Source organism: Halictus rubicundus, unplaced genomic scaffold (genome assembly GCF_050948215.1).
Source record: "Halictus rubicundus isolate RS-2024b unplaced genomic scaffold, iyHalRubi1_principal scaffold0163, whole genome shotgun sequence".
In the NCBI taxonomy this organism is placed as follows: Eukaryota; Metazoa; Arthropoda; class Insecta; order Hymenoptera; family Halictidae; genus Halictus; species Halictus rubicundus.
The window spans coordinates 65,179-137,267 of record NW_027488704.1 but is presented as its reverse complement, the minus strand read 5'-3'; the positions used below and the strand labels follow the sequence as shown (position 1 = coordinate 137,267).

The window sequence follows — 72,089 nt, the reverse complement described above, 5'->3', positions numbered from 1 at the left end:
ATAGAGGATAGGATAAGTAAGAGGATAGGATAGGATAGAGGATAGGATAAGTAAGAGGATAGGATAGGATAGAGGATAGGATAGCATAGAGGATAGGATAGGATAGAACATACGATATTATAGAGGAAAGGATACGTAGAGGATAGGATGGGATAGAGAATAGGATAGGATAGAGGTAAGGATAAGATTGAGGATAGGATAGGATAGAGGATAGGATAGGGGATTGGATAGGATAGAGGATAGGATAGGATAGAGCATACGATAGAGGATAGGATAGGATAGAGGATAGGATAGGATAGAGAATAGGATAGGATAGAGGATAGGATAGGATAGAGCATACGATAGAGGATAGGATAGGATAGAGGATAGGATAGGATAGAGAATAGGATAGGATAGAGGATAGGATTGGATTGAGGATAGGATAGGAAAGAGCATAGAATAGGATAGAGGATAGGATAGGATACATGGTATTATAGGGTAGAGGATAGAATAGGATAGAGGATAGGATAGGGGTTTGGATAGGATAGAGGATAGGATAAGTAAGAGGATAGGATAGGATAAAGGATAGGATAGAGGAAAGGATAGGATTGAGGAGGGGATAGGATAGAGGATAGGATATGATAGAGAATAGGATAGGATAGAGGATAGGATAGGATAGAGGATAAGATTGGATAGCTTATAGGATACGATAGAGGATAGGATAGAATAGAGGATAGGATAGGATAGAGGATAGGATAGCATAGACGATAGTATAGGATAGAGGATAGGATAGGACAGAGGATAAGATTGGATAGAGGATAGGATAGGATAGAAGATAGGATAGAGAATAGGATAGGATAGGGGATCGGATAGGAGAGAGGATAGGATAGGATAGAGGATAGGATAGGATAGAGGATAGGATAGGATAGAGGATAGGATAGGATAGAGGATAGGATAGGATAGAGGATAGGATAGGATAGAGGATAGGATAGGATAGAGGATAGGGTAGGATAGAGGATAGGATAGGATAGAGGTTAGGACAGAATAGAGGATAGAATTAGTAAGAGCATAGCATAGGATAGAGGATGGGATAGCATAGAGGATAGGATAGGATAGAGGATAGGATAGGATAGAATAGAGGATAGGATAGGATAGAGGATAGGATAGCATAGACGATAGTATAGGATAGAGGATAGGATAGGACAGAGGATAACGTTGGATACAGGATAGGATAGGATAGAAGATAGGATAGAGAATAGGATAGGATAGGGGATCGGATAGGAGAGAGGATAGGATAGGATAGGATAGGATAGGATAGAGGATAGGATAGGATAGAGGTTAGGACAGAATAGAGGATAGAATTAGTAAGAGCATAGGATAGGATACAGGATGGGATAGCATAGAGGATAGGATAGGATAGAGGATAGAATAGGATAGAGGATAGGATTGGATTGAGGATAGGATAGGAAAGAGCATAGAATAGGATAGAGGATAGGATAGGATACATGGTATTATAGGGTAGAGGATAGAATAGGATAGAGGATAGGATAGGGGATTGGATAGGATAGAGGATACGATAGACGAAAGGATAGGATTGATGATGGGATAGGATAGAGGATAGGATAGGATAGAGGATAGGATTGGATAGAGGATAGGATAGGATAGAGGAAAGGATAGGATAGAGGATAGGATAAGTAAGAGGATAGGATAGGATAGAGGATAGGGTAAGAGAGAGGATAGGATAGGATAGAGGATAGGATAGGATAGAGGATAGGATAGGATAGAGGATAGGATTGGATAGAGGATAGGATAGGATAGAGGATAGGATAGGACAGAGGATAAGATTGGATAGAGGATAGGATACGATAGAGGATAGGATAGGATAGAGGATAGGATAGGATAGATGATAGGATAGGATAGGTGATAGGATAGAGGATAGGATAGAATAGAGGATGGGATAGGATAGAGGATAGGATAGCATAGACGATAGTATAGGATAGAGGATAGGATAGGACAGAGAATAGGATAGGATAGAGGATAGGATAGGATAGAGCATACGATAGAGGATAGGATAGGATAGAGGATAGGATAGGATAGAGAATAGGATAGGATAGAGGATAGGATTGGATTGAGGATAGGATAGGAAAGAGCATAGAATAGGATAGAGGATAGGATAGGATACATGGTATTATAGGGTAGAGGATAGGATAGAATAGAGGATAGGATAGGATAGAGGATAGGATAGCATAGACGATAGTATAGGATAGAGGATAGGATAGGACAGAGGATAACATTGGATAGAGGATAGGATAGGATGGAAGATAGGATAGAGAATAGGATAGGATAGGGGATCGGATAGGAGAGAGGATAGGATAGGATAGAGGATAGGATAGGATAGAGGATCGGATAGGATAGAGGATAGGATAGGATAGAGGATAGGATAGGATAGAGGATAGGATAGGATAGAGGATAGGATAGGATAGAGGTTAGGACAGAATAGAGGATAGAATTAGTAAGAGCATAGGATAGGATACAGGATGGGATAGCATAGAGGATAGGATAGGATAGAGGATAGAATAGGATAGAGGATACGATTGGATTGAGGATAGGATAGGAAAGAGCATAGAATAGGATAGAGGATAGGATAGGATACATGGTATTATAGGGTAGAGGATAGAATAGGATAGAGGATAGGATAGGGGATTGGATAGGATAGAGGATACGATAGACGAAAGGATAGGATTGATGATGGGATAGGATAGAGGATAGGATAGGATAGAGGATAGGATTGGATAGAGGATAGGATAGGATAGAGGAAAGGATAGGATAGAGGATAGGATAAGTAAGAGGATAGGATAGGATAGAGGATAGGGTAAGAGAGAGGATAGGATAGGATAGAGGATAGGATAGGATAGAGGATAGGATAGGATAGAGGATAGGATTGGATAGAGGATAGGATAGGATAGAGGATAGGATAGGACAGAGGATAAGATTGGATAGAGGATAGGATACGATAGAGGATAGGATAGGATAGAGGATAGGATAGGATAGATGATAGGATAGGATAGGTGATAGGATAGAGGATAGGATAGAATAGAGGATGGGATAGGATAGAGGATAGGATAGCATAGACGATAGTATAGGATAGAGGATAGGATAGGACAGAGAATAGGATAGGATAGAGGATAGGATAGGATAGAGCATACGATAGAGGATAGGATAGGATAGAGGATAGGATAGGATAGAGAATAGGATAGGATAGAGGATAGGATTGGATTGAGGATAGGATAGGAAAGAGCATAGAATAGGATAGAGGATAGGATAGGATACATGGTATTATAGGGTAGAGGATAGGATAGAATAGAGGATAGGATAGGATAGAGGATAGGATAGCATAGACGATAGTATAGGATAGAGGATAGGATAGGACAGAGGATAACATTGGATAGAGGATAGGATAGGATGGAAGATAGGATAGAGAATAGGATAGGATAGGGGATCGGATAGGAGAGAGGATAGGATAGGATAGAGGATAGGATAGGATAGAGGATCGGATAGGATAGAGGATAGGATAGGATAGAGGATAGGATAGGATAGAGGATAGGATAGGATAGAGGATAGGATAGGATAGAGGTTAGGACAGAATAGAGGATAGAATTAGTAAGAGCATAGGATAGGATACAGGATGGGATAGCATAGAGGATAGGATAGGATAGAGGATAGAATAGGATAGAGGATACGATTGGATTGAGGATAGGATAGGAAAGAGCATAGAATAGGATAGAGGATAGGATAGGATACATGGTATTATAGGGTAGAGGATAGAATAGGATAGAGGATAGGATAGGGGATTGGATAGGATAGAGGATACGATAGACGAAAGGATAGGATTGATGATGGGATAGGATAGAGGATAGGATAGGATAGAGGATAGGATTGGATAGAGGATAGGATAGGATAGAGGAAAGGATAGGATAGAGGATAGGATAAGTAAGAGGATAGGATAGGATAGAGGATAGGGTAAGAAAGAGGATAGGATAGGATAGAGGATAGGATAGGATAGAGGATAGGATACAATAGAGGATAGGATTGGATAGAGGATAAGATGGGATAGAGGATAGGATAAGATAGAGGACAGGATAGGATAGAGGATAGGATACGATAGAGGATAGGATAGGATAGAGTATAGGATACGATAGAGGATAGGATAGGATAGAGAATAGGATAGGATAGAGGATAGGATAAGTAAGAGGATAGGATAGGATAGAGGATAGGATAAGTAAGAGGATAGGATAGGATAGAGGATAGGATAGCATAGAGGATAGGATAGGATAGAACATACGATATTATAGAGGAAAGGATACGTAGAGGATAGGATGGGATAGAGGATAGGATATGGGATTGGCTAGGATAGAGGATAGGATAGGATAGAGGATAGGATAGGATAGAGGAGAGGATTGGATAGAGGATCGGATAGGATAGAGGATAAGATTGGATGGAGGTGAGTATAGGATAGAGGATAGGATATGATAGAGGACAGGATAGGATAGAGGATAGAAAACGATAGTTGATAGGATAGGATAGAGGATAGGATAGGATAGTTGATAGGATAGGATAGAGCATACGATAGAGGATAGGATAGGATAGAGAATAGGATAGGATAGAGGATAGGATAAGTAAGAGGATAGGATAGGATAGAGGATAGGATACGATAGAGGATAGGATAGGATAGAGGATAAGATTGGATAGAGGATAGTATAGGATGGAGGATAGGATACGATAGAGGACAGGACAGGATAGAGGATAGGATACGATAGAGGATACGATAGGATAGATTATAGGATAGGATAGAGGATAGGATAGGATAGAGGATAGGATAGGATAGTTGGTAGGAAAGGATGGAGGATAGAAAGAGTAAAGGATAGGATAGAGGATAGGATACGATAGAACATACGATATTATAGAAAAAAGGATACGATAGAGGATAGGATAGGATAGAGGATAGGCTAAGGGATTGCCTAGGATAGAGGATAGGATAGGATAGAGGATCGGATAGGATAGAGGATAGGATAGGATAGAGGATAGGATAGGATAGAGGACAGGAAACGATAGAGGATAGGATAGGATAGAGAATAGGTTAGGATACATGGTATTATAGGGTAGAGGATAGAATAGGATAGAGGATAGGATAGGGGATTGGATAGGATAGAGGATAGGATTGGATAGAGGATAGGATAGGATAGGTGATAAGATAGGATAGATGACAGGATAGGATAGAGGATAGGATTGGATAGAGGATAGGATAGGGGATTGGATAGGATAGAGGATAGGATAAGTAAGAGGATAGGATAAGTAAGAGGATAGGATAGGATAGAGGATAGTATAGACGAAAGGATAGGATTAATGATGGGATAGGATAGAGGATAGGATAGGAAAGAGGATAGAATTGGATAGAGGATAGGATAGGATAGAGGATAGGATAGGATAGAGGATAGGATAAGTAAGAGGATAGGATAGGATAGAGGATAGTATAGACGAAAGGATAGGATTAATGATGGGATAGGATAGAGGATAGGATAGGAAAGAGGATAGAATTGGATAGAGGATAGGATAGGATAGAGGATAGGATAGGATAGAGGATAGGATAAGTAAGAGGATAGGATAGGATAGAGGATAGGATAGGATAGAGGATAGGATAGGATAGAGGAAAGGATAGGATAGAGGATAGGATAAGATAGAGGACAGGATAGGATAGAGGATAGGATACGATAGAGGATAGGATAGGATAGAGGATAGGATATATTAGAGGATAGGGTTAGTAAGAGCATAGGATAGGATAGAGGATAGGATAGCATAGACGATAGTATAGGATAGAGGATAGGATAGGACAGAGGATAAGATTGGATAGAGGATAGGATAGGAAAGAGGATAGGATAGGATAGAGGATAGGATAGGATAGGGGATCGGATAGGAGAGAGGATAGGATAGGATAGAGGATAGGATAGGATAGAGGATAGGATAGGATAGAGGTTAAGATAGAATAGAGGATAGATTAGTAAGAGCATAGGATAGGATAGAGGATAGGATAGCATAGATGATAGGATAGGATAGAGGATAGGATAGGACAGAGAATAAGATTGGATAGAGGATAGGATAGGATAGAGGATAAGATAGGATAGAGGATAGGATAGGATAGAGGATAGGATAGCATAGAGGATAGGATAAGTAAGAGGATAGGATAGGATAGAGGAAAGGATAGGATTGAGGATGGGAGAGGATAGAGGATAGGATATGATAGAGAATAGGATAGGATAGAGGATAGGATAGGATAGAGGATAGGATAAGTAAGAGGATAGAATAGGATAGAGGATAGGATAGACGAAAGGATAGGATTGATGATGGGATAGGATAGAGGATAGGATAGGATAGAGGATAGGATAGGATACAGGGCAGGACAGGATAGAGGATAGGATAGGATTGAGGATGGGAGAGGATAGAGGATAGGATATGATAGAGAATAGGATAGGATAGATTATAGGATAGGATAGAGGATAGAATAGAGGATAGGATACGATAGAACATACGATATTATAGAAATAAGGATACGATAGAGGATAGGATAGGATAGAGGATAGGATAAGGGATTGCCTAGGATAGAGGATAGGATAGGATACAGGATAGGATAGGATAGAGGATAGGATAGGATAGAGGACAGGATAAGTAAGAGGATAGGATAGGATAGAGGATAGGATAGACGAAAGGATAGGATTGATGATGGGATAGGATAGAGGATAGGATAGGATAGAGGATAGGATAGGATAGTTGATAGGATAGGATAGAGCATACGATAGAGGATAGGATAGGATAGAGAATAGGATAGGATTAATGGTACTATAGGGTAGAGGATAGAACAGGATAGAGGATACTATAGAGGATAGGATAGAGGAAAGGATAGGATTGAGGATGGGATAGGATAGAGGATAGGATAAGTAAGAGGATAGGATAGGATAGAGGATAGGATAGGATAGAGGATAGGATAGGATAGAGGAAAGGATAGGATAGAGGATAGGATTGGATAGGGGATAAGATAGGATAGAGGATAGGATAAGATAGAGGACAGGATAGGATAGAGGATAGGATACGATAGAGGATAGGATAGGATAGAGGATAGGATATATTAGAGGATAGGGTTAGTAAGAGCATAGGATAGGATAGAGGATAGGATAGCATAGACGATAGTATAGGATAGAGGATAGGATAGGACAGAGGATAAGATTGGATAGAGGATAGGATAGGAAAGAGGATAGGATAGGATAGAGGATAGGATAGGATAGGGGATCGGATAGGAGAGAGGATAGGATAGGATAGAGGATAGGATAGGATAGAGGATAGGATAGGATAGAGGTTAAGATAGAATAGAGGATAGATTAGTAAGAGCATAGGATAGGATAGAGGATAGGATAGCATAGATGATAGGATAGGATAGAGGATAGGATAGGACAGAGAATAAGATTGGATAGAGGATAGGATAGGATAGAGGATAAGATAGGATAGAGGATAGGATAGGATAGAGGATAGGATAGCATAGAGGATAGGATAAGTAAGAGGATAGGATAGGATAGAGGAAAGGATAGGATTGAGGATGGGAGAGGATAGAGGATAGGATATGATAGAGAATAGGATAGGATAGAGGATAGGATAGGATAGAGGATAGGATAAGTAAGAGGATAGAATAGGATAGAGGATAGGATAGACGAAAGGATAGGATTGATGATGGGATAGGATAGAGGATAGGATAGGATAGAGGATAGGATAGGATACAGGGCAGGACAGGATAGAGGATAGGATAGGATTGAGGATGGGAGAGGATAGAGGATAGGATATGATAGAGAATAGGATAGGATAGATTATAGGATAGGATAGAGGATAGAATAGAGGATAGGATACGATAGAACATACGATATTATAGAAATAAGGATACGATAGAGGATAGGATAGGATAGAGGATAGGATAAGGGATTGCCTAGGATAGAGGATAGGATAGGATACAGGATAGGATAGGATAGAGGATAGGATAGGATAGAGGACAGGATAAGTAAGAGGATAGGATAGGATAGAGGATAGGATAGACGAAAGGATAGGATTGATGATGGGATAGGATAGAGGATAGGATAGGATAGAGGATAGGATAGGATAGTTGATAGGATAGGATAGAGCATACGATAGAGGATAGGATAGGATAGAGAATAGGATAGGATTAATGGTACTATAGGGTAGAGGATAGAACAGGATAGAGGATACTATAGAGGATAGGATAGAGGAAAGGATAGGATTGAGGATGGGATAGGATAGAGGATAGGATATGATAGAGAATAGGATAGGATAGAGGATAGGATAGGATAGAGGATAGGATACGAACAAAGATACGATATTATAGAGGATAGGATAGGATAGAGGATAGGATAGGATAGAGGATAGGATAGAGGAAAGGATAGGATAGAGGATAGGATACGATAGAACATACGATATTATAGAAAAAAGGATACGATAGAGGATAGGTTAGGATAGAGGATAGGATATGGGATTGCCTAGGATAGAGAATAGGATACGATAGAGGATCGGATAGGATAGAGGATAGGATAGGATAGAGGATAGGATAAGTAAGAGGATAGGATAGGATAGAGGATAGGTTAGACGAAAGGATAGGATTAATGATGGGATAGGATAGAGGATAGGATAGGATAGAGGATAGGATTGGATAGAGGATAGGATAGGATAGAGGATAGGATAGGATAGAGGATAGGATAAGTAAGAGGATAGGATAGGATAGAACATAGGATAGACGAAAGGATAGGATTGATGATGGGATAGGATAGAGGATAGGATAGGATAGAGGATAGGATAGGATAGAGGATGGGATAGGATAGAGGATAGGATGGGATAGGATAGAGGATAGGATAGGATAGTTGATAGGATAGGATAGAGGATAGGATAGGATAGTAGATATGATAGGATAGAGCATACGATAGAGGATAGGACGGGATAGAGAATAGGATAGGATGGGGGTAGGATTGGATAGAGGATAGGATAGGATAGAGGATAGGATAGGATAGAGGATAGGATAGGATAGAGGATGGGATAGGTTAGGTGATAAGATAGGATAGAGGACAGGTTAGGATAGAGGATAGGATTGGAAAGAGGATCGGATACGATAGAACATACGATATTATAGAAAAAAGGATACGATAGAGGATAGGATAGGATATGGGATTGCCTAGGTTAGAGGATAGGATAGGATAGAGGATCGGATAGGATAGTTGATAGGATAGGATAGAGGATAGGATAGGATAGTTGATAGGATAGGATAGAGGATAGGATAGGATAGTTGATAGGATAGGATAGAGCATACGATAGAGGATAGGATAGGGTAGGATAGAGCATACGATAGAGGATAGGATAGGATAGAGAATAGGATAGGATACATGGTATTATAGGGTAGAGGATAGAATAGGATAGACGATAGGATAGGTGATTGGACAGGATAGAGAATAGGATAAGTAAGAGGACAGTATAGGATAGAGGATAGGATAGAGGAAAGGATAGGATTGAGGATGGGATAGGATAGAGGATAGGATATGATAGAGAATAGGATAGGATAGAGGATAGGATAGGATAGAGGATAAGATTGGATAGATTATAGGATACGATAGAGGTTAGGATAGAATAGAGGATAGGATAGGATAGAGGATAGGATAGGATAGAGGATAGGATAGAGGATAGGATAGGATAGAGGATAGGATAGGATAGAGGATAGGATGTAATAGAGGATAGGATTAGTAAGAGCATAGGATAGGATAGAGGATAGGATAGCATAGAGGATAGGATAGGATAGAGGATAGGATAGGACAGAGGATAAGATTGGATAGAGGATAGGATAGGATAAAGGATAGGATAGGTTAAAGGATAGGATAAGATACAGGATAGGATAGGATAGGTGATAAGATAGGATAGAGGACAGGATAGGATAGAGGATAGGATTGGATAGAGGATAGGATAGAGGAAAGGATAGGATAGAGGATAGGATAGACGAAAGGATAGGATAGAGGATAGGATACGATAGAACATACGATATTATAGAAAAAAGGATACGATAGAGGATAGGATAGGTTAGAGGATAGGATATGGGATTGCCTAGGATAGAGGATAGGATAGGATAGAGGATCGGATAGGATAGAGGATAGGATAGGATAGAGGATAGGATAAGTAAGAGGATAGGATAGGATAGAGGATAGTATAGACGAAAGGATAGGATTGATGATGGGATAGGATAGAGGATAGGATAGAATAGAGGATAGGATTGGATAGAGGATAGGATAGGATAGAGGATAGGATAGGACAGAGGATAAGATTGGATAGAGGATAGGATAGGAAAGAGGATAGGATAGGATAGAGGATAGGATAGGATAGTGGATAGGATAAGTAAGAGGATAGGATAGGATAGAGGATAGTATAGACGAAAGGATAGGATTAATGATGGGATAGGATAGAGGATAGGATAGGAAAGAGGATAGGATTGGATAGAGGATAGGATAGGATAGAGGATAGGATAGGATAGAGGATAGGATAAGTAAGAGGATAGGATAGGATAGAGGATAGGATAGGATAGAGGATAGGATAGGATAGAGGAAAGGATAGGATAGAGGATAGGATTGGATAGAGGATAAGATAGGATAGAGGATAGGATAAGATAGAGGACACGATAGGATAGAGGATAGGATACGATAGAGGATAGGATAGGATAGAGGATAGGATATATTAGAGGATAGTGTTAGTAAGAGCATAGGATAGGATAGAGGATAGGATAGCATAGAGTATAGGATAGGATAGAGGATAGGATAGGATAGGATAGAGGATAGGATAGGATAGTTGGTTGTATAGGATAGGGGATAGGATAGGATAGTTGATAGGATAGGATAGAGCATACGATAGATAATAGGATAGGATAGAGAATAGGATCGGATAGAGGATAGGATTGGATAGAGGATAGGATAGGATAGAGGATAGGATAGGATGGTTGATAGGATAGGATAGAGCATACGATAGAGGATAGGTTAGGATAGAGAATAGGTTAGGATACATGGTATTATAGGGTAGAGGATAGAATAGGATAGAGGACAGGATAGGGGATTGGATAGGATAGAGGATAGGATTGGATAGAGGATAGGATAGGATAGGTGATAAGATAGGATAGATGACAGGATAGGATAGAGGATAGGATTGGATAGAGGATAGGATAGAGGAAAGGATATGATAGAGGATAGGATAGGGGATTGGATAGGATAGAGGATAGGATAAGTAAGAGGATAGGATAGGATAGAGGATAGGATAAGTAAGAGCATAGGATAGGATAGAGGATAGTATAGACGAAAGGATAGGATTAATGATGGGATAGGATAGAGGATAGGATAGGAAAGAGCATAGGATAGGATAGAGGATAGGATTGGATATAGGATAGGATAGGATAGAGGATAGGATAGGATAGAGGATAGGATAGGATAGAGGATAGGATAGGATAGAAGATAGGATTGGATAGAGGATCGGATAGGATAGAGGATAGGATAAGGGATTGCCTAGGATAGAGGATAGGAAAGGATAGAGGATCGGATAGGATAGAGGATAGGATAGGATAGTGGATAGGATAAGTAATAGAATAGGATAGGATAGAGGATAGGATAGACGAAAGGGTAGGATTGATGATGGGATAGGATAGAGGAAAGGATAGGATAGAGGATAGGATAGGAAAGAGGATAGGAAACGATAGAGGATAGGATAGGATAGAGTATAGGATAGGATAGAGGATAGGATAGGATAGGATAGAGGATAGGATAGGATAGTTGGTAGTATAGGATAGAAGATAGGATAGGATAGAGCATACGATAGAGGATAGGATAGGATAGAGAATAGGATCGTATAGAGGATAGGATTGGATAGAGGATAGGATAGGATAGAGGATAGGATAGGATAGTTGATAGGATAGGATAGAGCATACGATAGAGGATAGGATAGGATAGAGAATAGGATAGGATAGAGGATAGGATATAATAGAGGATAGGATAGGATAGGTGATAAGATAGGATAGAGGACAGGATAGGATATTGGATAGGATTGGATAGAGGATAGGATAGGATAGAGGATAGGATAGGATAGAGGATAGGATAAGTAAGAGGATAGGATAGGATAGAGGATAGTATAGACGAAAGGATAGGATTAATGATGGGATAGGATAGAGGATAGGATAGGAAAGAGGATAGGATTGGATAGAGGATAGGATAGGATAGAGGATAGGATAGGATAGAGGATAGGATAAGTAAGAGGATAGGATAGGATAGAGGATAGGATAGGATAGAGGATAGGATAGGATAGAGGAAAGGATAGGATAGAGGATAGGATTGGATAGAGGATAAGATAGGATAGAGGATAGGATAAGATAGAGGACAGGATAGGATAGAGAATAGGATAGGATACATGGTATTATAGGGTAGAGGATAGAATAGGATAGAGGATAGGATAGGGGATTGGATAGGATAGAGGATAGGATAAGTAAGAGGATAGGATAGGATAGAGGATAGGATAGAGGAAAGGATAGGATTGAGGATGGGATAGGATAGAGGATAGGATATGATAGAGAATAGGATATAATAGAGGATAGGATAGAGGATATTATAGGATAGAGGATATGATAGGATAGAGGATAGGATAAAGGATAGGATAGGATAGAGGATAGGATGGGATAGAGAATAGGATAGGATAGATGATAGGATTGGATAGAGGATAGGATAGGATAGAGGATAGGATAGGATAGAGGATAGGATAGGATAGAGGATCGGATAGGATAGAAGATAGGATAGGATAGGTGATAAGATAGGATAGAGGACGGGATAGGATAGAGGATAGGATTGGATAGAGGATCGGATAGGATAGAGGATAGGATAAGTAAGAGGATAGGATAGCATAGAGGATAGGATAGAGGACGGGATAGGATAGAGGATAGCATTGGATAGAGGATCGGATAGGATAGAGGATAGGATAAGTAAGAGGATAGGATAGCATAGAGGATAGGATAGAGGACAGGATAGGATAGAGGATAGGATTGGATAGAGGATCGGATAGGATAGAGGATAGGATAAGTAAGAGGATAGGATAGCATAGAGGATAGGATAGAGGAAAGGATACGGTAGAGGATAGGATACGATAGAGGATAAGATAGGATAGAGGATAGGATAAGGGATTGCCTAGGATAGAGGATAGGATAGGATAGAGGATAGGATACGATAGAGGATAGGATAGGATAGAGGATAGGATATATTAGAGGATAGGGTTAGTAAGAGCATAGGATAGGATAGAGGATAGGATAGCATAGACGATAGTATAGGATAGAGGATAGGATAGGAAAGAGGATAAGATTGGATAGAGGATAGGATAGGAAAGAGGATAGGATAGGATAGAGGATAGGATAGGATAGGGGATCGGATAGGAGAGAGGATAGGATAGGATAGAGGATAGGATAGGATAGAGGATATGATAGGATAGAGGATAGGATAGGATAGAGGATAGGATAGGATAGAGAATAGGATAGGATAGAGGATAGGATTGGATAGGGGATTGGATAGGATAGAGGATAGGATAAGTAAGAGGATAGGATAGGATAGAGGATAGGATAGAGGAAAGGATAGGATTGAGGATGGGATAGGATAGAGGATAGGATATGATGGAGAATAGGATATAATAGAGGATAGGATAGAGGATATTATAGGATAGAGGATATGATAGGATAGAGGATAGGATAAAGGATAGGATAAGATAGAGGATAGGATGGGATAGAGAATAGGATAGGATAGATGATAGGATTGGATAGAGGATAGGATAGGATAGAGGATAGGATAGGATAGAGGATAGGATAGGATAGAAGATAGGATAGAGGAAAGGATAGGATAGAGGATAGGATACGATAGAGGATAGGATAGGATAGAGGATAGGATAGGACAGAGGATAGGATACGATAGAGGATAGGATATATTAGAGGATAGGGTTAGTAAGAGCATAGGATAGGATAGAGGATAGGATAGCATAGACGATAGTATAGGATAGAGGATAGGATAGGACAGAGGATAAGATTGGATAGAGGATAGGATAGGAAAGAGGATAGGATAGGATAGAGGATAGGATAGGATAGGGGATCGGATAGGAGAGAGGATAGGATAGGATAGAGGATAGGATAGAGGAGATGATAGGATAGAGGATAGGATAGGATAGAGGATAGGATAGGATAGATGTTAAGATAGAATAGAGGATAGAATTAGTAAGAGCATAGGATAGGATAGAGGATAGGATAGCATAGATGATAGGATTGGATAGAGGATAGGATAGGATAGAAGATAGGATAGGATAGAGGATAGGATATGTAAGAGGATAGGATAGGATAGAGGAAAGGATAGGATTGAGGATGGGAGAGGATAGAGGATAGGATATGATAGAGAATAGGATAGGATAGAGGATAGGATACGATAGAGGATAGGATAGGATAGAGGATAAGATTGGATAGAGGATAGTATAGGATAGAGGATAGGATAAGTAAGAGGATAGGATAGCATAGAGGATAGGATAGAGGAAAGGATAGGATAGAGGATAGGATACGATAGAACATACGATATTATAGAAAAAAGGATACGATAGAGGATAGGATATGCGATTGAATAGGATAGAGGATAGGATAGGATAGAGGATCGGATAGGATAGAGGATAGGATAGGATAGAGGATAGGATAGGATAGAAGATAGGATAAGTAAGAGGATAGGATAGCATAGAGGATAGGACAGGAAAGAGGATAGGAAACGATAGAGGATAGAATAGGATAGAGTATAGGATAGGATAGAGGATAGGATAAGGGATTGCCTAGGATAGAGGATAGGATAGGATAGAGGATAGGATACGATAGAGGATAGGATAGGATAGAGGATAGGATAGGATAGAGGATAGGATACGATAGAGGATAGGATAGGATAGAGGATAGGATATATTAGAGGATAGGGTTAGTAAGAGCATAGGATAGGATAGAGGATAGGATAGCATAGACGATAGTATAGGATAGTGGATAGGATAGGACAGAGGATAAGATTGGATAGAGGATAGGATAGGAAAGAGGATAGGATAGGATAGAGGATAGGATAGGATAGGGGATCGGATAGGAGAGAGGATAGGATAGGATAGAGGATAGGATAGAGGAGATGATAGGATAGAGGATAGGATAGGATAGAGGATAGGATAGGATAGATGTTAAGATAGAATAGAGGATAGAATTAGTAAGAGCATAGGATAGGATAGAGGATAGGATAGCATAGATGATAGGATTGGATAGAGGATAGGATAGGATAGAAGATAGGATAGGATAGAGGATAGGATATGTAAGAGGATAGGATAGGATAGAGGAAAGGATAGGATTGAGGATGGGAGAGGATAGAGGATAGGATATGATAGAGAATAGGATAGGATAGAGGATAGGATACGATAGAGGATAGGATAGGGTAGAGGATAAGATTGGATAGAGGATAGTATAGGATAGAGGATAGGATAAGTAAGAGGATAGGATAGCATAGAGGATAGGATAGAGGAAAGGATAGGATAGAGGATAGGATACGATAGAACATACGATATTATAGAAAAAAGGATACGATAGAGGATAGGATAGGATAGAGGATAGGATAAGGGATTGCCTAGGATAGAGGATAGGATAGGATAGAGGATCGGATAGGATAGAGGATAGGATAGGATAGTGGATAGGATAAGTAAGAGGATAGGATAGGATAGAGGATAGGATAGACGAAAGGATAGGATTGATGATGGGATAGGATAGAGGATAGGATAGGATAGAGGATAGGACAGGAAAGAGGATAGGAAACGATAGAGGATAGAATAGGATAGAGTATAGGATAGGATAGAGGATAGTATAGGATAGGATAGAGGATAGGATAGGATAGTTGGTAGTATAGGATAGAGGATAGGATAGGATAGTTGATAGGATAGGATAGAGCATACGATAGAGGATAGGATAGGATAGAGAATAGGATCGGATAGAGGATAGGATTGGATAGAGGATAGGATAGGATAGAGGATACGATAGGATAGTTGATAGGATAGGATAGAGCATACGATAGAGGATAGGTTAGGATAGAGAATAGGTTAGGATACATGGTATTATAGGGTAGAGGATAGAATAGGTTAGAGGATAGGATAGGGGATTGGATAGGATAGAGGATAGGATAGGATAGTTGATAGGATAGGATAGAGCATACGATAGAGGATAGGATAGGATAGAGAATAGGATAGGATAGAGGATAGGATATAATAGAGGATAGGATAGGATAGGTGATAAGATAGGATAGAGGACAGGATAGGATAGTGGATAGGATTGGATAGAGGATAGGATAGAGGAAAGGATAGGATAGAGGATAGGATATAATAGAGGATAGGATAGGATAGGTGATAAGATAGGATAGAGGACAGGATAGGATAGTGGATAGTTTTGGATAGAGCATAGGATAGAGGAAAGGATAGGATAGAGGATAGGATAGAGGAAAGGATATGATAGAGGATAGGATACGATAGAACATACGATATTATAGAAAAAAGGATACGATAGAGGATAGGATATGGGATTGACTAGGATAGAGGATAGGATAGGATAGTTGATAGGATAGGATAGAGCATACGATAGAGGATAGGATAGGATAGAGAATAAGATAGGATAGAGGATAGGATATAATAGAGGATAGGATAGGATAGGTGATAAGATAGGATAGAGGACAGGATAGGATAGTGGATAGGATTGGATAGAGGATAGGATAGAGGAAAGGATAGGATAGAGGATAGGATAGAGGAAAGGATAGGATAGAGGATAGGATACGATAGAACATACGATATTATAGAAAAAAGGATACGATAGAGGATAGGATATGCGATTGAATAGGATAGAGGATAGGATAGGATAGAGGATCGGATAGGATAGAGGATAGGATAGGATAGAGGATAGGATAGGATAGAGGATAGGATAGGATAGAAGATAGGATAAGTAAGAGGATAGGATAGCATAGAGGATAGGATAGAGGAAAGGATAGGATAGACGATAGGATACGATAGAGGATAGGATAGGATAGAGGATAGGATAAGGGATTGCCTAGGATAGAGGATAGGATAGGATAGAGGATAGGATACGATAGAGGATAGGATAGGATAGAGGATAGGATATATTAGAGGATAGGGTTAGTAAGAGCATAGGATAGGATAGAGGATAGGATAGCATAGACGATAGTATAGGATAGTGGATAGGATAGGACAGAGGATAAGATTGGATAGAGGATAGGATAGGAAAGAGGATAGGATAGGATAGAGGATAGGATAGGATAGGGGATCGGATAGGAGAGAGGATAGGATAGGATAGAGGATAGGATAGGATAGAGGATATGATAGGATAGAGGATAGGATAGGATAGAGGATAGGATAGGATAGAGGATAGGATAGGATAGAGGATAGGATAGGATAGATGTTAAGATAGAATAGAGGATAGAATTAGTAAGAGCATAGGATAGGATAGAGGATAGGATAGCATAGATGATAGGATAGGATAGAGGATAGGATAGGACAGAGAATAAGATTGGATAGAGGATAGGATAGGATAGAGGATAAGATAGGATAGAGGATAGGATAGGATAGAGGATAGGATAGGATAGAGGATAGGATAAGTAAGAGGATAGGATAGGATAGAGGATAGGATAGACGAAAGGATAGGATTGATGATGGGATAGGATAGAGGATAGGATAGGATAGAGGATAGGATTGGATAGAGGATAGGATAGGATAGAAGATAGGATAGGATAGAGGATAGGATATGTAAGAGGATAGCATAGGATAGAGGAAAGGATAGGATTGAGGATGGGAGAGGATAGAGGATAGGATATGATAGAGAATAGGATAGGATAGAGGATAGGATAGGATAGAGGATAGGATAAGTAAGAGGATAGGATAGGATAGAGGATAGGATAGACGAAAGGATAGGATTGATGATGGGATAGGATAGAGGATAGGATAGGATAGAGGATAGGATTGGGTAGAGGATAGGATAGGATAGAGGATAAGATTGGATAGAGGATAGTATAGGATAGAGGATAGGGTAGGATAGGATAGAGGATAGGATAGTTGATAGTTGATAGGATAGGATAGAGGATAGGATAGGATAGTTGATAGGATAGGATAGAGCATACGATAGAGGATAGGATAGGATAGAGAATAGGATCGTATAGAGGATAGGATTTAATAGAGGATAGGATAGGATAGAGGATAGGATAGGATAGTTGATAGGATAGGATAGAGCATACGATAGAGGATAGGATAGGATAGAGGATAGGATATAATAGAGGATAGGATAGGATAGGTGATAAGATAGGATAGAGGACAGGATAGGATAGTGGATAGGATTGGATAGAGGATAGGATAGGATAGAGGATAGGATAGGATAGAGGATAGGATAAGTAAGAGGATAGGATAGGATAGAGGATAGTATAGACGAAAGGATAGGATTAATGATGGGATAGGATAGAGGATAGGATAGGAAAGAGGATAGGATTGGATAGAGGATAGGATAGGATAGAGGATAGGATAGGATAGAGGATAGGATAAGTAAGAGGATAGGATAGGATAGAGGATAGGATAGAATAGAGGATAGGATAGGATAGAGGAAAGGATAGGATAGAGGATAGGATTGGATAGAGGATAAGGTAGGATAGAGGATAGGATAAGATAGAGGACAGGATAGGATAGAGGATAGGATATATTAGAGGATAGGGTTAGTAAGGACATAGGATAGGATAGAGGATAGGATAGCATAGACGATAGTATAGGATAGAGGATAGGATAGGACAGAGGATAAGATTGGATAGAGGATAGGATAGGAAAGAGGATAGGATAGGATAAAGGATAGGATAGGATAGTGGATAGGATAAGTATGAGGATAGGATAGGATAGAGGATAGGATAGACGAAAGGATAGGATTGATGATGGGATAGGATAGAGGATAGGATAGGATAGAGGATAGGATAGGAAAGAGGATAGGATAGGATAGAGGATAGGATAGGATGGTTGATAGGATAGGATAGAGCATACGATAGAGGATAGGTTATGATAGAGAATAGGTTAGGGTACATGGTATTATAGGGTAGAGGATAGAATAGGATAGAGGATAGGATAGGGGATTGGATAGGATAGAGGATAGGATAAGTAAGAGGATAGGATAGGATAGAGGATAGGATAAGTAAGAGGATAAGATTGGATAGAGGATAGTATAGGATAGAGGATAGGGTAGGATAGGATAGAGGATAGGATAGGATAGTTGATAGGATAGGATAGAGGATAGGATAGGATAGTTGATAGGATAGGATAGAGCATACGATAGAGGATAGGATAGGATAGAGAATAGGATAAGATAGAGGATAGGATTGGATAGAGGATAGGATAGGATAGAGGATAGGATAAGTAAGAGGATAGGATAGCATAGAGGATAGGATAGAGGAAAGGATAGGATAGAGGATAGGATACGATAGAACATACGATATTATAGAAAAAAGGATACGATAGAGGATAGGATAGGATAGAGGATAGGATAAGGGATTGCTAGGATAGAGGATAGGATAGGATAGAGGATCGGATAGGATAGAGGATAGGATAGGATAGTGGATAGGATAAGTAAGAGGATAGGATAGGATAGAGGATAGGATAGACGAAAGGATAGGATTGATGATGGGATAGGATAGAGGATAGGATAGGATAGAGGATAGGATAGGAAAGAGGATAGGAAACGATAGAGGATAGGATAGGATAGAGAATAGGATAGGATAGAGCATACGATAGAGGATAGGATAGGATAGAGAATAGGATCGGATAGAGGATAGGATTGGATAGAGGATAGGATAGGATAGAGGATAGGATAGGATAGTTGATAGGATAGGATAGAGCATACGATAGAGGATAGGTTAGGATAGAGAATAGGTTAGGATACATGGTATTATAGTGTAGAGGATAGAATAGGTTAGAGGATAGGATAGGGGATTGGATAGGATAGAGGATAGGATAGGATAGTTGATAGGATAGGATAGAGCATACGATAGAGGATAGGATAGTATAAAGAATAGGATAGGATAGAGGATAGGATATAATAGAGGATAGGATAGGATAGATAATAGGATAGGATAGAGAATAGGATCGGATAGAGGATAGGATTGGATAGAGGATAGGATAGGATAGAGGATAGGATAGGATGGTTGATAGGATAGGATAGAGCATACGATAGAGGATAGGTTAGGATAGAGAATAGGTTAGGGTACATGGTATTATAGGGTAGAGGATAGAATAGGATAGAGGATAGGATAGGGGATTGGATAGGATAGAGGATAGGATTGGATAGAGGATAGGATAGGATAGGTGATAATATAGGATAGATGACAGGATAGGATAGAGGATAGGATTGGATAGAGGATAGGATAGAGGAAAGGATATGATAGAGGATAGGATAGGGGATTGGATAGGATAGAGGATAGGATAAGTAAGAGGATAGGATAGGATAGAGGATAGGATAAGTAAGAGGATAAGATTGGATAGAGGATAGTATAGGATAGAGGATAGGGTAGGATAGGATAGAGGATAGGATAGGATAGTTGATAGGATAGGTTAGAGGATAGGATAGGATAGTTGATAGGATAGGATAGAGCATCCGATAGAGGATAGGATAGGATAGAGAATAGGATAAGATAGAGGATAGGATTGGATAGAGGATAGGATAGAGGAAAGGATAGGATAGAGGATAGGATACGATAGAACATACGATATTATAGAAAAAAGGATACGATAGAGGGTAGGATAGGATAGAGGATAGGATAAGGGATTGCCTAGGATAGAGGATAGGATAGGATAGTGGATAGGATAAGTAAGAGGATAGGATAGGATAGAGGATAGGATAGACGAAAGGATAGGATTGATGATGGGATAGGATAGAGGATAGCATAGGATAGAGGATAGGATAGGAAAGAGGATAGGAAACGATAGAGGATAGGATAGGATAGCGTATAGGATAGGATAGAGCATACGATAGAGGATAGGATAGGATAGAGAATAGGATCGGATAGAGGATAGGATTGGATAGAGGATAGGATAGGATAGAGGATAGGATAGGATAGTTGATAGGATAGGATAGAGCATACGATAGAGGATAGGTTAGGATAGAGAATAGGTTAGGATACATGGTATTATAGGGTAGAGGATAGAATAGGTTAGAGGATAGGATAGGGGATTGGATAGGATAGAGGATAGGATAGGATAGTTGATAGGATAGGATAGAGCATACGATAGAGGATAGGATAGGATAGAGAATAGGATAGGATAGAGGATAGGATATAATAGAGGATAGGATAGGATAGGTGATAAGATAGGATAGAGGACAGGATAGGATAGTGGATAGGATTGGATAGAGGATAGGATAGAGGAAAGGATAGGATAGAGGATAGGATATAATAGAGGATAGGATAGGATAGGTGATAAGATAGGATAGAGGACAGGATAGGATAGTGGATAGGATTGGATAGAGCATAGGATAGAGGAAAGGATAGGATAGAGGATAGGATAGAGGAAAGGATAGGATAGAGGAAAGGATAGGATAGAGGATAGGATACGATAGAACATACGATATTATAGAAAAAATTATACGATAGAGGATAGGATATGGGATTGCCTAGGATAGAGGATAGGATAGGATAGTTGATAGGATAGGATAGAGCATACGATAGAGGATAGGATAGGATAGAGAATAGGATAGGATAGAGGATAGGATATAATAGAGGATATGATAGGATAGGTGATGAGATAGGATAGAGGACAGGATAGGATAGTGGATAGTATTGGATAGAGGATAGGATAGAGGAAAGGATAGGATAGAGGATAGGATAGAGGAAAGGATAGGATAGAGGATAGGATACGATAGAACATACGATATTATAGAAAAAAGGATACGATAGAGGATAGGATAGGATAGAGGATAGGATATGGGATTGCCCAGGATAGAGGATAGGATAGGATAGAGGATCGAATAGGATAGAGGATAGGATAGGATAGAGGATAGGATAAGTAAGAGGATAGGATAGAATAGAGGATAGGATTGGATAGAGGATAGGATAGGATAGAGGATAGGATAGGATAGAGGATAGGATAGGATAGGATAGGATAGGATAGAGGATAGGATAGGATAGGATAGGATAGGATAGAGGATAGGATAGGATAGTTGATAGGATAGAGAATAGGATAGGATACATGGTATTATAGGGTAGAGGATAGAATAGGATAGAGGATAGGATAGGGGATTGGATAGGATTGAGGATAGGATAAGTAAGAGGATAGGATAGGATAGAGGATAGGATAGAGGAAAGGATAGGATTTAGGATGGGATAGGATAGAGGATAGGATATGATAGAGAATAGGATATAATAGAGGATAGGATAGAGGATATTATAGGATAGAGGATATGATAGGATAGAGGATAGGATAAAGGATAGGATAGGATAGAGGATAGGATGGGATAGAGAATAGGATAGGATAGATGATAGGATTGGATAGAGGATAGGATAGGATAGAGGATAGGATAGGATAGAGGATAGGATAGGATAGAGGATCGGATAGGATAGAAGATAGGATAGGATAGGTGATAAGATAGGATAGAGGACGGGATAGGATAGAGGATAGGATTGGATAGAGGATCGGATAGGATAGAGGATAGGATAAGTAATAGGATAGGATAGCATAGAGGATAGGATAGAGGACGGGATAGGATAGAGGATAGGATTGGATAGAGGATCGGATAGGATAGAGGATAGGATAAGTAAGAGGATAGGATAGCATAGAGGATAGGATAGAGGACGGGATAGGATAGAGGATAGGATTGGATAGAGGATCGGATAGGATAGAGGATAGGATAAGTAAGAGGATAGGATAGCATAGAGGATAGGATAGAGGAAAGGATACGGTAGAGGATAGGATACGATAGAGGATAGGATAGGATAGAGGATAGGATAAGGGATTGCCTAGGATAGAGGATAGGATAGGATAGAGGATAGGATACGATAGAGGATAGGATAGGATAGAGGATAGGATATATTAGAGGATAGGATAGGATAGAGGATAGGATAGGATAGAGGATCGGATAGGATAGAAGATAGGATAGGATAGGTGATAAGATAGGATAGAGGACGGGATAGGATAGAGGATAGGATTGGATAGAGGATCGGATAGGATAGAGGATAGGATCGGATAGAGGATCGGATAGCATAGAGGATAGGATAAGTAAGAGGATAGGATAGCATAGAGGATAGGATAGAGGAAAGGATACGGTAGAGGATAGGATACGATAGAGGATAGGATAGGATAGAGGATAGGATAAGGGATTGCCTAGGATAGAGGATAGGATAGGATAGAGGATAGGATACGATAGAGGATAGGATAGGATAGAGGATAGGATATATTAGAGGATAGGGTTAGTAAGAGCATAGGATAGGATAGAGGATAGGATAGCATAGACGATAGTATAGGATAGAGGATAGGATAGGACAGAGGATAAGATTGGATAGAGGATAGGATAGGAAAGAGGATAGGATAGGATAGAGGATAGGATAGGATAGGGGATCGGATAGGAGAGAGGATAGGATAGGATAGAGGATAGGATAGGATAGAGGATATGATAGGATAGAGGATAGGATAGGATAGAGGATAGGATAGGATAGATGTTAAGATAGAATAGAGGATAGAATTAGTAAGAGCATAGGATAGGATAGAGGATAGGATAGCATAGATGATAGGATTGGATAGAGGATAGGATAGGATAGAGGATAGGATAGGATAGTTGATAGGATAGGATAGAGCATACGATAGAGGATAGGTTAGGATAGAGAATAGGTTAGGATACATGGTATTATAGGGTAGAGGATAGAATAGGATAGAGGATAGGATAGGGGATTGGATAGGATAGAGGATAGGATAGGATAGTTGATAGGATAGGATAGAGCATACGATAGAGGATAGGATAGGATAGAGAATAGGATAGGATAGAGGATAGGATAGGATAGAGGTTAAGATAGAATAGAGGATAGAATTAGTAAGAGCATAGGGTAGGATAGAGGATAGGATAGCAAAGATGATAGGATAGGATAGAGGATAGGATAGGACAGAGAATAAGATTGGATAGAGGATAGGATAGGATAGAGGATAAGATAGGATAGAGGATAGGATAGGATAGAGGATAGGATAGTATAGAGGATAGGATAAGTAAGAGGATAGGATAGGATAGAGGATAGGATAGACGAAAGGATAGGATTGATGATGGGATAGGATAGAGGATAGGATTGGATAGAGGATAGGATAGGATAGAAGATAGGATAGGATAGAGGATAGGATATGTAAGAGGATAGGATAGGATAGAGGAAAGGATAGGATTGAGGATGGGAGAGGATAGAGGATAGGATATGATAGAGAATAGGATAGGATAGAGGATAGGATACGATAGAGGATAGGATAGGATAGAGGATAAGATTGGATAGAGGATAGTAGAGGATAGAGGATAGGGTAGGATAGGATAGAGGATAGGATAGGATAGTTGATAGGATAGGATAGAGGATAGGATAGGATAGTTGATAGGATAGGATAGAGCATACGATAGAGGATAGGATAGGATAGAGAATAGGATAGGATAGAGGATAGGATTGGATAGGGGATTGGATAGGATAGAGGATAGGATAAGTAAGAGGATAGGATAGGATAGAGGATAGGATAGAGGAAAGGATAGGATTGAGGATGGGATAGGATAGAGGATAGGATATGATAGAGAATAGGATATAATAGAGGATAGGATAGAGGATATTATAGGATAGAGGATATGATAGGATAGAGGATAGGGTAAAGGATAGGATGAGATAGAGGATAGGATGGGATAGAGAATAGGATAGGATAGATGATAGGATTGGATAGAGGATAGGATAGGATAGAGGATAGGATAGGATAGAGGATAGGATAGGATAGAAGATAGGATAGGATAGGTGATAAGATAGGATAGAGGACGGGATAGGATAGAGGATAGGATTGGATAGAGGATCGGATAGGATAGAGGATAGGATAAGTAAGAGGGTAGGATAGCATAGAGGATAGGATAGAGGACGGGATAGGATAGAGGATAGGATTGGATAGAGGATCGGATAGGATAGAGGATAGGATAGGTAAGAGGATAGGATAGCATAGAGGATAGGATAGAGGAAAGGATAGGATAGAGGATAGGATACGATAGAGGATAGGATAGGATAGAGGATAGGATAGGACAGAGGATAGGATACGATAGAGGATAGGATATATTAGAGGATAGGGTTAGTAAGAGCATAGGATAGGATAGAGGATAGGATAGCATAGACGATAGTATAGGATAGAGGATAGGATAGGACAGAGGATAAGATTGGATAGAGGATAGGATAGGAAAGAGGATAGGATAGGATAGAGGATAGGATAGGATAGGGGATCGGATAGGAGAGAGGATAGGATAGGATAGAGGATAGGATAGAGGAGATGATAGGATAGAGGATAGGATAGGATAGAGGATAGGATAGGATAGATGTTAAGATAGAATAGAGGATAGAATTAGTAAGAGCATAGGATAGGATAGAGGATAGGATAGCATAGATGATAGGATTGGATAGAGGATAGGATAGGATAGAAGATAGGATAGGATAGAAGATAGGATAGGATAGAGGATAGGATATGTAAGAGGATAGGATAGGATAGAGGAAAGGATAGGATTGAGGATGGGAGAGGATAGAGGATAGGATAGGATAGAGGATAGGATACGATAGAGGATAGGATAGGATAGAGGATAAGATTGGATAGAGGATAGTATAGGATAGAGGATAGGATAAGTAAGAGGATAGGATAGCATAGAGGATAGGATAGAGGAAAGGATAGGATAGAGGATAGGATACGATAGAACATACGATATTATAGAAAAAAGGATACGATAGAGGATAGGATATGATAGAGGATAGGATAAGGGATTGCCTAGGATAGAGGATAGGATAGGATAGAGGATCGGATAGGATAGAGGATAGGATAGGATAGTGGATAGGATAAGTAAGAGGATAGGATAGGATAGAGGATAGGATAGACGAAAGGATAGGATTGATGATGGGATAGGATAGAGGATAGGATAGGATAGAGGATAGGACAGGAAAGAGGATAGGAAACGATAGAGGATAGAATAGGATAGAGTATAGGATAGGATAGAGGATAGTATAGGATAGGATAGAGGATAGGATAGGATAGTTGGTAGTATAGGATAGAGGATAGGATAGGATAGTTGATAGGATAGGATAGAGCATACGATAGAGGATAGGATAGGATAGAGAATAGGATCGGATAGAGGATAGGATTGGATAGAGGATAGGATAGGATAGAGGATACGATAGGATAGTTGATAGGATAGGATAGAGCATACGATAGAGGATAGGTTAGGATAGAGAATAGGTTAGGATACATGGTATTATAGGGTAGAGGATAGAATAGGTTAGAGGATAGGATAGGGGATTGGATAGGATAGAGGATAGGATAGGATAGTTGATAGGATAGGATAGAGCATACGATAGAGGATAGGATAGGATAGAGAATAGGATAGGATAGAGGATAGGATATGGGATTGCCCAGGATAGAGGATAGGATAGGATAGAGGATAGGATAAGTAAGAGGATAGGATAGGATAGAGGATAGTATAGACGAAAGGATAGGATTGATGATGGGATAGGATAGAGGATAGGATAATATAGAGGATAGGATTGGATAGAGGATAGGATAGGAAAGAGGATAGGATAGGATAGAGGATAGGATAGGATAGGGGATCGGATAGGAGAGAGGATAGGATAGGATAGAGGATAGGATAGGATAGAGGATATGATAGGATAGAGGATAGGATAGGATAGAGGATAGGATAGGATAGAGGATAGGATAAGATAGAGGATAGGATAGGATAGATGTTAAGATAGAACAGAGGATAGAATTAGTAAGAGCATAGGATAGGATAGAGGATAGGATAGCATAGATGATAGGATAGGATAGAGGATAGGATAGGACAGAGAATAAGATTGGATAGAGGATAGGATAGGATAGAGGATAAGATAGGATAGAGGATAGGATAGGATAGAGGATAGGATAGGATAGAGGATAGGATAAGTAAGAGGATAGGATAGGATAGAGGATAGGATAGACGAAAGGATAGGATTGATGATGGGATAGGATAGAGGATAGGATAGGATAGAGGATAGGATTGGATAGAGGATAGGATAGGATAGAAGATAGGATAGGATAGAGGATAGGATATGTAAGAGGATAGCATAGGATAGAGGAAAGGATAGGATTGAGGATGGGAGAGGATAGAGGATAGGATATGATAGAGAATAGGATAGGATAGAGGATAGGATAGGATAGAGGATAGGATAAGTAAGAGGATAGGATAGGATAGAGGATAGGATAGACGAAAGGATAGGATTGATGATGGGATAGGATAGAGGATAGGATAGGATAGAGGATAGGATTGGATAGAGGATAGGATAGGATAGAGGATAAGATTGGATAGAGGATAGTATAGGATAGAGGATAGGGTAGGATAGGATAGAGGATAGGATAGTTGATAGTTGATAGGATAGGATAGAGGATAGGATAGGATAGTTGATAGGATAGGATAGAGCATACGATAGAGGATAGGATAGGAAAGAGAATAGGATCGTATAGAGGATAGGATTTAATAGAGGATAGGATAGGATAGAGGATAGGATAGGATAGTTGATAGGATAGGATAGAGCATACGATAGAGGATAGGATAGGATAGAGGATAGGATATAATAGAGGATAGGATAGGATAGGTGATAAGATAGGATAGAGGACAGGATAGGATAGTGGATAGGATTGGATAGAGGATAGGATAGGATAGAGGATAGGATAGGATAGAGGATAGGATAAGTAAGAGGATAGGATAGGATAGAGGATAGTATAGACGAAAGGATAGGATTAATGATGGGATAGGATAGTATAGACGAAAGGATAGGATTAATGATGGGATAGGATAGAGGATAGGATAGGAAAGAGGATAGGATTGGATAGAGGATAGGATAGGATAGAGGATAGGATAGGATACAGGATTGGATAAGTAAGAGGACAGGATAGGATAGAGGATAGGATAGGATAGAGGATAGGATAGGATAGAGGAAAGGATAGGATAGAGGATAGGATTGGATAGAGGATAAGATAGGATAGAGGATAGGATAAGATAGAGGACAGGATAGGATAGAGGATAGGATACGATAGAGGATAGGATAGTATAGAGGATAGGATATATTAGAGGATAGGGTTAGTAAGGACATAGGATAGGATAGAGGATAGGATAGCATAGACGATAGTATAGGATAGAGGATAGGATAGGACAGAGGATAAGATTGGATAGAGGATAGGATAGGAAAGAGGATAGGATAGGATAAAGGATAGGATAGGATAGTGGATAGGATAAGTATGAGGATAGGATAGGATAGAGGATAGGATAGACGAAAGGATAGGATTGATGATGGGATAGGATAGAGGATAGGATAGGATAGAGGATAGGATAGGAAAGAGGATAGGAAACGATAGAGGATAGGATAGGATAGAGTATAGGATAGGATAGAGGATAGGATAGGATAGGATAGAGGATAGGATAGGATAGTTGGTTGTATAGGATAGAGGATAGGATAGGATAGTTGATAGGATAGGATAGAGCATACGATAGATAATAGGATAGGATAGAGAATAGGATCGGATAGAGGATAGGATTGGATAGAGGATAGGATAGGATAGAGGATAGGATAGGATGGTTGATAGGATAGGATAGAGCATACGATAGAGGATAGGTTAGGATAGAGAATAGGTTAGGGTACATGGTATTATAGGGTAGAGGATAGAATAGGATAGAGGATAGGATAGGGGATTGGATAGGATAGAGGATAGGATAAGTAAGAGGATAGGATAGGATAGAGGATAGGATAAGTAAGAGGATAAGATTGGATAGAGGATAGTATAGGATAGAGGATAGGGTAGGATAGGATAGAGGATAGGATAGGATAGTTGATAGGATAGGATAGAGGATAGGATAGGATGGTTGATAGGATAGGATAGAGCATACGATAGAGGATAGGTTAGGATAGAGAATAGGTTAGGGTACATGGTATTATAGGGTAGAGGATAGAATAGGATAGAGGATAGGATAGGGGATTGGATAGGATAGAGGATAGGATTGGATAGAGGATAGGATAGGATAGGTGATAATATAGGATAGATGACAGGATAGGATAGAGGATAGGATAGAGGAAAGGATATGATAGAGGATAGGATAGGGGATTGGATAGGATAGAGGATAGGATAAGTAAGAGGATAGGATAGGATAGAGGATAGGTTAGGATAGAGAATAGGTTAGGATACATGGTATTATAGGGTAGAGGTTAGAATAGGATAGAGGATAGGATAGGGGATTGGATAGGATAGAGGATAGGATAGGATCGTTGATAGGATAGGATAGAGCATACGATAGAGGATAGGATAGGATAGAGAATAGGATAGGATAGAGGATAGGATATAATAGAGGATAGGATAGGATAGGTGATAAGATAGGATAGAGGACAGGATAGGATAGTGGATATTATTGGATACAGGATAGGATAGAGGAAAGGATAGGATAGAGGATAGGATAGAGGAAAGGATAGGATAGAGGATAGGATACGATAGAACATACGATATTATAGAAAAAAGGATACCATAGAGGATAGGATAGGATAGAGGATAGGATATGGGATTGCCTAGGATAGAGGATAGGATAGGATAGTTGATAGGATAGGATAGAGCATACGATAGAGGATAGGATAGGATAGAGAATAGGATAGGATAGAGGATAGGATATAATAGAGGATAGGATAGGATAGGTGATAAGATAGGATAGAGGACAGGATAGGATAGTGGATAGGATTGGATAGAGGATAGGATAGAGGAAAGGATAGGATAGAGGATAGGATATAATAGAGGATAGGATAGGATAGGTGATAAGATAGGATAGAGGACAGGATAGGATAGTGGATAGGATTGGATAGAGCATAGGATAGAGGAAAGGATAGGATAGAGGATAGGATAGAGGAAAGGATAGGATAGAGGATAGGATACGATAGAACATACGATATTATAGAAAAAAGGATACGATAGAGGATAGGATATGGGATTGCCTAGGATAGAGGATAGGATAGGATAGTTGATAGGATAGGATAGAGCATACGATAGAGGATAGTGTTGAGGCGTGACCCTCAACGGTAATCCCTCGCAGGCCTACGGCAACCGTGCGAACAAAGACGGACCCTTGCCATAACTCGGCGGCATCTGGGGCCCACGCGAGCCGACCCGCGTACCCTTCGAAAATTGTCGCATCCTCGGATGTTTTAGAGGAATATGGCCTTTTACAGCTTGGGGCCCTCTAATAACGTTTACGACGTGTCCGAGGCCCCAGTCCCGCGTTCGAACGACGGTATGGTCAGCAAGGCCAACGCGACAATACATGCAAGCCGAAACAGATGCGGGCCAATTGGGCCTGCTCTCGCGTAGTCTCGAAGTCCCGTTAACTACTAATTCGAATTTCCCACCGGGGCTTGGAGAGGGGGGTCTCACCTCCACGACAAGAGGCGGTCCCAAAAAATATCTCTCCAAGTCCCATCAGCCAATGGCACTAGACTTTTGCATCCCCCGCAAGTTTTCCCCGTCAACGGGGGTGGAATGAGTGGACTTCGAGGCAGCGCACAAACTGACCAGGCAGAACCATCTCAACCGTGAAAACGCGAACAACCATATTTCGACCACGATATTCTCAAGAGCTTTTTTAATCACTGTCTAGTTAATTGTTAATTTCTGTGTTGCTCTCTATTAATAAATTACATTTTACCGAACAACGGCATCTAATTATTTCGACGAGGTCAACTTTCGTTTAAATTCGAAATTGACCAGTTGAGCATCGACCAACCCGTGACGATCTCAACATAAAAAATTGGTCCTTCGAGCCGGATACCAGTGACATTGGGACAAGCATCATCCTCTGATTCACTGTGCCAATCATCGGAGAGCAACAACAATCAACTATAGTGACAATCTACCGTCGGATCGAAGCGGCAAGGCCTATCTAAGGATCATCGACTCGGGAAATCTACGATCTGCCTGGAACCAATCCATCGCAGAGATTTCCACATCGCAGCCAACAACGTGGAGAATCATCGAGGGCGTCCACGGATTGCAACCGTAAGGACGTCAAGCGTCGAAGCGTCGTCATCAAGGAGTCTACCGCTGTACGGAACAAGTCCACCGCAGGGAACTCCAACATCGAGACGACGTCATCATCGTAATTGTGAGTCAAAGCATAAATCATACTCGCCAATTTCGTAATTTCGTCGTAGTTCACGTAGTCGTACAATAAAGTCTGTTACGATGGCTTCTCAAGACAAGGCGCAACCCAGCGAACGCGATCTGATTCGAAAACGCGCTACTATAAAAACCAAATTAACATTGTTCAAAGGTTTTATTTCGCCGCTTACATCTTCGGAACAAATCCCTATCGCGAATATAAAAATACGCATAGCGCAAATCGAACGCGAATTTCAAAATTTTCAATTAATCCAAGAAGCGTTAGAATTAAGTGCGGAGGATAATCAGTTTGAATCACGGCTCAACGAAAGAGCCGAATTCGAAGCGCAATATTTCGAAACATTAGCTATGGCAAGGCAACTCGAGGGCGAACATGATAGGGCACAAGCTCAGGCAGACCGTCTTGCGATAAATGCACAATTGTCTCATTCTCAACAATTCTCGGGTTTGGGCGCCGGAAATTCGAACGCAGACTCTCCGTTAACGGTTCATTCGGAAACTCACACGCAGGTTAAATTACCGACCATGCAATTGCCGGAATTTAGTGGTTCTTGTGACGGATGGCCAAGTTTTTCGGACGCATTCAGGGCAGCAGTTCACGACGATGTCAAGTTGCGCGGCGTGCAGAAATTAGTTTATCTAAAATCATGCGTAAAGGGGCAAGCCGCCGGACTCATCGAATCATTAGAAACTACCGAGGCGAATTACTCGGTAGCTTGGGATATTCTCGAAAAAACGTATAACGATCCAAGGATTATTATTAACAATAGGATTCAGGCATTTTTCGAACTACAAGCATGTACGCGAAACGTGAATAAGTCGTTGACGGACTTAACGCATTTAGTAACCAAGCATTACAACGCATTGAAGGCTCTCAAAAAACCGTTTCTTGAATCGTTCCCGATTTACGCAATCACAAGCAAACTAGACGATCAAACGCGATTAAAATGGAGAGAACATACTCAGGATACCGAAATCCCGAGCATGGACGATCTTTTGCAATTTTTACATAGTCGTTGCAAAATATTAGAACCGGCAAGGAACGAGCCAATTAAGGCAACCAGTCAATCTTTTACGAACCCGAACATTCGAATCCGGAAACTATCTAATTCGAACGTGCACGCCTTAACACTTTCCGTGCAAAAGGGGCGCTGCGCATTGTGCAAGGGCAATCACTACATCCAATATTGCCAGAAATTCCTAAGCACAACCGTCGAAAGACGCATCGAAATCGTGCAGAAGGCAGGCTTGTGCATAAACTGTCTCCGACCGAATCACGATGTTACAAAGTGCACCTTTGGCACATGTAAACAATGCAACGAAAAACATAATACATTGCTGCACAAGGAGCCATCGGCTAGACTTGCAACGGTCGTATCATTAAAATCGATCTTAGGCATCGAAACGTTTATTTCCACCGCGGTTGTGTATATTCCGGACAAGGCAGGTCGTCTTATTTCATGTAGAGTCATCCTAGATTCAGCATCGCAGTCAAATCTCATGACTGAACGCTTCGCAAAAAGGTTAGGCCTTTCGTTAAAGGGAACTAACATTCCAATTATAGGGGTCAACAAGGGTGTATCCAACACCATGCACTATTCGCGTGCCACTATTCAATCGCGAATTAACAAATTCACCGCAGACGCCACATTTTTCATTCTCCCCAGCATCACCGCTACGTTACCATCTAAACAAATTTCAAAGACGCAACTTCAGATTCCGTCTAACTTGCCACTGGCAGATCCTAATTTCAACGTTCCCTCCGAGATAGATGCTTTGCTCGGCGTAGATTTGTTCTACGAAGTTCAGTGCGTTGGGAAAATAAATCTTGCGAATAGTTCGCTAATCCTAAGCAAAACTAAATTTGGTTGGGTTTTAGCAGGGACGGTACCGGGCGAAAATTCTAATCAGGCAACTCATTGCCATGTAACCCGTATTTCTTTGAATGATAACATATCAAGGTTTTGGGAATTGGAAGAAATACCGCAAAGGCCTGTTCTATCAATTGACGAGAGCACATGTGAGAAACATTACGTGGAACATATCACGCGCGACTCCGTGACCGGGAAATACACTGTAAAACTCCCATTCAAATCTTTCCCACCGAATTTAGGAGATTCATATAAGGCCGCGCTTCGCAGATTTCACGCGCTAGAAACAAAACTCGCAAGGGAACCCGCACTAAGGGAAGAATATGTCAATTTTTTAAGGGAATATCAAAAATTAGGTCATATGACGAAACTCGAATCCGCTAATACGACTGAAGGGTACTATCTACCGCACCATGCAATAGTCAAGACAGACAGTCTGACTACTAAGGTACGCGTAGTATTTGATGCCTCAGCGAAAACCACATCAGGTCAATCACTAAACGACAATATTTTGACAGGCCCTACCATTCAAGAAGAGCTTTACGCACTCTTAATTAAATTTCGAACCTACACATACGTTATAACGGCTGACATAGAAAAGATGTATCGGCAGATCGAAGTCAGTTCCGATCACCGGATATACCAAAAGATTTTATGGCGCGAAACTCCAGACAATCCCATAGAGACGTACGCGCTAAATACCGTGACGTACGGTACATCTGCAGCCCCCTTTTTGGCAATTCGCACGTTATTCCAACTAGCCGCCGACGAAGGCGAAAATTTTCCACGAGCCGCACGAGTATTACGCGAGGACTTTTATGTCGACGACATGCTAACCGGCGCGGATACTTTCGAAGAGGCGGTCGCCACTATAAACGAAATTCAATTGCTCTGCGCAAAGGGGGGGTTTAAACTTCGTAAGTGGGCGACAAATAAAGAAGGATTAATTCACGCGTTAACCGACAAGGCAGAATCTGTACATCTTAAATTAGATTTAGACACAACCATTGTTCCGTCGTAAAAACCCTCTGCAAAGGGACATCTGCACGACCGTGAAGGTCAACTAGACCAACCACCCGCGGCATAATGACCATGACCGCCATAAAAAACCTACCGTAGTTTGGCGTAGTCAAAAATCCGAACAACCTCAGCTGACGAGCACATGTTGGCCTGCGAACCGTTAGCGTACCGAAATTTATAGTTTTATAGCCGTAGCCGCCTGTAACCAAATGTATCTTCCACTCCCACTCTTCCTAATTTTCCACCACTTCCAAACACATCCTTCAACCAATCATAGACAACTTCCTAAGACCACACCCACATCCGAGCCTACCTTATTCCAAAATATTGTAACAACAACAGAACTGTCTGATACACCAACCCGACTAGTACACCGAGCTGTCTAGAAATATCGAGAACCGAATTACTTCAAGCACCGAGCTGCTTAGAAGTTACCGAAGGCAAGCCGAGTCTTGCAGTTTAGAAATAAAGACTAGTTCTCCGGAGTTTGAATTTACAATCATTCGCCGTTAAACCACTACCCAGTCGCGAGCCGATTCTCCCCAATTCCGGGATCGACGCGACACCACATTTTTTGGTCCTTCGAGCCGGATCGCGATCTTTATCGCGAGTTACGATATCGCTTGTGCCTTGAGCATTGTCGCGACTATTATCGCGAGTTACCGAAACAACGAAGAAGAAGTAGCTGAGTGTTCCAAAGGACATCAGCAGCCCGAGGGAGCACCTACATTTGACTGGATCAGCCTGGACGACCCAGCATCCAGAACAACCAGCCTAGCAGAAGGATACATCGCGAGCGACGCAGCTTCTACTTCTGGACCATCGACGTCATCAGAAGGGAACATCGCACCTACCAATTCCTCTTCGGGACCATTGGACGTCCTGAGAAGACAAGGCCGTGAAAGGGGTAGCGGTACTGCACAGTCTCCGTACGAGTAAGTTTTTCGACTCACTTAACTTCCTAAATTTCCCTCATTCCCAAAAATTGCTTCAATCCCTCGAACAATGGCGGATGAATTAAAATCGTTTATAAGACAGCGTGCCGCCGTGAAGGCACAACTGACGCGATTAAGCAATCAGGTTCGGGAATCGATTCTCACTTTCGAGGTGACGGACATAGAGATGCGACAAAAGAAATTAGAAGAATACTTCCAAAGGTTTTTTATAATACAAGATCAGGTTGAATCGATACAAGATAAATCAGACGAGGAGGCAATCAAAGATTTTGAAGCAACATATTTTGAATGCTCCGATTTATTGGCTAGACGATTAAGGGAGCTAACCCACAGGACTCAAATCCAAACTGTTCCGACTGTTAGTAATGCCTCAACTCCGACTATTACAACGTCACAAGATATATTACCCAAAATTCGCATTAAACAATTCAGCGGGAACTTCTTAGAGTGGCAAGGGTTTTATGATACTTTTCGATCACTAGTTCACGAGGTTGATACAATTCCTACTATCCATAAATTTCACTTGTTAAAATCATATCTAATAGGTAACGCGGCCAACGTTACTAGCGCTCTATCTGCTTCCGAAGAAAATTATTTTGTTGCATGGAACCTACTACGGAAAAGATTCGATCAACCGCGTAAGATCATTCAATGCCACATCCGTGCTTTATTTGAACTACCCGAGGTATCTCGAGACAAACCATCCTCATTGCGCGCTTTAGCAGAAGACGCAGAAATGCATATAAATGCGTTAAAATCATTAGGCCAACCGGTGGAATGGGATGAAATGATTATTTATATCATTTCATCAAAGCTCGACAAATCGACACGTACTTCTTGGGAGCGCACAATCGAGGATGGGGTCCTGCCGACCTATCACGAATTATTAGCCTTTTTGAACAAATATTCACGGGACGAGGAACCCGTAAAATTAGTAGCGCATACACGGGACAATAATTACCCAAAACGCTGGTCTGACAGGAGTGTTAAACCGGTACATAGAACCAATACCTTTGTCGGTACCAAGCCCGCGATTTCGTGCCCGGTATGCAAGCAATCTCATTATATTAACCAATGCACAGAATTCTTAAAACAATCTCCTCGCGACAGAATAACCACAGTAAAAACTCTTAAAGGCTGTCTCAATTGCCTAAATTCCACGCATTTCATTTCACAATGTCGCTCATCTACATGTAGAAAATGTGGCGGAAAACACCACACATTATTGCACATTGACCAGTCAAACGTATCGAATGTTGCGAAAGTTAATACCCTAAACGAAGCTGCATCGCCTACCATAGCGTTAACGGCCTACAGTAAATTAGATCAAGAAGTATTGCTATCCACGGCGCGAGTTAAAATTCTTGACCAAAAGAATCGAGAGCATGAATGCCGCGTTCTTTTAGACCCGGGTTCGCAGCGCAATTTTATGACCGAGAGATTAGCGACTTACCTGCGTTTACCGAAGAAACGTCTCAACGTAACGACGTCAGGTATAGGGCGTCAGGAGAGCCATGTAAAATTTGCCGTAGAGGCTCAAATCGGCTCAAATCATTCCGATTTTAAGTGTAGTGCACTATTTTTAACACTGCCAGAAATTACTGGGCCTTTACCATCGCGCACATTTGAACGAACGATATTACAAATCCCGAATAACGTAGCTTTAGCCGATCCTTCCTTTAACAGGTCTTCGAAGGTCGATCTTTTGCTTGGGGAATATTTATATTACAAGCTTTTAGGAAAGGACAGAATTAGATTACAAAACGAAACGGTCGTTCTTCAAGATACCGAGTTGGGCTGGGTGCTGTCAGGAGAAATAAGTGATTCCGTATCGACAAATATAAACTGCCATTTGAATACCCAAGATCTAGACGCGCAGTTAGAAAGATTCTGGCAAGTAGAGCAGTGTTCAGTCACAAATTCATGCTCACCGCAAGAGCAATTGTGTGAGGAATTGTTTAAACAAAGCACCTATCGCGATAAAGGGGGTCGCTACATAGTCAGACTTCCATTCAATGACAACAAGCAACAACTCGGCAATTCTTACGATATCGCGCTAAAAAGATTTTATAGTCTAGAAAGAAGGCTACAGTCCAACACCGAATTACGCGATCAATATACCAAATTCCTAACGGAATATGAAACCTTAGATCACATGACCGAAGTAGAAGACAAGGATTGTAAAGATGCGGGTTGTTATTTACCGCATCATCCCGTAATAAAAGCTAGCAGCCTTACAACCAAGGTTAGGGTCGTTTTCGACGCGTCCGCGAAGACCGACACCGGTCTGTCCCTAAATCACGCGCTAATGGTAGGTCCGACAATTCAGGACGACGTCTTTTCATTGATTGCTCGCTTCCGCAAATACCAATACGTGATTACTGCCGATATTGAGAAGATGTTCAGGCAAATATTAGTTCACCCAGAGGACGCGAACTATCAAAAAATCCTATGGCGCAAAGGTCCAAACGAGGCGGTTAAATCATACCGCTTAAACACCGTAACCTACGGTACGGCTTGCGCTCCGTTTCTTGCGGCACGCTGCTTACAACAGCTTGCCGAGGACGAAGCACGGTCGTATCCTTTAGCAGTTGAAGTAATTAAAAATGATTTTTACATGGACGATTTGTTAACTGGCACGAATTCGTCAGATGAAGCCGCGAAGTTAATAGAACAATTGACTGACATTTTTCAAAGAGGAGGGATGAATCTAAGACAATGGTCATCTAACAAACCACAACTGCTAAAGGGATTACAAGAGCGAACTACCGACGACTGCCTGTGTTTAGATCCGCAGGCAGTCAAAAAGACGTTAGGCATCTACTGGCATCCTCGCGAAGATACAATTGGGTATAAGGTTACAATAGATAATTCCACGCAAAACACCAAAAGATTAATTCTTTCCAAGATTGCCCAACTCTTTGACCCATTAGGATTACTGGGTCCGGTCATAGTAAAGGCAAAAATAATAATGCAAGCATTGTGGAAGGCTAAATTAGGATGGGACGATCTAGTACCGTCAGATATACGTGACCTGTGGAAAACCTACAAAGAACAACTAGTTCTTCTAAATGAATTTTCAGTCCCGCGGGAAACACTAATAAAGGAGTATACAGATGTACAACTACACGGGTTCTGCGATGCCAGTGAGATAGCCTACGGCGCATGTATTTATATAAGATCAAGCGACGCCAAAAACCGCGTCAAAATCAATTTAATTGCGGCGAAATCAAGAGTCGCTCCGCTAAAAACTATATCCATACCTAGACTGGAATTATGTGCTGCCTTAGTGCTCGCGGAGTTGTACAATACGATTTCTAAATCACTAAAAATTCAATTCAATTCGGTGCATTTCTGGTCTGATTCAACAATAACGTTGCACTGGATCAGAACAGCCCCACACACCTTGAAAACCTTTGTGGCAAACAGGGTATCGAAAATTCAAGAAGTCACTAATGAATACAATTGGCGGCATATAATCTCCAGTGACAACCCTGCGGATTGTCTCTCGCGTGGCCAACTACCCAGCGAGTTCTTAGCGAACCGTTTATGGCAGAAGGGTCCTACCTGGCTTTCTGAACTACCGACGAATTGGCCTAAGACTACAATTCCCAATATCGACGTGCCTGAACAACGGTCTATTGTGAGTCTAGCAACAAGGATAAGCAATTCAGATTTTTTAAACCGTTTCTCGTCGTGGATAGTTTTACAACGAGCAATAGCCTACTGTGTCCGTTTTTGCAAAAACGCTTCACGTTGTGAAAGGAATACAGGGCCACTTTCGATTTTCGAATTAAAAAGAGCACACAATTGTGTTATTAAAAACGTGCAAGGTCGACATTTTGCAAAGGAATATACCAACCTAACACACAGAACGGCAATCCATAAAGACAGTAAAATCTTGGCCTTAACGCCTTTTATTGATGATGAGGGAATTATACGCGTAGGAGGTCGTTTACAGAATTCCGATCTTCGTTATAGCCAAAGGCACCCCATACTCCTACCGCGATCAGACCACATTACGCGATTAATAATTGAATACGAGCATCAAAGACAATTGCATACCGGTATTTTAGGCACTCTAAACGCAGTGAGACAAAGGTATTGGCCTATTGACGGAAAGAACTTAACGCGTCATATAGTTCGAAAATGTATGCGTTGCTTTAAGGTTAATCCATTGACCGCACCAGATTACCCAATGGGAAATTTACCTCGAGATAGGGTTATGGCCACAAGACCATTCCAAACAACGGGAGTAGATTTTTGCGGGCCATTCTTTATTAAAGAAAAGAAGCATCGTAACACAAAAAAGATTAAGGTCTATGTAGCCGTATTTGTTTGTTTCGTAACCAAGGCAATTCATCTAGAACTAGTCAGCGAATTATCCACTGAGGCCTTTATTGCCACACTGAGAAGATTCTTCTCGAGACGCGGGTATGCTAGTACAATTTATTCGGATAATGGAACAAATTTCGTCGGAGCAAAGAACAAACTAGACGAAATACAAGCATTTCTAAGGTCAGAGCAGCACAAAAAACCAATAAATAGTTATCTAAATAGTAATGGTATTTCATGGCACTTCTCACCGCCAAGAACTCCTCATTTTGGAGGCCTATGGGAGGCAGCTGTAAAAACCTTCAAACATCATATGTATCGCACGATCGGAGACACGCTGTTTTCATTCGAGGTATTCAATACGTACATAATCGAAATTGAAGCAATTTTAAACTCTCGACCCCTAACACAATTATCCTCGGATCCCAATGACCTCTCAGCCCTCACTCCGGCCCACTTCCTAATAGGTGAGTCGCTAACTAATATTCCGGAACGAGATGTGTCTGATATCGCTACCAATCGACTATCGGTGTGGGAGCATATCCAAAAAATGAAGCAACATTTTTGGACACGATGGTACAAGGAGTACCTAAACGAATTAAACATTCGGAGCAAATGGCGCAACAACCCCACCGCCCATCTTCACATTGGGACATTGATTCTACTGAAGGAGGACAACCTACCACCTCTACAGTGGAAGCTAGGACGCATAACTGAAATTCACCCTGGAGAAGACAATGTCATTCGCGTAGTTACAGTGAAAACCGCGAGTGGTTGTTATAAGCGAGGCGTCCGTTCTATTTTTCCATTGCCATTGGAACAATCCATCTAAGGGACTTTAAAATTACTGTGTCACAAACAAAGAACACCCATATCAACTGTATATAGATATTATCCAAGTCAGCTACCTTGTATATATAGTAAATAATTACGTAATCATAGTAACGTATTCTAACCGTATTGTTAATGTAAGTTAGACTTGTACAAATTGTCATTTAGCCACTAAGTCTAGAGTGTACATATTGTTTTAGCCTTTAGATTTAGATAATCCGAACCGACTTTAGGTTGTCACCATCCGACCAGTTTTAGTGGGAATCATTGAACGCGACCGTTCAAGGGGGGCGGCATGTTCCGTCGTAAAAACCCTCTGCAAAGGGACATCTGCACGACCGTGAAGGTCAACTAGACCAACCACCCGCGGCATAATGACCATGACCGCCATAAAAAACCTACCGTAGTTTGGCGTAGTCAAAAATCCGAACAACCTCAGCTGACGAGCACATGTTGGCCTGCGAACCGTTAGCGTACCGAAATTTATAGTTTTATAGCCGTAGCCGCCTGTAACCAAATGTATCTTCCACTCCCACTCTTCCTAATTTTCCACCACTTCCAAACACATCCTTCAACCAATCATAGACAACTTCCTAAGACCACACCCACATCCGAGCCTACCTTATTCCAAAATATTGTAACAACAACAGAACTGTCTGATACACCAACCCGACTAGTACACCGAGCTGTCTAGAAATATCGAGAACCGAATTACTTCAAGCACCGAGCTGCTTAGAAGTTACCGAAGGCAAGCCGAGTCTTGCAGTTTAGAAATAAAGACTAGTTCTCCGGAGTTTGAATTTACAATCATTCGCCGTTAAACCACTACCCAGTCGCGAGCCGATTCTCCCCAATTCCGGGATCGACGCGACACCACAACCATCAAGACACTCGGAGTTTATTGGAATGCGCGTACAGATGCAATTTCATATATGGTCAAGGAGTCCGCATTAACAAATAAGGTCACTAAGCGTACTATCCTTTCTAAAATCGCGACATTATTCGATCCTCTCGGACTCTTGGGACCGGTTATTGTGCGCGCAAAATTAATCATGCAAACCTTGTGGAAACTACAACTTGATTGGGATGAATCTTTACCAACGGATCTTCATACCGAGTGGGTTACCTTTTGGGAAGAATTACATGAACTCCAAAATCTTCAAATACGTAGGCATGTTATGCAAGCGGATTGCACCGAGATTCAACTCCACGGGTTTTGCGACGCGAGTGAGCGCGCCTACGGCGCTTGTCTGTACCTGCGGTCCAGCAATAAACATGGGTTAATAATTACGCAATTAATAGCTTCCAAATCAAGAGTAGCTCCATTAAAAACCGTAACCCTTCCGAGATTAGAATTATGTGCCGCGCAACTCCTCGCACATTTATTCGCCTCCACGAAACAAGCGTTACGACATGTCAATATTAACAAAGTGTTCTTCTGGTCAGATTCCACCGTAGCTTTGCACTGGATCAAATCAGCCCCTCACACATTAAAAACCTTCATATCTCATCGCGTAACGGAGATTCAGGAAATAACGGATATTAGTGACTGGCGTCACATTGCTTCCGCCGAAAATCCGGCAGATTTCATATCTCGCGGCATGCGCTCAGTCGATTTCATTCATTGCGATCTCTGGCATCGCGGGCCATCCTGGTTAGCTCTTGAAGTAGAGCAATGGCCTATTTCTCCGCTTCAACCAATCGACGTACCAGAGTTGCGTCCAATCACAACACTAACAACTCAAATACCTGAACCCGATTTTTTAATCAGGTTCTCTTCGTTTCAGCGGCTTAAACGCGTGGTCGCGTACATGCTTCGATTCGTCCAAAACAGTTTGAAAAAGAGTCCATCATCTGGACCTTTGTCAACACGGGAATTAAATAATGCAGAACTGCGAATCGTGACACTTGTTCAACAACAAGCATACAAATCCGAACTTCGCGAAATTAAGGCATCAAGTCGAATTTCTAATTTGTCATCGTTAACTCCGATTCTAGACGACGATGGCATCTTGCGAGTGGGCGGTCGTTTGAAAAACGCGGCTCTGCCCTTCCGAGAAAAACATCCAATACTATTACCTAAATCTCATTTAGTAACTAGGTTAATTATTCACGAAGCACATCTGAAAAATCTGCACGCCGGTGTACAAGCCACATTAAATGCAATCCGCCAATACTATTGGATTCCACAAGTAAAGGGAGTAATACGAAAAATAATACATAACTGTATTATTTGTCGTCGGGCTAAGCCGGTGTCAATAAATTATCCGATGGGAAATTTACCGGCAAGTAGAGTCACATATTCACGACCGTTTTTACGATGCGGAATTGATTTTTGCGGACCATTCCTTATTAAGGAGAAAATTCATCGAAACCGCGGAAAAATCAAGGTCTACCTAGCCGTCTTTACATGCTTCGTCACTCGAGCCGTACACTTAGAAATTGTATCGGATTTAACGACAGAAGCGTTTTTAGCGGCATTGCGTCGATTCTTTTCGAGACGAGGAAGGGCTAGCGACATTTATTCCGACAATGCGACTAATTTCGTCGGCGCTAATAAGGAAATACGAGAACTGTACAGCTTCTTGAGCGACAAAACAAATAATCAGGCAATCGTTGAATCGCTCGCGAATCAGTCAATAACGTGGCATTTCATACCACCGAGGTCGCCACATTTTGGTGGCATCTGGGAAGCTGCGGTAAAATCCCTAAAGCATCACCTCGGGCGCGTAATGGGGGAGGCACTATTGTCATTCGAAGGCCTCCTGACCTTAACAGCGCAGATTGAAGCGGTCTTAAATTCGCGTCCGCTAACACCTATCTCGAGCGATCCGAACGACCTGACGGCGATAACGCCAGGTCATTTTTTAATTGGCGAGTCCCTGATAAATATGCCTGACCATGATTACGCGCAGGTGCCCGACGGACGACTCTCGTCGTGGCAATATATCCAAAAGATTAAAGCACACTTCTGGAAGCGTTGGAAGACTGAATATTTACAGGAGCTGACCGTTCGTAGGAAATGGCATTCTGGCGGGACATTCCATCTGCCGATCGGATCCATGGTCATACTGCAGGAGGACAACACCCCACCGATGAAATGGCCATTGGGTCGAGTTACCGCAATTCATCCTGGCGAAGACGGTATCATTCGCGTGGTCACTGTAAAAACCTCTCGCGGCGAATACAAGCGATCAGTAAAGCGTCTTTCTCCGTTACCAGTCGACATGTAATTATACAAGCACCCCTATATCCTAGCATAGTTTAAACTTAGTACCTCATATTATATTCATCGTATTAGCTTAGCGGTTCTTTTACTTTATCGATAAGTGCATCCAGCCGATGCTTACTTTAGTTACAAATAAGTAAGTCCGAGTTCTAATCAAAATTGAACAGTCCGTTCAAGGGGGGCGATATGTTGAGGCGTGACCCTCAACGGTAATCCCTCGCAGGCCTACGGCAACCGTGCGAACAAAGACGGACCCTTGCCATAACTCGGCGGCATCTGGGGCCCACGCGAGCCGACCCGCGTACCCTTCGAAAATTGTCGCATCCTCGGATGTTTTAGAGGAATATGGCCTTTTACAGCTTGGGGCCCTCTAATAACGTTTACGACGTGTCCGAGGCCCCAGTCCCGCGTTCGAACGACGGTATAGTCAGCAAGGCCAACGCGACAATACATGCAAGCCGAAACAGATGCGGGCCAATTGGGCCTGCTATCGCGTAGTCTCGAAGTCCCGTTAACTACTAATTCGAATTTCCCACCGGGGCTTGGAGAGGGGGTCTCACCTCCACGACAAGAGGCGGTCCCAAAAAATATCTCTCCAAGTCCCATCAGCCAATGGCACTAGACTTTTGCATCCCCCGCAAGTTTTCCCCGTCAACGGGGGTGGAATGAGTGGACTTCGAGGCAGCGCACAAACTGACCAGGCAGAACCATCTCAACCGTGAAAACGCGAACAACCATATTTCGACCACGATATTCTCAAGAGCTTTTTTAATCACTGTCTAGTTAATTGTTAATTTCTGTGTTGCTCTCTATTAATAAATTACATTTTACCGAACAACGGCATCTAATTATTTCGACGAGGTCAACTTTCGTTTAAATTCGAAATTGACCAGTTGAGCATCGACCAACCCGTGACGATCTCAACAGATAGGATAGGATAGAGAATAGGATAGGATAGAGGATAGGATATAATAGAGGATATGATAGGATAGGTGATGAGATAGGATAGAGGACAGGATAGGATAGTGGATAGTATTGGATAGAGGATAGGATAGAGGAAAGGATAGGATAGAGGATAGGATAGAGGAAAGGATAGGATAGAGGATAGGATACGATAGAATATACGATATTATAGAAAAAAGGATACGATAGAGGATAGGATAGGATAGAGGATAGGATATGGGATTGCCCAGGGTAGAGGATAGGATAGGATAGAGGATCGAATAGGATAGAGGATAGGATAGGATAGAGGATAGGATAAGTAAGAGGATAGGATAGGATAGAGGATAGTATAGACGAAAGGATAGGATTGATGATGGGATAGGATAGAGGATAGGATAATATAGAGGATAGGATTGGATAGAGGATAGGATAGGATAGAGGATAGGATAGGATAGAGGATAGGATAGGATAGGATAGGATAGTTGATAGGATAGGATAGAGAATAGGATAGGATACATGGTATTATAGGGTAGAGGATAGAATAGGATAGAGGATAGGATAGGGGATTGGATAGGGTAGAGGATAGGATAAGTAAGAGGATAGGATAGGATAGAGGATAGGATAGAGGAAAGGATAGGATTGAGGATGGGATAGGATAGAGGATAGGATATGATAGAGAATAGGATATAATAGAGGATAGGATAGAGGATATTATAGGATAGAGGATATGATAGGATAGAGGATAGGATAAAGGATAGGATAAGATAGGGGATAGGATGGGATAGAGAATAGGATAGGATAGAGGATAGGATTGGATAGAGGATAGGATAGGATAGAGGATAGGATAGGATAGAGGATAGGATAGGATAGAGCATACGATAGAGGATAGGATAGGATAGAGAATAGGATAGGATAGAGGATAGGATATAATAGAGGATAGGATAGGATAGGTAATAAGATAGGATAGAGGACAGGATAGGATAGTGGATAGGATTGGATAGAGGATAGGATAGAGGAAAGGATAGGATAGAGGATAGGATAGAGGAAAGGATAGGATAGAGGATAGGATACGATAGAACATACGATATTATAGAAAAAAGGATACGATAGAGGATAGGATATGCGATTGAATAGGATAGAGGATAGGATAGGATAGAGGATCTGATAGGATAGAGGATATTATAGGATAGAGGATAGGATAGGATAGAGGATAGGATAGGATAGAGGATAGGATAGGATAGAGGATAGGATAGGATAGAAGATAGGATAAGTAAGAGGATAGGATAGCATAGAGGATAGGATAGAGGAAAGGATAGGATAGACGATAGGATACGATAGAGGATAGGATAGGATAGAGGATAGGATTAGGGATTGCCTAGGATAGAGGATAGGATAGGATAGAGGATAGGATAGGATAGAGGATAGGATATATTAGAGGATAGGGTTAGTAAGAGCATAGGATAGGATAGAGGATAGGATAGCATGGACGATAGTATGGGATAGAGGATAGGATAGGACAGAGGATAAGATTGGATAGAGGATAGGATAGGAAAGAGGATAGGATAGGATAGAGGATAGGATAGGATAGGGGATCGGATAGGAGAGAGGATAGGATACGATAGAGGATAGGATAGGATAGAGGATATGATAGGATAGAGGATAGGATAGGATAGAGGATAGGATAGGATAGAGGATAGGATAGGATAGAGGATAGGATAGGATAGATGTTAAGATAGAATAGAGGATAGAATTAGTAAGAGCATAGGATAGGATAGAGGATAGGATAGCATAGATGATAGGATAGGATAGAGGATAGGATAGACGAAAGGATAGGATTGATGATGGGATAGGATAGAGGATAGGATAGGATAGAGGATAGGATTGGATAGAGGATAGGATAGGATAGAAGATAGGATAGGATAGAGGATAGGATATGTAAGAGGATAGCATAGGATAGAGGAAAGGATAGGATTGAGGATGGGAGAGGATAGAGGATAGGATATGATAGAGAATAGGATAGGATAGAGGATAGGATACGATAGAACATACGATATTATAGAAAAAAGGATACGATAGAGGATAGGATAGGATAGAGGATAGGATAAGGGATTGCCTAGGATAGAGGATAGGATAGGATAGAGGATAGGATAGGATAGAGGATCGGATAGGATAGAGGATAGGATAGGATAGTGGATAGGATAAGTAAGAGGATAGGATAGGATAGAGCATACGATAGAGGATAGGTTAGGATAGAGAATAGGTTAGGATACATGGTATTATAGGGTAGAGGTTAGAATAGGATAGAGGATAGGATAGGGGATTGGATAGGATAGAGGATAGGATAGGATAGTTGATAGGATAGGATAGAGCATACGATAGAGGATAGGATAGGATAGAGAATAGGATAGGATAGAGGATAGGATATAATAGAGGATAGGATAGGATAGGTGATAAGATAGGATAGAGGACAGGATAGGATAGTGGATATTATTGGATACAGGATAGGATAGAGGAAAGGATAGGATAGAGGATAGGATAGAGGAAAGGATAGGATAGAGGATAGGATACGATAGAACATACGATATTATAGAAAAAAGGATACCATAGAGGATAGGATAGGATAGAGGATAGGATATGGGATTGCCTAGGATAGAGGATAGGATAGGATAGTTGATAGGATAGGATAGAGCATACGATAGAGGATAGGATAGGATAGAGAATAGGATAGGATAGAGGATAGGATATAATAGAGGATAGGATAGGATAGGTGATAAGATAGGATAGAGGACAGGATAGGATAGTGGATAGGATTGGATAGAGGATAGGATAGAGGAAAGGATAGGATAGAGGATAGGATACGATAGAACATACGATATTATAGAAAAAAGGATACGATAGAGGATAGGATAGGATAGAGGATAGGATATGGGATTGCCTAGGATACAGGATAGGATAGGATAGAGAATCGGATAGGATAGAGGATAGGATAGGATAGAGGATAGGATAAGTAAGAGGATAGGATAGGATAGAGGATAGTATAGACGAAAGGATAGGATTGATGATGGGATAGGATAGAGGATAGGATAGGATAGAGGATAGGATTGGATAGAGGATAGGATAGGATAGAGGATAGGATAGGATAGAGGATAGGATAGGATAGGATAGGATAGTTGATAGGATAGGATAGAGAATAGGATAGGATACATGGTATTATAGGGTAGAGGATAGAATAGGATAGAGGTTAGGGTAGGGGATTGGATAGGATAGAGGATAGGATAAGTAAGAGGATAGGATAGGATAGAGGATAGGATAGAGGAAAGGATAGGATTGAGGATGGGATAGGATAGAGGATAGGATATGATAGAGAATAGGATATAATAGAGGATAGGATAGAGGATATGATAGGATAGACAATAGGATAAAGGATAGGATAAGATAGAGGATAGGATGGGATAGAGAATAGGATAGGATAGAGGATAGGATTGGATAGAGGATAGGATAGGATAGAGGATAGGATAGGATAGAGGATAGGATAGGATAGAGGATAGGATAGGATAGAAGATACGATAGAGGATAGGATAGGATAGAGAATAGGATCGGATAGAGGATAGGATTGGATAGAGGATAGGATAGGATAGTGGATAGGATTGGATAGAGGATAGGATAGAGGAAAGGATAGGATAGAGAATAGGATAGAGGAAAGGATAGGATAGAGGATAGGATACGATAGAACATACGATATTATAGAAAAAAGGATACGATAGAGGATAGGATATGGGATTGCCTAGGATAGAGGATAGGATAGGATAGAGGATCGGATAGGATAAGGGTAGGATAGGATAGAGGATAGGATAAGTAAGAGGATAGGATAGGATAGAGGATAGTATAGACGAAAGGATAGGATTGATGATGGGATTGGATAGAGGATAGGATAGGATAGAGGATAGGATTCGATAGAGGATAGGATAGGATAGAGGATAGGATAGGATAGAGAATAGGATAGGATAGAGGATAGGATATAATAGAGGATAGGATAGGATAGGTGATAAGATAGGATAGAGGACAGGATAGGGTAGTGGATAGGATTGGATAGAGGATAGGATAGAGGAAAGGATAGGATAGAGGATAGGATACGATAGAGGATAGGATAGGATAGAGGATAGGATAAGTAAGAGGATAGGATAGGATAGAGGATTGTATAGACGAAAGGATAGGATTGATGATGGGATAGGATAGAGGATAGGATTTTATAGAGGATAGGATAGGATAGAGGATAGGATAGGATAGAGGATAGGATAGGATAGGATAGGATAGGATGGAGGATAGGATAGGATAGTTGATAGGATAGGATAGAGGATAGGATAGGATAGTTGATAGGATAGGATAGAGCATACGATAGAGGATAGGATAGGATAGAGAATAGGATAGGATACATGGTATTATAGGGTAGAGGATAGAATAGGATAGAGGATAGGATAGGGGATTGGATAGGATAGAGGATAGGATAAGTAAGAGGATAGGATAGGATAGAGGATAGGATAGAGGAAAGGATAGGATTGAGGATGGGATAGGATAGAGGATAGGATATGTTAGAGAATAGGATAGGATAGAGGATAGGATAGGATAGAGGATCGGATAGGATAGAGGAAAGGATAGGATAGAGGATAGGATAAGTAAGAGGATAGGATAGGATAGAGGATAGGATAGGATAGAGGATAGGATAAGTAAGAGGATAGGATAGGATAGAGGATAGGATAGGATAGAGAATAGGTTAGGATTGACGATAGGATAGGATAGGATAGAGGATAGGATGGAATTGAGGATAGGATTGGATAGACTATAGGATAGAATTGAGGATAGGAGTGGATAGAGGATAGAGAATTGGATAGGATAGAGGATAGGGTAGGATAGAGGATAGGATAGAGGATAGGATAGGATAGGATAGAGGATCGGATAGGATAGAGGATAGGATAGGATAGAGGATAGGATAGGATAGAGGATAGGATAGGATAGAGGATAGGATAGGATAGAGGATATTATAAAGGATAGGATAGGATAGAGGATACGATAGGATAGAGGATAGGATAGAGGATAGGATAGAGGATAGGATAGAGGATAGGATAGGATAGGATAGAGGATAGGATAGGATAGTTGGTAGTATAGGATAGAGGATAGGATAGGACAGTTGATAGGATAGGATAGAGCATACGATAGAGGATAGGATAGGATAGAGAATAGGATCGGATAGAGGATAGGATTGGATAGAGGATAGGATAGGATAGTGGATAGGATTGGATAGAGGATAGGATAGAGGAAAGGATACGATAGAACATACGATATTATAGAAAAAGGATACGATAGAGGATAGGATATGGGATTGCCTAGGATAGAGGATAGGATAGGATACAGGATCGGATAGGATAAGGGTAGGATAGGATAGAGGATAGGATAAGTAAGAGGATAGGATAGGATAGAGGATAGTATAGACGAAAGGATAGGATTGATGATGGGATAGGATAGAGGATAGGATAGGATAGAGGATAGGATTGGATAGAGGATAGGATAGGATAGAGGATAGGATAGGATAGGGGATCGGATAGGAGAGAGGATAGGATAGGATAGAGGATAGGATAGGATAGAGGATATGATAGGATAGAGGATAGGATAGGATAGAGGTTAGGATAGAATAGAGGATAGAATTAGTAAGAGCATAGGATAGGATAGAGGATAGGATAGCATAGATGATAGGATAGGATAGAGGATAGGATAGGACAGAGAATAAGATTGGATAGAGGATAGGATAGGATAGAGGATAAGATAGGATAGAGGATAGGATAGTATAGAGGATAGGATAGGATAGAGGATAGGATAAGTAAGAGGATAGGATAGGATACAGGATAGGATAGGTAAGAGGATAGGATAGGATAGAGGATAGGATAGGATAGTTGGTAGTATAGGATAGAGGATAGGATAGGATAGTTGATAGGATAGGATAGAGCATACGATAGAGGATAGGATAGGATAGAGAATAGGATCGGATAGAGGATAGGATTGGATAGAAGATAGGATAGGATAGAGGATAGGATAGGATAGTTGATAGGATAGGATAGAGCATACGATAGAGGATAGGATAGGATAGAGAATAGGATAGGATACATGGTATTATAGGGTAGAGGATAGAATAGGATAGAGGATAGGATAGGGGATTGGATAGGATAGAGGATAGGATAGGATAGAGGATAGGATAGGACAGAGGATAAGATTGGTTAGAGGATAGGATAGGATAGAGGATAGATTAGGATAGAGGATAGGATAAGATAGAGGATAGGATAGGATAGGTGATAAGATAGGATTGGGGACAGGATAGGATAGAGGATAGGATTGGATAGAGGATCGGATAGGATAGAGGATAGGATAAGTAAGAGGATAGGATAGGATAGAGGATAGGATAGAGGATAGGATACGATGGAACATACGATATTATAGAAAAAAGGATACGATAGAGGATAGGATAGGATAGAGGATAGGATAAGGGATTGCCTAGGATAGAGGATAGGATAGGATAGAGGATCGGATAGGATGGAGGATAGGATAGGATAGAGGATAGGATAGGATAGAGGATAGGATAGACGAAAGGATAGGATTGATGATGGGATAGGATAGAGGATAGGATAGGATAGAGGATAGGATAGGAAAGAGGATAGGAAACGATAGAGGATAGGATAGGATAGAGTATAGGATAGGATAGAGGATAGGATAGGATAGGATAGAGGATAGGATAGGATAGTTGGTAGGATAGGATAGAGCATACGATAGAGGATAGGATAGGATAGAGAATAGGATAGGATAGAGGATAGGATATAATAGAGGATAGGATAGGATAGGTGATAAGATAGGATAGAGGACAGGATAGGGTAGTGGATAGGATTGGATAGAGGATAGGATAGAGGAAAGGATAGGATAGAGGAAAGGATAGGATAGAGGATAGAATACGATAGAACATACGATATTATAGAAAAAAGGATACGATAGAGGATAGGATAGGATAGAGGATAGGATATGGGATTGCCTAGGATAGAGGATAGGATAGGATAGAGGATCGGATAGGATAGAGGATAGGATAGGATAGAGGATAGGATAAGTAAGAGGATAGGATAGGATAGGGTATAGTATAGACGAAAGGATAGGAATGATGATGGGATAGGATAGAGGATAGGATAGGATAGAGGATAGGATTGGATAGAGGATAGGATAGGATAGAGGATAGGATAGGATAGAGGATAGGATAGGATAGGATAGGATAGGATAGAGGATAGGATAGGATAGTTGATAGTGTAGCGGCTAGCGGGGCGCCGGAAGAGAAATCTTCAGCGCACCAGCACCAAGAAAGATTTATGGTTTGCACAGCATAAGACGCTATTTGTGAGAAAACGTCTTTAACGTTTTTGGCCACTTAGCGGACAGATGTGTCCTTGTAGTTCCTAGCGACGAACTCAATAGCGCAAGTGGACGCCATAAATTTTGGGTAGTCTAAGGGTCTCCAGCCTAGAGTGTCCCAGCGACGCGTGCCTGGTTTCTATCACCCGGGAAAGCTGGGCCCATTGACGTAAGCCAGCAGTCACGTACCGCACTTAGCACGGGGCCCGGAAGACACCCCGCTGCATCACCAAAATTAGATTTTTAGCAGAACGACACGCTCACCCTTCTCACGCACGAGAGGCGTGGAACGTGGGCGTGTTATGCAAAATGCACGGATTGGTGGAAGTTCCCCGCAAGGACTTCCACCAATCAGCCGACAAGCATTTTTGAAGATATAAGGCAGAGACTACCGACGCGAAATGGGAAGTCACGAAGTCGAGACACAGCCGCGTATCCGCCGAGTGACTTAGAGTCTAGTCCGGTCGTTGCTAAGTTGCAATAACAGTTCAACCGCGAGTCGAAGCGAATCGCCGGTTTTAGTCGAACCACCCCGGACGCTCTCGCGATATCACTCTTTATTGTAAATAAACGACTCAGTCACGTACACCTGATTTGAACACTCATTCTAAGGCACCCGCCTTATATAACCCTGTTCCTTCATTGGTGACCCCGACGTGATCAGGGTGACTGAGTCGCATCACACGCATTTTTTTTTTTCTTTTCTCTCGAAGTGCGTGTAGTGCAGTGATATTGAAATGGAGACAACGACGCCAGAAGTCAGCAAGGTCGCCATCAGGATCCCACCTTTCTGGCCTGAGCAACCCGAACTGTGGTTCCGCCAAATCGAGGCACAGTTCGCCCTAAACGGGATTACAGCTGACACGACAAAATTTTATCACATACTGTCTCAGCTCGAGCCCAAATACGCGGTGGAAGTGCAGGACATTTTTATAAACCCACCGGAGGCCAACAAGTATGGGACACTAAGGTCCGAACTTCTGAAGAGGCTGTCGGCGACCCAAGGAAAAAGGATCCGGCAGCTGCTGGAGCAGGAGGAAATAGGCGACCGAACCCCGTCGCAATTCTTACGCCATATGCGGAACCTCGCAGGTACCACAGTCAGCGACGAGTTCCTGCGGACCCTGTGGTCAGGTAGACTACCCAACGTGACCAGAGCCATCGTCTCGGCTCAGTCAGACCTGCCATTAAGCAAGCTAGCCGAGATAGCCGACCAGATCCACGCGGAGGTGCAGCCAGCCCAGGTAGCCAGCACGTCGGCCCCAACGCAGTCCGACCGCCTGGCAGAGCTCCTGATCGACCGATTGGAGAAACTGGAGCTTCGAATCGCCGAAACATCCCGACCTTGCAGTCACAAGGGAAGCAGGACGCCCAGACGGAGTCGGTCTTCGTCCAGGTCATCGCGTAAGACGGAGAACGTCTGCTGGTATCACCAGAGGTTTGGGAAGGAGTCCACCAAATGCCGCCAGCCGTGTTCGTATGCGGGAAACGAGTCCCTCCGACACTGACCGCGGCAGCCAGTGACGGAACATCCACCTGCCGCCTCTTCGTCACGGACAAAGTGACGAAGACCGAATACCTCGTCGACACTGGCTCGGACCTTTGTGTGTATCCACGCACACTCGTCAAAGGCCGAGTCAGCAAGACGTCATACGAGATGGTTGCGGCAAACGGATCGACGATCGGCACCTACGGCATCCGCGTGATGGACCTCAACCTGGGACTACGGAGGGCCTTCCAGTGGAGGTTCATCATCGCCGACGTGGGAAAACCCATCATTGGCGCCGACTTCCTCACGCGCTACGGCCTACTGGTGGACCTCAGGCGACGACGCCTGATCGACCAGACGACATCACGGACGACAACGGGACGCACCGTCGTGGGTTTCACGGACTCCATCCGGACCATCGCGGGAAACTCACGCTACCACCAGCTGCTAGCCCAGTTTCCCGACGTGACCCGACCCACAGCGACTCCTAGGCAAGTCAAACACGATGTTGTACATCATATTGTAACGACTCCCGGCACCCCCGCGTATTGTAAGACCCGCCGATTGTCCACCGATATGTACAAGGTCGCTCGCGCAGAGTTCGAGGAACTGTTATCTCGGGGTCACATCCGTCCTTCTAAAAGCCAGTGGGCTTCTGCCCTACACATGGTGCAGAAGAAGGACAACGGATGGCGGCCCTGCGGCGATTACAGGACCTTAAACGCTCGCACGATCCCCGACCGGTATCCCATACCACATATCGAGGACTTCGCGCGAACATTAGCAGGGAAGACAGTGTTTACTACGTTAGACCTGGTCCGCGCGTACCACCAGATACCGGTAAACCCTCGCGATATTCCGAAGACCGCGGTAACGACGCCGTTCGGGTTGTACGAGTACACCGTCATGCCGTTCGGTTTGCGCAACGCGGCGCAGACGTTTCAACGCTTCATCGACACCGTCTTACGCGGTTTCGATTTTTGCTATGCGTATCTAGACGATATTCTAGTAGCGTCAGTCGATGAAGACGAGCATATGGAACATCTGCGTCAACTCCTCGAGCGGCTTAACGAGTACGGTGTCATCGTAAACCCGAGCAAATGCGTATTCGCCGCTACCGAAGTCAAGTTTCTCGGGTATATTGTGAACGGCAACGGCACGAGGCCTCTACCTGAAAAAGTAAAGGCCATAAACGAATTTCCGAAACCAGAGACCGCGAAACAGCTCCGTAGGTTCCTCGGTATGTTAAACTTTTATAGACGGTTCATACCTAACGCCGCGGCGGTACAAACACCGCTTCACCACCTGCTCAGCGGTCGGACGGCGAAAGGCAACGCCCCGATCCAATGGTCAGGTGAAGCGGAAACAGCGTTTCAAGCATCCAAAGATGCACTTGCCAACGCTACGCTACTAACGCATCCATCGAGTCGTTCGCAACTCGCGATTATGGTGGATGCGTCGGATTTCGCGATCGGAGCAACGCTGCAACAGCGACAAGGAAATTCGTGGAGGCCACTAGCCTTCCACACGAAATCCATGTCGCCCGCACAGCGTAACTACAGCGCATACGATCGCGAACTTCTAGCGATATATACAGCGGTTAAGAAATTCCGACATATGGTCGAAGGTCGTTCGTTCACGATATACACCGATCATAAACCTCTGACTTTCGCGTTCAACCAGAGATCCGACAAATGTTCCCCTCGACAGTTTCGGTATCTGGATTACGTAGGCCAGTTCACCACTGACATTCGGCACATCAGCGGCAAAGATAACGAGGTGGCGGACGCACTATCGCGAATCGAATCCATCGCGTCGACTATAGACTACGCGGAATTAGCTCGTTCGCAAGAAAACGACAAAGAAGTCGACAAGTTCTTAACCGCGTCCGACACCTCATTAACGCTCAAGCGCGTCAAATTAATCGACAGCGACGTCGAAGTCTATTGCGACGTGTCAACGAATGTCGCGCGCCCATTCGTAACAGCACCGTTTCGCCGTCACGCGTTCTCAGCTGTCCATAACTGCGCCCATCCAGGTATCAAGGCCACCGCGAAACTCTGCAAACAGAGATTTGTTTGGCCGTCGATAGAACGCGACTGTCGCGCTTGGGCTCGCAGTTGTACCGAATGTCAGCGCGCTAAAACGAGTAGACATGTCTTCAGCCCGATATCGGAATTCAAAGCGCCGTCCGCCAGATTCGAGCACATCCATCTCGATTTGGTGGGCCCGCTACCGATATCAGACGGCAAAAGATACTGCCTCACATGCGTCGATCGCTTCACGCGTTGGCCCGAAGCCTTTCCGATCGCCAATATCGAGGCAGAAACGGTAGCGAAAGAGTTTGTCGCCGGATGGGTGGCTAGATTCGGTACCCCCATCCGGATCACAACGGACCAGGGTAGGCAGTTCGAATCGCAGTTGTTCAAACACCTGAGCAATTTATTAGGCGCGAAGCATATTCGAACTGCAGCCTATCATCCGGCGGCAAACGGCATGGTCGAGCGCTTCCATAGACAGCTCAAAGCTGCCATAAAGTGCCACGGCACGCAACGTTGGACCGATGCGTTGCCCGTAGTACTTTTAGGTATTAGGGCAGCGTATCGGGACGACCTGCTGGCATCAACGGCAGAGCTCGTCTATGGCGAGAGCGTTCGGCTACCTGCCGAATTTTTTACCAACACGGCGAGCAACGAAGACCCCGCGAGGATGGTGAGGCAGTTACGCGAACACTTCCGCGACGTTCGCCCGGTGCCGGGATCGCGTCATGGTGGCAACAAAGTGTTTGTCTACAAAGACCTAGCGACCGCCTCCCACGTGTACCTTCGTACCGACGCAACGCGGACCCCATTGCAAAACGCGTACGAAGGACCTTTCCCAGTTATTTCGCGTAACGGGAAGAATTTCAAGATTCGAGTGCGCGGAAAAGACACAACGGTAACCATTGACCGCCTTAAACCCGCGTACACGGTAAACGGTGACGAGACCGTACGATACAAAGACTCGCAACCGACGACCGAGCCGACCCCCGCGCAGGTACCTGTCCACACGCGCTCAGGTAGACGCGTTAGATTTCCTGACTACCTGCAGGTCGGAACGTGAGACAACCTTGCCACGTTGTATATATATTGTACATTTTGTAAATAGCCAGCTACAATAAGAATAGGTATAGATTACCCGGTAATTAGGATTAAGTTAGGATAGCGTTAGCACTGGTAAGGGGGTGATGTAGCGGCTAGCGGGGCGCCGGAAGAGAAATCTTCAGCGCACCAGCACCAAGAAAGATTTATGGTTTGCACAGCATAAGACGCTATTTGTGAGAAAACGTCTTTAACGTTTTTGGCCACTTAGCGGACAGATGTGTCCTTGTAGTTCCTAGCGACGAACTCAATAGCGCAAGTGGACGCCATAAATTTTGGGTAGTCTAAGGGTCTCCAGCCTAGAGTGTCCCAGCGACGCGTGCCTGGTTTCTATCACCCGGGAAAGCTGGGCCCATTGACGTAAGCCAGCAGTCACGTACCGCACTTAGCACGGGGCCCGGAAGACACCCCGCTGCATCACCAAAATTAGATTTTTAGCAGAACGACACGCTCACCCTTCTCACGCACGAGAGGCGTGGAACGTGGGCGTGTTATGCAAAATGCACGGATTGGTGGAAGTTCCCCGCAAGGACTTCCACCAATCAGCCGACAAGCATTTTTGAAGATATAAGGCAGAGACTACCGACGCGAAATGGGAAGTCACGAAGTCGAGACACAGCCGCGTATCCGCCGAGTGACTTAGAGTCTAGTCCGGTCGTTGCTAAGTTGCAATAACAGTTCAACCGCGAGTCGAAGCGAATCGCCGGTTTTAGTCGAACCACCCCGGACGCTCTCGCGACATCACTCTTTATTGTAAATAAACGACTCAGTCACGTACACCTGATTTGAACACTCATTCTAAGGCACCCGCCTTATATAACCCTGTTCCTTCAATAGGATAGGATAGAGGATAGGATAGGATAGTTGATAGGATAGGATAGAGCATACGATAGAGGATAGGATAGGATAGAGAATAGGATAGGATACATGGTATTATAGGGTAGAGGATAGAATAGGATAGAGGATAGGATAGGGGATTGGATAGGATAGAGGATAGGATAAGTAAGAGGATAGGATAGGATAGAGGATAGGATAGAGGAAAGGATAGGTTTGAGGATGGGATAGGATAGAGGATAGGATATGATAGAGAATAGGATAGGATAGAGGATAGGATAGGATAGAGGATAGGATAGACGAAAGGATAGGATTGATGATGGGATAGGATAGAGGATAGGATAGGATAGAGGATAGGATAGGAAAGAGGATAGGAAACGATAGAGGATAGGATAGGATAGAGTATAGGATAGGATAGAGGATAGGATAGGATAGGATAGAGGATAGGATAGGATAGTTGGTAGGATAGGATAGAGCATACGATAGAGGATAGGATAGGATAGAGAATAGGATAGGATAGAGGATAGGATATAATAGAGGATAGGATAGGATAGGTGATAAGATAGGATAGAGGACAGGATAGGGTAGTGGATAGGATTGGATAGAGGATAGGATAGAGGAAAGGATAGGATAGAGGAAAGGATAGGATAGAGGATAGAATACGATAGAACATACGGTATTATAGAAAAAAGGATACGATATAGGATAGGATAGGATAGAGGATAGGATATGGGATTGCCTAGGATAGAGGATAGGATAGGATAGAGGATCGGATAGGATAGAGGATAGGATAGGATAGAGGATAGGATAAGTAAGAGGATAGGATAGGATAGAGGATAGTATAGACGAAAGGATAGGATTGATGATGGGATAGGATAGAGGATAGGATAGGATAGAGGATAGGATTGGATAGAGGATAGGATAGGATAGAGGATAGGAAGGGATAGTTGATAGGATAGGATAGAGCATACGATAGAGGATAGGATAGGATAGAGAATAGGATAGGATACATGGTATTATAGGGTAGAGGATAGAATAGGATAGAGGATAGGATAGGGGATTGGATAGGATAGAGGATAGGATAGAGGAAAGGATAGGATTGAGGATGGGATAGGATAGAGGATAGGATATGATAGAGAATAGGATAGGATAGAGGATAGGATACGATAGAGGATCGGATAGGATAGAGGATAGGATAGGATAGAGGATAGGATAAGTAAGAGGATAGGATAGGATAGAGGATAGTATAGACGAAAGGATAGGATTGATGATGGGATAGGATAGAGGATAGGATAGGATAGAGGATAGGATTGGATAGAGGATAGGATAGGATAGGATAGAGGATAGGATAGGATAGGATAGGATAGGATAGAGGATAGGATAGGATAGTTGATAGGATAGGATAGAGGATAGGATAGGATAGAGGATAGGATAAGTAAGAGGATAGGATAGGATAGAGGATAGGATAGGATAGAGAATAGGTTAGGATTGACGATAGGATAGGATAGGATAGAGGATAGGAAGGAATTGAGGATAGGATTGGATAGAGGATAGAGAATTGGATAGGATAGAGGATAGGGTAGGATAGAGGATGGATAGGGGATTGATAGGATAGGATAGAGGATAGGATAGGATGGAGGATAGGTTAGGATAGAGGATAGGATAGGATAGAGGATATGATAGGATAGAGTACAGGATAGAGGATATTATAGGATAGAGGATATGATAGGATAGAGGACAGGATAGGATAGAAGATAGGATTGGATAGAGGATCGGATAGGATAGAGGAAAGGATAGGATTGAGGATGGGAGAGGATAGAGGATAGGTTATGATACGGAATAGGATAGGATAGAGGATAGGATAGGGATAGAGGATGTGATAGAGGATAGGATAGGATAGACGACAGGATACGATAGAGGATAGGATAGGATAGAGGATAAGATTGGATAGAGGATAGTATAGGATAGAGGATAGGATAGGATAGAGGACACGACAGGATAGAGGATAGGATACGATAGAGGATACGATAGGATAGATTATAGGATAGGATAGAGGATAGGATAGGATAGAGGATAGGATAGGATAGTTGATAGGATATGATAGAGGATAGGATAGAGGAAAGGATAGGATAGAGGATAGGATACGATAGAATATACGATATTATAGAAAAAAGGATACGATAGAGGATAGGATAGGATAGAGGATAGGATAGGACAGAGGATAAGATTGGATAGAGTATAGGATAGGATAGAGGATAGGATAGGATAGAGGATAGGATAGGATAGAGGATCGGATAGGAGAGAGGATAGGATAGGATAGAGGATAGGATAGGATAGAGGATAGGATAGGATAGAGGATAGGATATGATAGAGAATAGGATAGGATAGAGGATAGGATAGGATAGAGGATAAGATTGGATAGATTATAGGATACGATAGAGGATAGGATAGAATAGAGGGTAGGATAGGATAGAAGATAGGATAGGATAGACGATAGGTTAGGATAGAGGATAGGATAGGATAGAAGATAGGATAGGATAGAGGATAGGATAGGATAGAGGATAGGATATAATAGAGGATAGGGTTAGTAAGAGCATAGGATAGGATAGAGGATAGGATAGCATAGACGATAGTATAGGATAGAGGATAGGATAGGACAGAGGATAAGATTGGATAGAGGATAGGATAGGAAAGAGGATAGGATAGGATAGAGGATAGGATAGGATAGGGGATCGGATAGGAGAGAGGATAGGATAGGATAGAGGATAGGATAGGAAAGAGGATATGATAGGATAGAGGATAGGATAGGATAGAGGATAGGATAGGATAGATGTTAGGATAGAATAGAGGATAGAATTAGTAAGAGCATAGGATAGGATAGAGGATAGGATAGCATAGATGATAGGATAGGATAGAGGATAGGATAGGACAGAGGATAAGATAGGAAAGAGGATAGGAAACGATAGAGGATAGGATAGGATAGAGTATCGGATAGGATAGAGGATAGGATAGGATAGGATAGAGGATAGGATAGGATAGTTGGTAGTATAGGATAGAGGATAGGATAGGATAGTTGATAGGATAGGATAGAGCATACGATAGAGGATAGGATAGGATAGAGAATAGGATCGGATAGAGGATAGGATTGGATAGAAGATAGGATACGATAGAGGATAGGATAGGATAGTTGATAGGATAGGATAGAGCATACGATAGAGGATAGGCTAGGATAGAGAAGAGGATAGGATACATGGTATTATAGAGTAGAGGATAGAATAGGATAGAGGATAGGATAGGGGATTGGATAGGATAGAGGATAGGATAAGTAAGAGGATAGGATAGGATAGAGGATAGGATAGAGGAAAGGATAGGATTGAGGATGGGATAGGATAGAGTATAGGATATGATAGAGAATAGGATATAATAGAGGATAGGATAGAGGATATTATAGGATAGAGGATATGATAGGATAGAGGATAGGATAAAGGATAGGATAAGATAGAGGATAGGATGGGATAGAGAATAGGTTAGGATTGAGGATAGGATAGCATAGAGGATAGGATACGATAGAGGATAGGATAGGATAGAGGATAGGATAAGTAAGAGGATAGGATAGGATAGAGGATAGGATAGAGGAAAGGATAGGATAGAGGATAGGATACGATAGAACATACGATATTATAGAAAAAAGGATACGATAGAGGATAGGATAGGATAGAGGATAGGATAAGGGATTGCCTAGGTTAGAGGATAGGATAGGATAGAGGATCGGATAGGATAGAGGATAGGATAAGTAAGAGGATAGGATAGGATAGAGGATAGTATAGACGAAAGGATAGGATTGATGATGGGATAGGATAGAGGATAGTATAGGATAAAGCATACGATAGAGGATAGGATTGGATCGAGGATAGGATAGGATAGAGGATAGGATAGGATAGAGGATAGGATAGGATAGAAGATAGGATAGGATAGGTGATAAGATAGGATAGAGGACAGGATAGGATAGAGGATAGGATTGGATAGAGGATCGGATAGGATAGAGGATAGGATAAGTAAGAGGATAGGATAGCATAGAGGATAGGATAGAGGAAAGGATAGGATAGAGGATAGGATACGATAGAACATACGATATTATAGAAAAAAGGATACGATAGAGGATAGGATAGGATAGAGGATAGGATAAGGGATTGCCTAGGATAGAGGATAGGATAGGATAGAGGATCGGATAGGATGGAGGATAGGATAGGATAGAGGATAGGATAGGATAGAGGATAGGATAGACGAAAGGATAGGATTGATGATGGGATAGGATAGAGGATAGGATAGGATAGAGGATAGGATAGGAAAGAGGATAGGAAACGATAGAGGATAGGATAGGATAGAGTATAGGATAGGATAGAGGATAGGATAGGATAGGATAGGATAGAGGATAGGATAGGATAGTTGGTAGGATAGGATAGAGCATACGATAGAGGATAGGATAGGATAGAGAATAGGATAGGATAGAGGATAGGATATAATAGAGGATAGGATAGGATAGGTGATAAGATAGGATAGAGGACAGGATAGGGTAGTGGATAGGATTGGATAGAGGATAGGATAGAGGAAAGGATAGGATAGAGGAAAGGATAGGATAGAGGATAGAATACGATAGAACATACGATATTATAGAAAAAAGGATACGATAGAGGATAGGATAGGATAGAGGATAGGATATGGGATTGCCTAGGATAGAGGATAGGATAGGATAGAGGATCGGATAGGATAGAGGATAGGATAGGATAGAGGATAGGATAGACGAAAGGATAGGATTGATGATGGGATAGGATAGAGGATAGGATAGGATAGAGGATAGGATAGGAAAGAGGATAGGAAACGATAGAGGATAGGATAGGATAGAGTATAGGATAGGATAGAGGATAGGATAGGATAGGATAGGATAGAGGATAGGATAGGATAGTTGGTAGGATAGGATAGAGCATACGATAGAGGATAGGATAGGATAGAGAATAGGATAGGATAGAGGATAGGATATAATAGAGGATAGGATAGGATAGGTGATAAGATAGGATAGAGGACAGGATAGGGTAGTGGATAGGATTGGATAGAGGATAGGATAGAGGAAAGGATAGGATAGAGGAAAGGATAGGATAGAGGATAGAATACGATAGAACATACGATATTATAGAAAAAAGGATACGATAGAGGATAGGATAGGATAGAGGATAGGATATGGGATTGCCTAGGATAGAGGATAGGATAGGATAGAGGATCGGATAGGATAGAGGATAGGATAGGATAGAGGATAGGATAAGTAAGAGGATAGGATAGGATAGAGGATAGTATAGACGAAAGGATAGGATTGATGATGGGATAGGATAGAGGATAGGATAGGATAGAGGATAGGATTGGTTAGAGGATAGGATAGGATAGAGGATAGAGGATAGGATAGGATAGAGGATAGGATAGGATAGGATAGGATAGGATAGGATAGAGGATAGGATAGGATAGTTGATAGGATAGGATAGAGGATAGGATAGGATAGTTGATAGGATAGGATAGAGCATACGATAGAGGATAGGATAGGATAGAGAATAGGATAGGATAGATGGTATTATAGGGTAGAGGATAGAATTGGATAGAGGATAGGACAGGGGATTGGATAGGATAGAGGATAGGATAAGTAAGAGGATAGGATAGGATAGAGGATAGGATAAAGGAAAGGATAGGATTGAGGATGGGATAGGATAGAGGATAGGATATGATAGAGAATAGGATAGGATAGAGGATAGGATAGGATAGAGGATCGGATAGGATAGAGGATAGGATAGGATAGAGGATAGGATAAGTAAGAGGATAGGATAGGATAGAGGATAGTATAGACGAAAGGATAGGATTGATGATGGGATAGGATAGAGGATAGGATAGGATAGAGGATAGGATTGGATAGAGGATAGGATAGGATAGAGGATAGCATAGGATAGGATAGGATAGGATAGAGGACAGGATAGGATAGTTGATAGGATAGGATAGAGGATAGGATAGGATAGTTGATAGGATAGGATAGAGGATAGGATTGGATAGAGGATAAGATAGGATAGAGGATAGGATAAGATAGAGGACAGGATAGGATAGAGGATAGGATACGATAGAGGATAGGATAGGATAGAGGATAGGATATATTAGAGGATAGGGTTAGTAAGAGCATAGGATAGGATAGAGGATAGGATAGCATAGACGATAGTATAGGATAGAGGATAGGATAGGACAGAGGATAAGATTGGATAGAGGATAGGATAGGAAAGAGGATAGGATAGGATAGAGGATAGGATAGGATAGGGGATCGGATAGGAGAGAGGATAGGATAGGATAGAGGATAGGATAGGATAGAGGATATGATAGGATAGAGGATAGGATAGGATAGAGGTTAGGATAGAATAGAGGATAGAATTAGTAAGAGCATAGGATAGGATAGAGGATAGGATAGCATAGATGATAGGAAAGGATAGAGGATAGGATAGGACAGAGAATAAGATTGGATAGAGGATAGGATAGGATAGAGGATAAGATAGGATAGAGGATAGGATAGTATAGAGGATAGGATAGGATAGAGGATAGGATAAGTAAGAGGATAGGATAGGATAGAGGATAGGATAGGTAAGAGGATAGGATAGGATAGAGGATAGGATAGGATAGTTGGTAGTATAGGATAGAGGATAGGATAGAATAGTTGATAGGATAGGATAGAGCATACGATAGAGGATAGGATAGGATAGAGAATAGGATCGGATAGAGGATAGGATTGGATAGAAGATAGGATAGGATAGAGGATAGGATAGGATAGTTGATAGGATAGGATAGAGCATACGATAGAGGATAGGATAGGATAGAGAATAGGATAGGATACATGGTATTATAGGGTAGAGGATAGAATAGGATAGAGGATAGGATAGGGGATTGGATAGGATAGAGGATAGGATAGGATAGAGGATAGGATAGGACAGAGGATAAGATTGGTTAGAGGATAGGATAGGATAGAGGATAGATTAGGATAGAGGATAGGATAAGATAGAGGATAGGATAGGATAGGTGATAAGATAGGATTGGGGACAGGATAGGATAGAGGATAGGATTGGATAGAGGATCGGATAGGATAGAGGATAGGATAAGTAAGAGGATAGGATAGGATAGAGGATAGGATAGAGGATAGGATACGATGGAACATACGATATTATAGAAAAAAGGATACGATAGAGGATAGGATAGGATAGAGGATAGGATAAGGGATTGCCTAGGATAGAGGATAGGATAGGATAGAGGATCGGATAGGATGGAGGATAGGATAGGATAGAGGATAGGATAGGATAGAGGATAGGATAGACGAAAGGATAGGATTGATGATGGGATAGGATAGAGGATAGGATAGGATAGAGGATAGGATAGGAAAGAGGATAGGAAACGATAGAGGATAGGATAGGATAGAGTATAGGATAGGATAGAGGATAGGATAGGATAGGATAGAAGATAGGATAGGATAGTTGGTAGGATAGGATAGAGCATACGATAGAGGATAGGATAGGATAGAGAATAGGATAGGATAGAGGATAGGATATAAATGAGGATAGGATAGGATAGGTGATAAGATAGGATAGAGGACAGGATAGGGTAGTGGATAGGATTGGATAGAGGATAGGATAGAGGAAAGGATAGGATAGAGGAAAGGATAGGATAGAGGATAGAATACGATAGAACATACGATATTATAGAAAAAAGGATACGATAGAGGATAGGATAGGATAGAGGATAGGATATGGGATTGCCTAGGATAGAGGATAGGATAGGATAGAGGATCGGATAGGATAGAGGATAGGATAGGATAGAGGATAGGATAAGTAAGAGGATAGGATAGGATAGAGGATAGTATAGACGAAAGGATAGGATTGATGATGGGATAGGATAGAGGATAGGATAGGATAGAGGATAGGATTGGATAGAGGATAGGATAGGATAGAGGATAGGATAGGATAGAGGATAGGATAGGATAGGATAGGATAGGATAGAGGATAGGATAGGATAGTTGATAGGATAGGATAGAGGATAGGATAGGATAGTTGATAGGATAGGATAGAGCATACGATAGAGGATAGGATAGGATAGAGAATAGGATAGGATACATGGTATTATAGGGTAGAGGATAGAATAGGATAGAGGATAGGATAGGGGATAGGATAGGATAGAGTATAGGATAGGATAGAGGATAGGATAGGATAGGATAGAGAATAGGATAGGATACATGGTATTATAGGGTAGAGGATAGAATAGGATAGAGGATAGGATAGGGGATTGGATAGGATGGAGGATAGGATAAGTAAGAGGATAGGATAGGATAGAGAATAGGATAGGATAGAGGATAGGATTGGATCGAGGATAGGATAGGATAGAGGATAGGATAGGATAGAGGATAGGATAGGATAGAAGATAGGATAGGATAGGTGATAAGATAGGATAGAGGACAGGATAGGATAGAGGATAGGATTGGATAGAGGATCGGATAGGATAGAGGATAGGATAAGTAAGAGGATAGGATAGCATAGAGGATAGGATAGAGGAAAGGATAGGATAGAGGATAGGATACGATAGAACATACGATATTATAGAAAAAAGGATACGATAGAGGATAGGATAGGATAGAGGATAGGATAAGGGATTGCCTAGGATAGAGGATAGGATAGGATAGAGGATCGGATAGGATGGAGGATAGGATAGGATAGAGGATAGGATAGGATAGAGGATAGGATAGACGAAAGGATAGGATTGATGATGGGATAGGATAGAGGATAGGATAGGATAGAGGATAGGATAGGAAAGAGGATAGGAAACGATAGAGGATAGGATAGGATAGAGTATAGGATAGGATAGAGGATAGGATAGGATAGGATAGGATAGAGGATAGGATAGGATAGTTGGTAGGATAGGATAGAGCATACGATAGAGGATAGGATAGGATAGAGAATAGGATAGGATAGAGGATAGGATATAATAGAGGATAGGATAGGATAGGTGATAAGATAGGATAGAGGACAGGATAGGGTAGTGGATAGGATTGGATAGAGGATAGGATAGAGGAAAGGATAGGAAAGAGGAAAGGATAGGATAGAGGATAGAATACGATAGAACATACGATATTATAGAAAAAAGGATACGATAGAGGATAGGATAGGATAGAGGATAGGATATGGGATTGCCTAGGATAGAGGATAGGATAGGATAGAGGATCGGATAGGATAGAGGATAGGATAGGATAGAGGATAGGATAAGTAAGAGGATAGGATAGGATAGAGGATAGTATAGACGAAAGGATAGGATTGATGATGGGATAGGATAGAGGATAGGATAGGATAGAGGATAGGATTGGTTAGAGGATAGGATAGGATAGAGGATAGAGGATAGGATAGGATAGAGGATAGGATAGGATAGGATAGGATAGGATAGGATAGAGGATAGGATAGGATAGTTGATAGGATAGGATAGAGGATAGGATAGGATAGTTGATAGGATAGGATAGAGCATACGATAGAGGATAGGATAGGATAGAGAATAGGATAGGATAGATGGTATTATAGGGTAGAGGATAGAATTGGATAGAGGATAGGATAGGGGATTGGATAGGATAGAGGATAGGATAAGTAAGAGGATAGGATAGGATAGAGGATAGGATAGGATAGAGGATAGGATAAGTAAGAGGATAGGATAGGATAGAGGATAGGATAGGATAGAGAATAGGTTAGGATTGACGATAGGATAGGATAGGATAGAGGATAGGAAGGAATTGAGGATAGGATTGGATAGAGGATAGAGAATTGGATAGGATAGAGGATAGGGTAGGATAGAGGATGGATAGGGGATTGATAGGATAGGATAGAGGATAGGATAGGATGGAGGATAGGTTAGGATAGAGGATAGGATAGGATAGAGGATATGATAGGATAGAGTATAGGATAGAGGATATTATAGGATAGAGGATATGATAGGATAGAGGACAGGATAGGATAGAGGATAGGATTGGATAGAGGATCGGATAGGATAGAGGAAAGGATAGGATTGAGGATGGGAGAGGATAGAGGATAGGTTATGATACGGAATAGGATAGGATAGAGGGTAGGATAGGGATAGAGGATGTGATAGAGGATAGGATAGGATAGACGACAGGATACGATAGAGGATAGGATAGGATAGAGGATAAGATTGGATAGAGGATAGTATAGGATAGAGGATAGGATAGGATAGAGGACACGACAGGATAGAGGATAGGATACGATAGAGGATACGATAGGATAGATTATAGGATAGGATAGAGGATAGGATAGGATAGAGGATAGGATAGGATAGTTGATAGGATATGATAGAGGATAGGATAGAGGAAAGGATAGGATAGAGGATAGGATACGATAGAATATACGATATTATAGAACAAAGGATACGATAGAGGATAGGATAGGATAGAGGATAGGATAGGACAGAGGATAAGATTGGATAGAGTATAGGATAGGATAGAGGATAGGATAGGATAGAGGATAGGATAGGATAGAGGATAGGATAGGATAGAGGATCGGATAGGAGAGAGGATAGGATAGGATAGAGGATAGGATAGGATAGAGGATAGGATAGGATAGAGGATAGGATATGATAGAGAATAGGATAGGATAGAGGATAGGATAGGATAGAGGATAAGATTGGATAGATTATAGGATACGATAGAGGATAGGATAGAATAGAGGATAGGATAGGATAGAAGATAGGATAGGATAGACGATAGGTTAGGATAGAGGATAGGATAGGATAGAAGATAGGATAGGATAGAGGATAGGATAGGATAGAGGATAGGATATAATAGAGGATAGGGTTAGTAAGAGCATAGGATAGGATAGAGGATAGGATAGCATAGACGATAGTATAGGATAGAGGATAGGATAGGACAGAGGATAAGATTGGATAGAGGATAGGATAGGAAAGAGGATAGGATAGGATAGAGGATAGGATAGGATAGGGGATCGGATAGGAGAGAGGATAGGATAGGATAGAGGATAGGATAGGAAAGAGGATATGATAGGATAGAGGATAGGATAGGATAGAGGATAGGATAGGATAGAGGTTAGGATAGAATAGAGGATAGAATTAGTAAGAGCATAGGATAGGATAGAGGATAGGATAGCATAGATGATAGGATAGGATAGAGGATAGGATAGGACAGAGGATAAGATTGGATAGAGAATAGGATCGGATAGAGGATAGGATTGGATAGAAGATAGGATACGATAGTGGATAGGATAGGATAGTTGATAGGATAGGATAGAGCATACGATAGAGGATAGGCTAGGATAGAGAAGAGGATAGGATACATGGTATTATAGGGTAGAGGATAGAATAGGATAGAGGATAGGATAGGGGATTGGATAGGATAGAGGATAGGATAAGTAAGAGGATAGGATAGGATAGAGGATAGGATAGAGGAAAGGATAGGATTGAGGATGGGATAGGATAGAGGATAGGATATGATAGAGAATAGGATATAATAGAGGATAGGATAGAGGATATTATAGGATAGAGGATATGATAGGATAGAGGATAGGATAAAGGATAGGATAAGATAGAGGATAGGATGGGATAGAGAATAGGTTAGGATTGAGGATAGGATAGCATAGAGGATAGGATACGATAGAGGATAGGATAGGATAGAGGATAGGATAAGTAAGAGGATAGGATAGGATAGAGGATAGGATAGAGGAAAGGATAGGATAGAGGATAGGATACGATAGAACATACGATATTATAGAAAAAAGGATACGATAGAGGATAGGATAGGATAGAGGATAGGATAAGGGATTGCCTAGGTTAGAGGATAGGATAGGATAGAGGATCGGATAGGATAGAGGATAGGATAAGTAAGAGGATAGGATAGGATAGAGGATAGTATAGACGAAAGGATAGGATTGATGATGGGATAGGATAGAGGATAGTATAGGATAAAGCATACGATAGAGGATAGGATAGGATAGAGAATAGGATAGGATAGAGGATAGGATTGGATCGAGGATAGGATAGGATAGAGGATAGGATAGGATAGAGGATAGGATAGGATAGAAGATAGGATAGGATAGGTGATAAGATAGGATAGAGGACAGGATAGGATAGAGGATAGGATTGGATAGAGGATCGGATAGGATAGAGGATAGGATAAGTAAGAGGATAGGATAGCATAGAGGATAGGATAGAGGAAAGGATAGGATAGAGGATAGGATACGATAGAACATACGATATTATAGAAAAAAGGATACGATAGAGGATAGGATAGGATAGAGGATAGGATAAGGGATTGCCTAGGATAGAGGATAGGATAGGATAGAGGATCGGATAGGATGGAGGATAGGATAGGATAGAGGATAGGATAGGATAGAGGATAGGATAGACGAAAGGATAGGATTGATGATGGGATAGGATAGAGGATAGGATAGGATAGAGGATAGGATAGGAAAGAGGATAGGAAACGATAGAGGATAGGATAGGATAGAGTATAGGATAGGATAGAGGATAGGATAGGATAGGATAGGATAGGATAGTTGGTAGGATAGGATAGAGCATACGATAGAGGATAGGATAGGATAGAGAATAGGATAGGATAGAGGATAGGATATAATAGAGGATAGGATAGGATAGGTGATAAGATAGGATAGAGGACAGGATAGGGTAGTGGATAGGATTGGATAGAGGATAGGATAGAGGAAAGGATAGGATAGAGGAAAGGATAGGATAGAGGATAGAATACGATAGAACATACGATATTATAGAAAAAAGGATACGATAGAGGATAGGATAGGATAGAGGATAGGATATGGGATTGCCTAGGATAGAGGATAGGATAGGATAGAGGATCGGATAGGATAGAGGATAGGATAGGATAGAGGATAGGATAAGTAAGAGGATAGGATAGGATAGAGGATAGTATAGACGAAAGGGTAGGATTGATGATGGGATAGGATAGAGGATAGGATAGGATAGAGGATAGGATTGGTTAGAGGATAGGATAGAATAGAGGATAGAGGATAGGATAGGATAGAGGATAGGATAGGATAGGATAGGATAGGATAGGATAGAGGATAGGATAGGATAGTTGATAGGATAGGATAGAGGATAGGATAGGATAGTTGATAGGATAGGATAGAGCATACGATAGAGGATAGGATAGGATAGAGAATAGGATAGGATAGATGGTATTATAGGGTAGAGGATAGAATTGGATAGAGGATAGGATAGGGGATTGGATAGGATAGAGGATAGGATAAGTAAGAGGATAGGATAGGATAGAGGATAGGATAAAGGAAAGGATAGGATTGAGGATGGGATAGGATAGAGGATAGGATATGATAGAGAATAGGATAGGATAGAGGATAGGATAGGATAGAGGATCGGATAGGATAGAGGATAGGATAGGATAGAGGATAGGATAAGTAAGAGGATAGGATAGGATAGAGGATAGTATAGACGAAAGGATAGGATTGATGATGGGATAGGATAGAGGATAGGATAGGATAGAGGATAGGATTGGATAGAGGATAGGATAGGATAGAGGATAGCATAGGATAGGATAGGATAGGATAGAGGACAGGATAGGATAGTTGATAGGATAGGATAGAGGATAGGATAGGATAGTTGATAGGATAGGATAGAGCATACGATAGATGATAGGATAGGAAAGAGAATAGGATAGGATAGAGAATAGGATAGGATACATGGTATTATAGGGTAGAGGATAGAATAGGATAGAGGATAGGATAGGGGATTGGATAGGATAGAGGATAGGATAAGTAAGAGGATAGGATAGGATAGAGGATAGGCTAGAGGAAAGGATAGGATAGAGGATAGGATAGGATAGAGGAAAGGATAGGATAGAGGATAGGATTGGATAGAGGATAAGATAGGATAGAGGATAGGATAAGATAGAGGACAGGATAGGATAGAGGATAGGATACGAAAGAGGATGGGATAGGATAGAGTATAGGATACGATACAGGATAGGATAGGATAGAGTATAGGATAGGATAGAGGATAGGATAGGATAGGATAGGATAGGATAGAGGATAGGATAGGATAGTTGATAGGATAGGATAGAGGATAGGATAGGATAGGATAGTTGATAGGATAGGATAGAGCATACGATAGAGAATAGGATAGGATAGAGAATAGGATAGGATACATGGTATTATAGGGTAGAGGATGGAATAGGATAGAGGATAGGATAGGGGATTGGATAGGATAGAGGATAGGATAAGTAAGAGGATAGGATAGGATAGAGGATAGTATAGACGAAAGGATAGGATAGAGGATAGGATTGGATAGAGGATAAGATAGGATAGAGGATAGGATAAGATAGAGGACAGG

General features: G+C 41.7%; 4 protein-coding genes across 4 annotated transcripts; all 4 read left to right on the top strand.

Annotated features, from left to right (window-relative positions):
- Positions 1 to 31,629: 31,629 nt before the first annotated feature.
- On the top strand, positions 31,630 to 35,396 carry LOC143363885 (uncharacterized). The gene is made up of 3 exons (XM_076804413.1): positions 31,630 to 31,717; positions 31,823 to 34,454; positions 35,045 to 35,396. The coding sequence occupies exons 1-3, from the start codon at positions 31,630 to 31,632 to the stop codon at positions 35,394 to 35,396; spliced, it is 3,072 nt and encodes a 1,023-aa protein (XP_076660528.1).
- A 66-nt stretch (positions 35,397 to 35,462) lies between these two features.
- On the top strand, positions 35,463 to 40,580 carry LOC143363884 (uncharacterized). The gene has a single exon (XM_076804412.1). The coding sequence runs from the start codon at positions 35,463 to 35,465 to the stop codon at positions 40,578 to 40,580; it is 5,118 nt and encodes a 1,705-aa protein (XP_076660527.1).
- Positions 40,581 to 41,511: 931 nt separating this feature from the next.
- On the top strand, positions 41,512 to 43,812 carry LOC143363883 (uncharacterized). Its single transcript, XM_076804411.1, has one exon. It carries the CDS (start codon positions 41,512 to 41,514, stop codon positions 43,810 to 43,812), a length of 2,301 nt encoding a protein of 766 aa, XP_076660526.1.
- Positions 43,813 to 52,924: 9,112 nt separating this feature from the next.
- On the top strand, positions 52,925 to 53,321 carry LOC143363889 (uncharacterized; the record flags this gene model as incomplete). The annotated part of the gene is made up of 1 exon (XM_076804418.1): positions 52,925 to 53,321. A coding segment is annotated over exon 1 (397 nt), but the record flags the coding sequence as incomplete, so codon positions are not given.
- Positions 53,322 to 72,089: the final 18,768 nt, after the last annotated feature.

Bases quoted from the DNA above. Each gene is read 5' to 3' on its own strand.
- LOC143363885 (XM_076804413.1), top strand. From the start codon at position 31,630: ATGGCTTCTCAAGACAAGGCGCAACCCAGCGAACGCGATCTGATTCGA. The intron at 31,718-31,822 runs GTTTTATTTCGC...AATTAATCCAAG, and splicing joins CAAATTAACATTGTTCAAAG to AAGCGTTAGAATTAAGTGCG. The intron at 34,455-35,044 runs GTAAAAACCCTC...TGGTCCTTCGAG, and splicing joins GACACAACCATTGTTCCGTC to CCGGATCGCGATCTTTATCG.
- LOC143363884 (XM_076804412.1), top strand. From the start codon at position 35,463: ATGGCGGATGAATTAAAATCGTTTATAAGACAGCGTGCCGCCGTGAAG.
- LOC143363883 (XM_076804411.1), top strand. From the start codon at position 41,512: ATGGTCAAGGAGTCCGCATTAACAAATAAGGTCACTAAGCGTACTATC.